We start from the raw sequence: 72,089 nt of genomic DNA, 5'->3' as shown, positions 1-72,089 counted from the left end.
GGTAGCACAAAATATTATTATGTATAGTTGCTTATGAGCAAGGATGAAGCAATAGAGAAGTTTAGTCTATATAAAACTGAAGTTGATAATCAACTCAACAAAAAGATTAAAGTAATAAGAAGTAATCGTGGTGGTGAGTATGTAACTCCATTTGATGAGTATTGTGCTCAACATGGTATCAGACATGAAGTTATTCCACCATAGTCACCATAATTAAATGGTGTGGCTGAACAAAAAAATTGTACCTTGAAAGAATACTGATAGGTTCTAGATTATCTCAGAACTTATGGGAGGAAGTCATTTTGTCGGCGAACTACCTTTTAAATAAGGTGCCCCAAAAGAATCAAGTGAAGACACCCTATGAGCTATGGAAAGGAAGACAACATTCCTATAAATACTTACGAGCATGGGGGTGTCTGGATAAAGTAGTAGTGCCTACTCCTAAACAATTGAAAATAGGTCCCAAAACTATTTGATTGCATCTTCATAGGTTATGCACAACGTATCAGTTTCTTGTGTATAGGTCTGAAGTTCCTAATATACACAAGAACAAGGTAATGGAATCAAGAAATGCATAATTTTTCGAGCATATTTTTTGTGTAAATTCAAAAATGGGCCGAGTTTATTTAAACAAACATATGATGCTATTAGTGAAGATACTAATGACAATGATCAATAATAGGAGACTGAACATGAGACTGAGGTTGAACTTAGACAAAGCAAGAGAGTAAGAATGAAAAAATCTTTCAATCTGGATTTTCTTACTTACATGCTAGAAAGTGAACTTCAAAGCTTCTAAGAAGTTGTAAACTCTCCTGAAGGAATTTATAGAAATAAACCATAAAAAATCGAGCTGATTCAATCTTGAAGAATCACATTTGGGAGTTAGTAGATCTTCCTTGAGATTGTAAACCATTGGGTTACAAATGGATATTTAAAAGGAGAATGAAAGCAAATGGAACAATAGATAAATACAACACAAGGCTTGTAATTAAGGGATACAAGCAACAAAAAGGCCTTGATCACTTTAATACATATTTTCCAGTAACGAGAATAAATTCCATAATAATGGTACTGGTAATCGCTTCATTGCGGGATCTTGAAGTAAATCAAATGGATGTTAAAACAGCATTTCTTAATGGAGATCTTGATGAAGATATATACATGGAGTAACCTGAGGATTTCTCTGCATCAAAATAAGAAAAGAAAGTCTATACATTAGTGAAATCTTTGTATGAACAGAAACAAGCTCCAAAGCAATGGCATCAAAGATTTAATAGTGCCATGCTAAATAATGAATTTAAAATAAATGAGTGTGACAAATGTGTCTATGTAAAAGATAAGAAGAATGGATACACCATTCTTTATTTGTATATAGATGACATATTCATTGTAGGTAGTAACGACAGTATGGTCCAAATTACAAAAGTCATGTTAAAATTCGAATTTGACATGAAAGATATGGGGGCTTGCCGATGTGATTTTAGGAATGAAAATTACTAGGACTTTGAATGCAATCTTTCTTAGTCAAACACATTATGTGGATAAAATACTAGCCAAGTTTAATAAAAATGATACTGATATAGCCAGAACACTCATAGATGTGAGTTTACACTTATCCAATAACCAAGAGAAGAGTATATATCAAGTGGATTATGCAAGGGTGATTGGAAGTTTGATGTATTTGATGAATTGTACAAGACCAGACGTAGTCTACGCTATAAGTAAACTAAATAAACACACGAGTAATTCAAATAATGATCATTGAAAAAGAATCAATAGAATACTAAGGTACTTACAATATACTTGCAATTATGGACTACACTATATAAGATATCCTGTTGTATTAGAAGGATACAGTGATGCAAATTGGATATCAGATATCAAGAATTCAACATCCACGAATGGCTATGTGTTCACATTAGCAGGTGCAGCCATAACATGTAAGTCCTTAAAACAAATTGTTATGGCTCGATCCACGATGTAATCTAAGTTCATTGCATTAGATAAATGTAGTGAATAGGCTGAATGACTATTCCGATTTGTAGAGGACATTCCAAGGTGGCCTAAACCTGTGCCAGCAATAAGTGTACACTGTGATAGTTAATCTGCGATTGGCAGGGCAAAAAATATTTTATATAATGGAAAGTCTAGACACATTTATTGAAGACACAATTCCATTAGATAGTTAATTTCAACTAGAGTTATCTCGACAAACTATATAAAGTCAAAAGATAACATTACGGATCCGCTAACCAAAGGGTTAAAAAGATATTTAGTTGAAAAGTCATCGAGAGGAATGGGATTAAAGCCCGTAAAGCTAATTGACTGGAGATCCCAAGATTTAGGTTCAATAAGAGAACATAATTGTAAAGATTAATATGGATCACTATGGGGTTTAATTCTCTATCCATTCCTATGATAAAACAGTAGTAAGTGAAGGTTAAGCATAAAGTATGCTTTTAATGATTCCTATATGTGTATGTTTGGTAATCTATACATAATTATGCTGATTATATTGGAAATAGGAATCGCTTATGTGAGAGAGAAAAGTGGGCATTTCAAAGGAAAATTGTTAAGGGCGCAATTCTTTAAAAACTTTTGCAGAACCAGAAAGGTGTTCAAGGCCAAAATGAACACAATAGCGAGAACTGAAATATATCAAAAAGGAATCATGTGTGAAGTATATTATCATTTACACAAACGATAAAATGGTTCAAAAATATCGCATCTACCATTAGTCCGGAAAGTAAATATAGTCTCACAAGAAAAGGTTTAAAAAGTAACATCTACCTATCCTATGTAGATTCAAACCATAGAACTTTATAACCAGACTCTCGCATTGTCCCTATTAGTCAAGTCATTCATGTGAGGATTGTAACGTTTTTTCATTAAATGGGTGTGAATAATTTTCTTTAATGGACTTTAATGGGATTTGATTGCATACCTTTGAATTTTCCTTTCCATTTTGGTTTTGAGGAAAAAAAAAAAGGATTTTGAAAAACCAACATTAAAAAAAAAAGAAAAAAGGGAAGAAAAAAAAACATTCTTTTAAGCCTTTTTGAAACAGTGAGGAGAAAATAGAGAATACAGCGTTGCATTGTGTGGGATGGTAAGCTAAGGTACTGAAATTTGAAGAGAAAGATTTTGATGGTGCCGCGTCCAAGGTCATAGCATCTGTTGTATCCTGAAAGATGAGCACCACAAAACCATCTGCATCAATGGGGCAAAAATCGTCTTAATAACACTGTAATATCACATAGATCTCGAACAGATCAACCTACACATATACACATATAGGTACTTAATTTCTTTGAAAATTGTTCTTATTTTCCCATATTTTGACTTGCACTATGAACGAACCCAAAACGTGACTTCCCATGAAACAAGAAAGAAGACGCTATTTTCACAAACAAACAAACAAACCAAAAAGCTATTTTGTTGCGTCAACTTTACTAGTCTTCCCATCGATTGTACCTTCTACGCGGCAATCATTTTAATTTTCTTTCAAATCGAATTGGAGAAGTGTAAAAAAAATTTTTACCAATTGTTAAATTTAGTAGAGAATAGAAAACTTTAACAATTTAACAATTGGTAAAAAAATTGAGGATAAAATTATTTTTTTAGAAAAATATAAAATTATTTTTTTATATTTTTAAAATAACATTTCTATAAATAGAGATAACTATCCATAGAGCTAGAAATTTAATTTTTTGGTCCATACTTTTACACTATAAAATAAATATCTAAATAGAAAAAAAAAATCTTCATTTCTCTACATGAATTAATTTTTTATAAATTTTATCATTTGGACAAATATAGGAATTTTTTTTTTATTATTATTGCATTGATAGAGAAACTTAAAAGCTCGCTGGTACACGGTTTTGATTAGCATGCATTTCACACGCTTTTGTCAAGGGATTATTTTTGGGCACTATAAAAGAACCTAGTTCTTGACTTCCGAGCAAGAAATCACTACTCAAAATAAATAAAAAACCTATTTGCTTAGCATCAAAAATTGTAGTGGTCTTTGTACTGGTCTCAGAGCATGTGGGGAGGCGTTGCCAATTTTTTTCCATACGGCCATCAATTTTTTTTCTTCTAAAACTTTTTTACTTGTTTTCAATGCACTGGCCACCCTAGAATACCAATTGGTGCCCAAATCACTTTTGATGGAAAATAGATTCAGCATCTTTATAACCTATTCTCGATCTTTGCTAATTATTATTATTATTATTAACTTTTTGTTAAACAATACAACAAAAAGAAAATGAATTTTGTTAGGAAAAAAAAAAAAGAAAAAAGAAATTGAAAATTGTTTTTTGGTAATACAACCAAAAAAAAAAAAAACCAAAAGAATTCTTACAAAATAATGAACCAAAAAATCATAAAATAATATATGTATAGTCAATTCAACACGGACGTCTCCATATTTACGTAATGCACATCATATCAAAGAATTGTCGTCACCGATTTTCATTGGGTGGTCACTGGTCAGGGGGCAAGAGAATCAAGATGGATCCGACTCCTCGCGAGGAGCTATCTGATGGAATCTTGTGCTGTACGTACGGCTTCTGAAGCATATTTACAGCGATCCTTACAAAAACAATGACCAACAAACATTTGAATATTCAAATTTAAAAATCAATATGAAATTTTTAAAATAACTTTTGATAAATATAAAAATTTTAAAATATTTCTAGTTTTTTCCTAAAAAAAAATCAATAAATAAATAAATAGAAAGTGAAAAGAAAATTTAGTCAATAACAAATAATTATAAAAATAACGTTTTCAGTTAATAAAATAATAGCATAACAACCAACATCGTGATAACATAATGTATCTTACCACACCATCTGTAATACCTTAGTTTTGGGGGTACGAGTTACCTGAAATTTAATAAATTTCAGTGAATATACAACAAAATTGATTACAAATCATTTGTGAAAAAAAAAAATTATGTTTCAGAGTTATGTGACAAGATTTAACTAGTTAGAAATTAATATAAATTAAATAATGTATAAAAAAATTTTAAAAAATAAATAAAACTACCAAACTAATAAAATAATAAACTAATATATAATGACACTGACACTAATTATTTGATACACCTCTAGGTAGATCAGTTATTCTACACTATTGACGGATCCAAAATTTGTTTTCGAGAGGGCATCATTATATATTGACGCTTTAGTTTTTTTCTGAAAGTATATACATAGGTGTTGATTTTACGGTCCAAAATACTTAACAAGCTATGTTGTCCATCAAATGAAATATTAACTAGTTAAGTAATACTGAGTAATACTAGAAACGTGCCAACAGTGGGAGAAAGCTTAGGAAAGTTCCCTCCGCATCGATTCCAACCTCCGGAGCTTTTGGCCTTTGCCTGTCTACCCAGGGTATCCTTGCCTTGCATCATCCCATCCTTCCATAGGAGATGTTATTTTTAAGAATAATATGGGTGCTAGTTCCACTTTTTCTTTCGTTTGCTAAGTAAATGTATTGAACTCGCTAGATAGAATATTTATTGAATGTATCAGACGAAACGATGCGAAAATTACAGATATAAATGCTCACAATTTTTCAATACTTATTCATCTTTAATCAAGGCCTAAAATGGTTTATCAACGGATGTATTTATGCAGCATTTAGTCCCACTAATTATATTATTCACTAAACTAAATAGATTTTGCTTTTTTATATTTTTTTGAGGAAGAATACGGTTTCAATATTTTGGAATGATTTTATATTCATAATAAATACATTACAAATTTATATATAAAAAAGTTATCAGTCCATAAAGCAAAAAACGAAAACAATTTACAAGAAAGAAATTATAAATAAGTATAGTTTTTTTTTTTGTTTTATTATATAATTCTTGAGTTACTATTTAAAAATATTTGAGGGGGAACGTGCATCCCAGGCCTTATGTAGGTCCATCCTGCACAATGTAAACGATGATGATGATGATGATAATGAAGATTGTTGATGCTGAAATTTGAATAGCTTTTAGCTAAACGAAATGCTGACGCGGCAATTGGAATGTACGTTACGGAACTGCAAAACAAAGGATAGAAGAGCAAGGTAACCTTGGCACCGGTGTAGTACCGGCCAAAGACACTCCAATGCTCAAGTCAAATCACAAACTTACAGTCTTTTAGAACTCAATAACTGTAGTTGATTATATTTTTTAGCTTACCTCAAACGGGGTTGCCTCCTGCTTTTTTTATAATGAGTTGGATTATATTATCTGGTTGATAATAATATTCTAAGTTGATTTTTTGGGAATTATGTTGTCCCATTTTGACTTCCATTTAAATTCTGTTTGAAATGATTCTGTGAGATTTTGACTTATCTTTATTGGATCCTCTTTTCTTTTAGGATTCAGAAATCCCAATATTTGCTCAGGTATTGTTTTTGTTTTTGTACTCCTTCTGGGTAGTTTTGCTTTTATATTGGATCCTGCAAGCGTTTTACCTCAGATAATTTTTCTTGGTTAAGATGCCCGAGATTAATTATTTCGGATGTATCGTTCTTTTAACATAAGTCATCCCCTTTTAACCGAGGCATTGTAGCTATTAGGATATTACCGTTGACATTGCTGCTTATTAGACAAACTTTGCTAATGCATCCTTAACGAATTATTTTACCCATACAGTTAGCCCCCCTTGAACTCTTCTGAGTGTAGAGTTATGTCACTTGGAAGAGTTGTAATCTTTTTAAGTGCTTCGTTTATCGGCGTCTTTTGACTTCTTCGTCTTTTCAACTTTCTCTGAAATGACGTTAACAATCCCAACCGTTGGATGCACAGAGAATGGTCATAAGCTTTCATAAACGATATGAAAAACTTTTCTCCTTATTTCGTAACTCAACATTTTGTGGAGCCCTAACAAGTGTGGAGCCATAAATAGATATTTATTATTTCCTTCCTGAAACGATGCTGACTGAAGAAGATCTGGCATGGGTCCTTGAACTTTTAACTTCCCTTTTTCGTCGAGTCGCTTTTGCACGCTTCTTTTGACTTCCTGGTTAGTTCTCTAGCCATAACTTTTGATTTTTTATTTTTTTTTTGTCGTTGTGTATCTATTTTCCTTCCCCGGCTTAAGATGTCGACTCCAGGGGACAGTGTTGAAACCTTTACTGAACATAGGGATTCACTTGTTAGTGGTAGTGATATGTCTTTTTCTAGTGACGATTCGTACACCTCTTAGGCCGAAACTAGAACGAAACATACTCACAATCCAATCCCTTCTGATGAACTTGGGGAAGGTAAAGGAGATGAGGAATCTATTCCTTTGGCCAAGGACAAGAAGGCCGATCCAAATAACTTTATTTTTGTTTATAAAACTATAGATGAGTTAAGAAGTATTCGAACTAGATATAGGATATTTGATTCGGTTAGGTTAACTCCAGCCGTAAAGGAGGAGCGTGCACCCACGCATTGTCCTGGATGTGTGTTCATGTACGAATACTTTTTTTATTTAGGTCTTCGTCTTCCTTTTCCTCCTTTTATTCGCAAGTTCCTTTCATATTTCAATCTTTCTCCTGGCCAGTTGATGCCCAACATATGGCGTGTTTTCCTAGCCACTCAAATTTTGATTAACCTTCATAACATTAACCTGTCAGCAAATAGTCTCCTACTTGGTACGAAGTAAGAGAGAGTTCCTGGGACTATCACCGATATATTTTGCCTGCCCGTCAAAATAAGAAATTATTCACCGAGACTTCTTTTAGTGACAAATATTGGAAGAAAATATATTTCTTTGTTTCGGGCGAATGGGGTTGCGAGGTTCCAGATTCGAGGCCAGTTAGGACAAACTAGAATTTATTTTTTGGTGAACTTCTCTGTCATTTTGCACTTTTATGTACAAGTTTCCCTCTTTTGGTTTCTGATTGTGTATATTACTCTTTGCAGACCCTAATTTGAACTCTCTTCTGAAGTATTCCAAGGATCAAATTGTAGCTTCAGTTCAACTTGCATCTGTAGAAGTTCTTTCCTCACCCAAGATTCTTACTGTCAAGAATTTTGAAAAAGCTAGTTTTACATGGCTAGTGAAAGAATTGTCACTTATATGGACCCATTGAAGCTTCAAAAGATTAGGGAAGCCAACAAAGCCAAGGCCTGAAAGAGGAAAGAAGCCATTGGAGAGTCCCATGCCCAAGAGGTTGCTCGTGATAAGGGCCAGGCTATTCCCTCGGCTTTGCGAGCCGCTGATGGAGCTCAAGTTGTCACATCTAAGCCTCCTGTCAGTTCTACAATTTTAGATGGTTCTTCTACAAACCAAAGGAAGAGAAGTCAACCTTCAAAGAAGGTGAGATCCGAAGGCGTTGGCGACATCCGAAGGATCTTTCAGTCAGAGACATCTAATGGAAAAGAGGCAGTGGTTACTTTTCCTGAAGGTTTCTCGAGTCGCAAATCGGATCAGGATTTGCTCAATTTTAACGCGGCTATGCTTTCTCTCGAGGATGAGAATAAGATGGTAAATTATTCCTCTTCGTCACTCATGAAGCAAGCTACTGCTCATATGCATTTGATGGCTTAAAATTGTGTAGTGGCTGCTGAAAAGGTTAAGCCCTTGGAAGACAATGTGAAGAGGTGCCATCATGGGATTAGTAGCCAAAAAATTCCCGTTTACTTGGTTTACTACCAGTGCCAAGTCATTATGTATCTTCAGCCTCCGTGCTCCAAACTTGTGAGCCAAATTCAACACTGCAATCAAAGCCTCACTCTTTGAAGCTTGAAATCTGAAGTGGAGAGAATGTTCAATAAGCTTTCCAGTTGGCGTTTTTAGCAGTATTCCTGCGCCCAATCCCTTTTCATTTGAAGATCCATCTACGAATAGGTTCCATAACTCATAGTCTCTTTGCACGAACCTTTCTTGTGACTCTGCTTCACATACTGCAAATTCAGCTATAAAATCGGCTAATATTTGAGATTTAATAGCTGACTTTGGGACATACTCGACCCCATGATCTGCGAGTTTCACTGCCCACATTGCCATTCATCCTGCTAGATCGGGTTTATGTAGCAGAGATCGTATATGGTATGCTGATACGACCTCCACTTTGTTACACTGAAAGTACGGCTTGATCTTTCAGATCGTTGTTACTAGTGCTAGTCCTAGTTTCTCCATGTTTGTGTATCAGGTTTTAGTATCTGAGAAAATTTTACTGCCATAGAAAATTGGATGCTATCTTTGCTCTTGGTCTTTGTTAAACCGAACTAACTGCCTTATCCGATACTGCAAGATACAACTGAAGCACGTCTCTAAGATTCGGCTTCACCAAAAAGGGAGGTGAGCCGAGATATACCTTCAACTCTTGAAATGCTACTTCACATTCGTCGATCCAAACAAAATTTTTACATCTTTTCAAGACATTGAAAAATTTATAACTTCTGTCTGAGGACATTGATATGAATCTGCTTAAAGCTGCGATTCTGCCGTTCAGCTTCATCACTTCTTTTCTGGTCCGAGGTGAGGGCATGTCAATCAGGGCTTTGATTTATTTCGGATTTACCTCGATCCCTTTTTGAGTAACGACATGTTTGAGAAACATTCCTCCTAGGACTCCGAAGGTGCATTTCTTCGGGCTTAACTTCATTCTGTATCTTTTGAATACATCGAAGGTTTGCCCCAAGTGATCTAAATGATCTTTAGCTTTAGCTGACTTTACGAGCATGTCATCTATGTATACCTCCATTGTCTTTCCGATTTAGTCTTTGAACATTTTATTCACCTGTCTCTAATAAGTCACACCTGCATTTTTAAGACCAAAAGGCATTACCTTATAATAGTATATTTCTCGGTCTATCACAAATGAAGTCTTCTCTTGATCTTCTAGATGCATCAGAATCTGATTATATCCTGAATATGCATCCAAAAAACTTAACATCTCATGGCCAGCTATTGCATCTTCCAAGGTTCCGATCATTGGGAGAGGGAAACTATCTTTCGAACACGCCTTGTTTAAGTCTGTAAAGTCAATACAGACTCATGGCTTTCCATTCTTTTTCATTACTACCACCACATTTGCTAGCCATTCCGGATAATGAACCGCCCGGATGAGTCCACTATCTTCCAACTTCTGTATTTCTTCATTAATGATCCGACTTCTTTCGGGTGCAAATTTCCTTCTCTTCTGTTTCGCCGGCTTGTGATTCCAATCTACATTCAGTTGATGTGTGATTACCCATGGATCTATTCCTTCCATGTTCGAAACACCCCAAGCGAAATAGTGCCTTCTCTCTTTTAGAAAACTAAAAAGTCATTCTTTCCTCTCTTCGGACAGACTTGCTCCAATTCTGACTTTTTGACTTGGCTTTATCTCTTTCAGGGCCACTTCTAGAATTGTCTCAGGAATCTCTAATTCATTCACCTCTTCTGTCAAAATCCCGAGGTTCCATGGTTGCTATTTATCCCCAAAGTTTTTTCCTTCATGGTGGCCACGTAGCAACTTTGGGTTAACTTGATCACTTTTTACGGACACGATCTGGTCTTCAAAACGGAACTTCACTACTTGATGATAAGAAGATGGTAAAGCTTCCATTGAATGGATCCAAGGTCTCCCTAAAATTGCATTGTATGTAGAATCCACATCAATTACCATCATTTTTTATAGCACTGGTGAGAATGGGCACAGTCACTTTCTGCATAACTCGACTCATCTCCCCATTAAATCCAACCAAGTTCATGGTGCTGACCTTTTTTATATTGTGGCTTTTCCACTTCATTTTGTTTAGCATTGATAAGAAAATGATGTCGTTAGAACTGCCTACATCTACTAAGATTCTGGAGACTAAGTTGTTTGCTATGTTCATTTTGATGATCAGCGCATCATCATGTGGCATGTATAAACCTTTCGTGTCATGATCCAAAAACACGATCAGGGGTGATGATTCTAGTCTAGGATTTTTTTGGCTAGGGAGCTTATCGATGTCACTTCTGCCAGCTTAATATACTGCTCTCTTTCTTTCATCGAAGTTCCACCACATGCAAAGCCACTGTGGATGGTATTGATGATGTTATCATATTATTTCTGAGGTTCTTCATCCTTCGTGTCCCGCTTCTTTCCTTTCGACATGACTTCTTTCAAGTACCCTCTCTTGATGAGGGCTTCAATCTCCCACTTCAACTGTCTACATTCTACAGTAAGATGATCATAGTCATTGTGAAAAGCGTAGAACTTCCCTATGTCTCGGACTTGGGAATCTATTGTCATTTTCTTTGGCCATTTCATGTACTTCTTCTCTTCTAAGTGTTCAACCAGACGTTCGAGGGTGACCGTCAGAGAATAGTAAAGGATCGCTATCTTCATCTTGCCTTCTTCTTTCGACCCTTGTTGCCTTTATTTGGGATCGAGGGGGTCGAGTCGGTTTCTGCCAAGAGAAAGTCCGATCTACCTCCATCACGGGTTCTTCTTTCTCAAGGTTTCGAGTTCTGTCTCTTTTCTCCATCTTTCCATCTTTTTCTAGGTTGATGTACTTCGTCGCCCGAGACATTTCTTTGATCATTATTCCGAAGACCCTTTTCGTGAGCAATTCGTACAAACAATTTTGTCTCAAAAGACCTTTCCTGAAAGCTTCAATGGCAATCGATTCATTACAATCTAATATACTGACCTTTTCTTTATTGAATTTTTATGTGTAGGCTTTCAAAGACTCATTTCTTCCTTGGGTTATGGTGAAAAGGTAGTTTGCTTCTTTCTTTACCTTCATGCTAGAAGCAAATTGTGCTCTGAAATGGTTAACGAGTTTTCCGAAGGAGTGAATTGATTCTGGTTTGAGACTATCAAACCAAGTCAGTGCTGCTCCCTTGAGACTTGTAGCAAAAATTTTACACATTATGGCTTCTCTTCTATCATGGGGTAAGCCTAGTGGGAACATAGCATGACAATATTGCATCAAATGTTCCAATGGGTCAGACGTACCATCATAAAGATCGAACTTCGAGGGAACGAATCAAGATGGCAGGTTTGTCTCGACTATCCATTTGGCAAATGGAGTACGCACCAGATTTGAGACCTATCGTTGGTTAAATTGGGCCACACCCTTTTATTTTTTGACTTCTTCCTGTACTAGTTCTCTCAAATCTTGTTTGTTTCCCTGAGTCGGTTTCTTTATTTGTTAAGTCCCTCTATCCTGGCCATGTCTCATTTTTTGATCCTTGTCATTATGACTCTTTATGGTGATATTGCGAAGTGGTTAAGATTTAGACAACCTATTTTCATGTGACTTGTCTCAGTTTACATCTCGTTGTTGTTCTCCTAACACTTATTCTCTCCTTACTCCTGAAAGGGGGAGTAATTGTTGTAATTGCTGCATCAATTCTTGGTTCACTTTCTGAGTTTGTTAGTACATAGTTTCCATTTCCTGAACTTTTGATTGAAGTGATTCCACTTTGTTCTGTAAAGCAAAAATTTGTTCGCCTTGGGTGGGATTATCTTGAGAAGCCATTGCAAAACTCCATAACATATCTTTTTGTTTATTGTTTACCCCTCTACCTGGTGCGCCAAACTGTTGATGCTAAAATTTTGATAGCTTCCAGCTAGACGAACTGCTAACGTGGTGATACAAACCTAGGACAACCTACTCCTAAACCCGTATTATATTAACCTGGATCTAATTATGTTTAAGTTCTAGTGGTCACCTCAACCCCCAACCAACCTGTAATTAGAAACCTTGGTATATCGAAAATGCCACAATAGATGATGGATATTCTATTGATAAGTCAAAACTAAAACACTCATTAACTAATGGTATTTTAGGTGTTCAAAAGAATAAAGAGAAATTCAATTTCACAAAATAAATTCTGAATATTATTAGTGGTGTATTCTTCCTAAAAAACAAGCCCTTTTATAGGCTAAGAGAAAACAAAATAAAACCCTAAAACAAAAAAGAAAAATCGGCCATGCAATGAAGAATCCTAATTTGGCCGAAAGTCTCCTCCTTTCCTAATCTAATTTGGATTATTTAATTCCTTTATTTTGAATTAGGAATTAATTAATTTACAATGAAAATAATAAAATAATCACTTTCCTAAACTTATTTGTCCACCAAATAAATCAATAAAATAAAAAGTAATGATAATTTCCTAAAACAAAAAGTAAAATCAAATTAGGAAACTAAAATATTAGCTTTTTAACTAAGTTGGCTTTGGCCAATCTTTGACCAATTTGAGCTCCAAATCAGTTTCCATATGCTTTTTAGAATGCCAAATAAGCTTATTATGGAGTCCCACATGTTGCCCTTGCTTTGAGGAAAGAGAAAAAGCCAACTTAGCAAAATACAGTAAAGCCAGCAAGAAAATAGCAAAAACCGGCCAATTCTTCAATCCATGCACACAGCCCCTTTTTGGATGGGTTTGAATCTGTGTTGACTTGATTCCATATCCTCTTAAATATATGTATTGAATCCATGAAGTATTGGAACCAATTCATGCTGCCCGGACTCCTTAAATGTACCAAAACTGCTAGTTGGACCCATATCGGCTTCCGCCACTTGTATGCTCAAAATAGGTCTTGGATCTTCTGGTATGGACAAGCCTCTGGAGAATGAATTACTCCCTGGATAAAGCCAGCCAAGTTGTCCTTAAATCTCTTAACTTGTGCCCTAGTGTTTGACCACATCTTCATTTGTATACGACCCATACCCCAGGAGGTAGTCGGTTGAACGGGCATGGGAGGAATCATATCACGTGGCAACTGGAATGTATGTTATGGAACTGCAAAACAAGGGATAGAAGAGCAAGGTAAACTTGGCACTGGTGTGGTACCGGCCAAAAGCACTCCGACGCTCAAGTCAGATCACAAACTTACAGTCTTTTAAAGCTCAATAACTGTAGTTGATTATATTTTCTAGCGTACCTTAAACAGGGGTGCCTCCTACGTTTTTTATAATGAGTTGGATTATATTATCTAGTTAATAATAATATTCTAGGCTGATTTTTTGGGAATTATGTTGTCCTGTTTTGACTTCCATTTGAATTCTACTTTGAAATGATTCTACGAAATTTTGACTTATCTTGATTGGATCCTCTTTTCTTTTAGGATTCAAAAATCCCGATATTTGCTCAGGTATTGTTTTTGTTTTTGTACTCCTTATGGGTATTTCTTCTTTTATATCGGATCCTGCAATATTGCTTCTTACCTCGGATAATTTGTCTTAGTTAAGATGCCAGAGATTAATTATTTCGAATCTATTGGTCTTTTAACCCGAGTCATCCCCTTTTAACTGAAGCGTTGTAGCTATTAGGATATTACCGTTGACGTTGCTGCTTATTAGACAAACTTTACTATCGTGTCTTGTGATGTGTCCTTAACGAATTATTTTACCCATACAAAGATGATGATGCAGCAAGTAAAGCATCTTTCTTCTCTAAAACGCGTTTTGGATTGCAATGCAATTTGTTTTTCATCTTTGACCTGATTTGTGCTATATGAATTGTGTCGGTTTAAATGGAATGCTTGTAATCTCAAAGGGTTTAATAATCTTTTATGCTGCAGCAAAAATAATAATAATTATTATTATTGCTATATTTCTCTTTTTCTTCTTCTTTATCCCTTCTCTTTGTCTACACAGCCCCAAATCGTACCTTCTCGTGACGTTATCAAATGCCTTATTAGGACAATCTACCATCCTTACTACCCAAACCATTGGGACCGTAGTCTGAAAGGTCAAAAGCATAAATAAAATTTTAACTTGAATAAATTAATTATAAACATTTAAATTGTTTAATAAAATCATTTAAGTATGTTTTTATGTTGGGCATATAGTGGTATGGCAAATGTTAAGGATTGCTAGCTATTCAATAATGATTTTAGTATTAATCAAGTAATTGAGATAGCGTCTTAAGCAATTAATATATGTCACAAGTAGTTCACATTATGTTGAAAACAAATTTCCAGCATAACAGCTCTCTTATACACTTGGTCTCAAGTCAGAACAACTGTTATGCCCTTAGATTATATTACTTGCATTGAGAAAATAGTATAGTTTTGCCGGAATATTAAAAATTAAAAGTTACAATTTGAGATCCAATTTATATAAAAAATAATAATAATAATAATAGTTCGTTATGACTTGAAGCTTTTTTCTCCCACATATATATATAAGACAAATAATAGTCAAAATTAAACATTGGTTAAATCAAATTTAACCCCATAAGCTATTAGCTACTTTCGAATAACTACCTAATCTTATAGACCGTTGAACTCCTTAATTAACAATTAATTAAGTGCTAACTAATGAATTTTTATTTGAAATAACCATATTACCCTTAAGATAAAAATATAAATCTATTTTTTGAATGTAAAAACCAAAGTTTAACACGTACAAAATGCTTTTTTACAAAAAGAAAAAAAAAATTTGTTAAGTTAAAATAATTTCATATTAATTAATATTTGTCTTAAAATATTTGTATAACATATTGTCCTAGAATTTTTTTAAAAAATCTTATTTAACCTCAATCATATTTATTTTATATTAACTAAAATAAATCATGACATATTATTTATCACATTTGATAAAATTTCGATGACATGCCCAACATAAAAAATAAAATGAAAAGTATATCTAATTTGAATTTGTATCATAAAAATTTTATTATCGATATCTTTAAAATTACAAACGTGCCAACAGTGGCTTTTGAACATGCAACATGATAGTATAGTTTACAGGACAATCTGGTAGGGATTGCAATATTTATTTGTCAAAAAGGAGGGTGAGGTTACTTGGAATTATACTTTTCGTCAAACTGTTGGGCCAACCTTATCTGTTGCTATTTTTATAGTTTGAGTTATTTGGAGTCATCCTCTCTCAACTATGGAAGCCGTTGTCACAATGGGAGTCATGACTCCTGTTAGTGATAATCTGTGATGAGCTGATGTGACAAATGGGTTAACTCTTGTCTGAGAATTGAGTTAATTACCTTGTAGTTAACTGACACAATGCCATGTCGTCAAGCCATCTGTACTAGTTTATTAGAGTATCCAGTTATTAGAGCTACAAAAATAGCTAACACATGTATAAATACATTATCATTTCTCATAGATTAGAAATCAAAAAGCAAGAATAAAAGATCGAGAAACATAAAATCCCACAATTCATTCTTCCAATCGAAGATATATAAACCATTTATGGACATTATCTTTTAGGAAATATAGTATTCAGCTTAAAATAGGAGTTGCAAGTCTTGGCTCAATCCTTATTACAGCTAGTTTTCAAAAACTATCTCCACCTCATTTGTATAATGCACAAAAATCAAATGCAAAGACCACTATAATTACAGAACGTGAAAACTCGCACGGCTATGCCAGTTTATCAGACTTCATGGAAATTTGTTTTTCAGAGAGCAAACCCCGCCACAAGATTACCCAAAAAAATAAATAAATTGATAAATAAAACAAAAACAAAAAAACAGGGAAGGAATAAACAAGAATGCACCACACAAAATCTTTCATAAATTGATTTCTTATATTGCCTTTCTTTCTTACCTCTGAATCTTTGAATTTATGGAAGACAAGTGAAATAACATAAAACAACCAAGATAAAAAGATAAAATATCAGTGGTTGAGCCTATAAATAGATCAAACTCTTATTGTGTTGCATACAAACAGACTTACAAATTATACAGATCAATTTATTAATTTCACCTTACATTAAACGGTACTATTTCTCAGCTTTTTGGTAAACGGTACTATTTCTCAACTTGGAGAATAGAACAAACCGTTTGTATGATTGCTAGAATGATGAGAAAAATAGCCGCAATGACAGAGACAATTGCCCAAGGTGTGTTGAAATAATTCTGCTTCAAGTTCGCCTTCCATTTGTGCCAACGGGTTCTGCAATAGACATTGAGATTGTTGAAAGTATCAGCAAAATAAAAATCATCCTTTGACCATGTAGCTCCTTCTGCGAGTTTGTTTATCAAAGTAGCTACCTCACCGCTGTCCCCTAGCCAGTTTTCCAGAATTTCATGTTCTACAAGCAAATCCACATCCTTTGGAATGTTAACAAGGCGATCCATAATCGCAACATAATCATTCATATAATTGTCGTCGTAATGGCATTGTTCAAAGGCTAGCAGATTTCTAATGATCAGTTCTGAGTAATCGTCTATTCTTAACTTGGGGATTTCAAGAATTCCATTATTGAAACTTATATCAAACAAGTTTTTGCTTGATGCTACTCTGAACTTAACTCCTGCACGGTGTAGCTCTGTCACGCTGGGAGCATTTATACTTTGAAATTCCCCTCCATCACGTAGGTTCGAAGGTATATAAAGATTTCTCAGAAAATCGGCAACGTGTGCAACATTATAACGTTTGATTTCCTCCAACTTTTCTTCAATCCCTTCCAATTGCATCAGTTTTGTGAAGAATTTGTGGGAAAGTTCAATGATTGAAAGGTCCACGGTCTGTCCAGACGATAGTTTAATTTTGTTAGGCTCATAAATTTTTTCAAGTATGAAGAATGGTAACTGATTCTCAAGCAAGCACAGGTCTGGCCATACATCATGCAACATCCATCGCCTGTTGAATATCGGATCACGCTCGACTCGCAATTCGCGGATGCTGAACCTTAATAAGACCTGAATGATGAAGACAGAGTCTACTAGGATGATCTTTACAAATTCATCACTGCTGAATCCAATGGTTTCTGCATAGCAACTCCGCAGTCTAGGTTCACTTTCCTTTACAATCTTTATGTAATTCTCCAAGCTTTCATCGGTCCGTTGAAGATAATCTTCTAGATACCTCATTTTGTGCTCTTCCATTGTTTTTAAGCTATCCTTGCCATGGTGGAAAGGACCAATGGAAACAACTTGTGGTGTATATGCCTTTTCATTCGCAAGCCTCAGACGGTCAGGTACTCTGCAGATAGTACATGCTGAAGATATGGGAGGCAAGCTTTTGAACTGAATCTTTATTGAATTTGCAAGCGAGATATATGGGTTTTCAGGGTCGAATCCGTTGCCACTTTCCATTTTGCTCTCTCTGTTGTTGGTGTTGAAGTAACAAAATCAGCAGGCCTTTTTTTTGTTTTCTTTTAAATCATTAAAATAACAAATGCAACCAAAAAAAGAAAGAATAAAACAAACATCAAATTATTATGAGCTACAAATTCAAGCTAAATACACAACACCAAATTTCCTGCGTATGAAAAACTAATGCAATTAAGTGGAATGAATTTATTTTATTTTGTTAAGTAAAGATTAGTTTTATCCATGCCTGCTATGAATGCTGATTTTCTCATGATATGACTTATGAAAATATTATACAGAATTTCTAGAACTCTGTTAGACATTCTAATAAGATCCTAGCCCAAATTCGCTTGAAGAGGGTTTAGAATTTTACCAACTTAAGCAGCCTATCATAGCACGCATTATTTTCTCTCTACTTTTTCCTTCCATTTTGGTAGTGAGTTTTTTAATTTCTGTTTGGTTGCAAAGAAAATACAGGATATTAACAATATTACAGTTTCAACATCCTAATGCATTTTATCAAATTAAAGCATTTTTTTCCTGTACCAATGAAAGTTACATCTTTGAGTGGGTAGAAAATGTTCAATGTAACTTTCAGTAGCATTTTACTTAAGATTGTTAAAAAACCTGATAGTTAATATTATACCCGTTGAGAATATATTGTTTCCATTTATACCAATTAATTACAAAGAATAAAGAGCAATTAGATTAAACAAAGAAAGAAAATGCACTGCAATTTAAAATGATAAGCAACAGAGAAGAGTAGGTCTTCTACAAATAAAGGAGAAAGACGCTTCACCTGGTGCAAATGAGGAAAAAACCTGGAGAGAATGGCTAGTCTCGTATTATTGAATGTGGGGCAATACAGTTCCTTTTTTTTTTTTTTTTTTTTTTGTTGTGATGGACACAAATTTCCTCTGCCTCTGGTTTGTAAAAGGACGTGTTATATATATATCTATATAGTCTGTAAACTCAATTCCCACCTACCTTTCAATTTCCTCCTCATAATTTTTTTTTTTTTATTCATACTTATTTATTGTTAATTGTTATGTACGTAAGACCAAATGCTACTGCGACCATCTTTATATTTTATAGACAGATTAATTGCGGTCACTATGAACGAACCTAACACGTGACTTGGCAGGAAACAAGAAAGAAAACGCTATTTTCACAAAAGAGAAGGCATTTGGTTGACGTCACGTTTACTAGTCTTTCCATCGGTTGTACCTTCTACGCGGGAATTCCTTGAGGCACATTCAAGAGGTGCTGCAGTTTCAAGAAAACTGATTTCCAAAATGTAATTTTTTTTTAAAATTAATTTATTATGAATTAATTTTTTTCATATTATATTTGATAAAAAATAAAAAAATAAAATTTATAAATATTTTAATTTATATTTTTTAAAAATTAAAGATAAATTTATACTTTTTAAATTTTTTTAAAATTATTTTTTAATTTTTAAAATAATATTTTTATAAATAAAATAACTTTTCTGTATATTTTTTTCATATAGATGAAAATATAATTTTTCTAGATCAATACTTTTTTATTTTAAAATAAATATCAAATAGAAAAAAAAGTTACATGTTTTTAAAAAAAATTAAAATTTCACAAATTTTTTGATTATTTAAACGATGCGTATAAAGAAAATCTTTTTATTATTATTACTTTGATAAAGAAACTTAAAAGCTCATTGTCCACGGTGTTATTTTAGCATGCATTTCACACGCTTTTGTAAAGGGATTATTTTTGGGCGCTAACTTAGAACGTGACTTCCCAGCAAGAAATCATAAATCAAAAAAATAAAATAAAATAAAAGAAGAAGAAGAAAGCTATTTGCTTAGCATCGATAATTGTACTGGTCTCAGAGGGTGTGGGAAGGATTGCCAATTTTACCCGGACGGCCATCAAATTTTTTCCTTTGAAAAAATGGGATTGTTTTAAAGGCAACAAAAAATAGGGAACCTTCCCGTCAATAACAGCTGTTAGAAGGACTCTTCTGCTGTACGGCCTCTGAAGCATATTTAAAGCGATCCTTACAAAGACAACGACGACTGTAAAAATAAGTAAGGGAAATCGACAAACATTGACTATTCAAATTTAAAAATCAATATGAAATTTAAAAAATATTTTTTTTGATAAATATAAAATTTTAAAATAATACTATTTTTTTTCCCTAAAAGCAATCAATAAATAAATAAATAAAAAGTGAAACTTAAAAAATATTTTTTGATAAATATAAAATTTTAAAATATTACTATTTTTTTTCTAAAAGCAATCAATAAATAAATAAATAAATAATGAAAAGAAAATTTAATCAATAACAAATTATTATAAAATAATATTTTTAACCAATAAAATAATAACATAACAGCCAATAAGGTAATAACATATTGTATTTTACCGTAAATATTTAGTAAACTTTTTCATATGTTAATGCTAAAGGCACTGGTTTTTTGAAATTAATAAATTTCATATACATGGCCAAATTGATTATTAAGTTATTTGTTAAAAAGAAATTTGTTTCAGAATTATGTGATAAAATGATATATTATGATTTAACTCCTTAAAAATTAATATAAATTAAATAATGTATAATGAAACTTTGAGAAAAGTAAATAAAACTATCAAACTAATAAACTAATATATAATGACATTTATCATTTGATACACCTCTTGCCAGATTAGTTATTCTACACTATTGGCGGACTCATAATTTTTTTTTTTCCAAAGGAGCACCATTTTATATTGACACTTTATTTTATTTTTTTGAAAGTATACATATATATATATGGAAATTTTATGATGAAGACGGTCTGCATGAGAACCGTAGTATTAGTGACGGTTTTTTATAGTATTAACGACAGTTTTTTAGAAAATCGTCACAAATACTATAAAAAACTATCACCAATATTGTGGTCCGTATGATGACCGTCCGCATCATAAACAGACTGTACATATATAAATATATGTCGGTTTTATGTTCTAAGATATTTAACAAATTATATTGTCTATTAAACAAATTTGCTGGAATATTTATTGAAAGTATCAAATGGAACAATGTGAAATCATGGATAGAGCTACTCACAATTTCTCAATACTTATTCATCCCTAATCAAGGACCAAAATGATTTATCAATAGATATATTTATGCAACAAATTTTTCTATTTATATTACATTTAGTCCCACTAATTCTATTATTTAGTAAACCAAATAGATTTTGCATTTTTATTTTTTGAAGAAGAATATGGTTTCAATATTTTGGAATGATTACTTTACAAATTTATATATAAAAGAAAATCACCAATCCATAAAGCAAAAAACAAAAATAATTTACAAGAAGAATTTATAAATAAGTATAGTTTTTTTGTTTTCATTATATCATTCTTGAGTTACTAACTAATTTTATTAAATCATTATAATTGCAAATAATTATTACTTTTAAAAATTCTAATTAATGAACTTTATATTGCTAAAAATAAGTAGGTGAAGTATCAAAACCCAAAAAAACGTATAAAAAATTAAAAAAAATTGTAAAAGGCTAGACTGCATTGTTGGAGGTACAAAGCCGTGTTTTCAGAGCAGTGTAATTTACAGAAAAAGCAGAAACAATAAAGTCTGACATCTGACTTTCACGAGAAAAATTGAGAAAATATCTGAGGGGGGTGATGTGGTGGTGGTTGTGGTTACTTTTGCTTTAGCAGTTTCGTATGGTAAATCATCAAAATTAAATTAAAATTTTTTTAAAAAAAAAAAAATATATATATATATATATATATGAAAATTGTAGGTGGTTCACATAAGAATCGTAGTATTAGTGGTGATTTTTTATAGTATTAACGATGGATTCTTAGAAAATTATTATCAATATTATAAAAAATTGTTACCAATATTATAATTCGCATGAGAACCATCCACACCATAAACAGTTTGAGGAAGGAAGAGCTTAAACTGACTTCAGAGACATGCATGTATAATATAATCCATACCTCTTTGTATTTCAACAAGGAGCAAAAGATTTGGTATTGCCACATTTTCAATAATCCGCCATTGCCGCTCTCCAAGCTTATTGCTTATTTGCAGCAGGTCAAGCATCTTTCTTCTCTGAAACGCGTTTTGGATTGCAATGCGATTTGTTTTTCATCTTTGACCTTATTTGTGCTCTATGAATTTGGCCGTTTTAAAATTTGGCCGTTTTAAACGGCACGCTTGTAATCTCAACGTAGGGGTATAATAATCTTTTACGTTGTAGCAAAATAAATAAATAAATAAATAAATAATAATAATAATAACAATCATTATTATTATTATTATTATCTATATATTTCTCTTTTTCTTCTTCTTTCTGCCTTCCTCTTCCTTTAACCCAAATCGTACCTTCCCATGACATTGTCAAATGCTCCATCAGGACAATCTACGAGCCCTAATAACCATAGTCTGAAAAGTCAAAAGCATAAATAGAATTTTTAACTTAATATGGATTTTGATTTTGCATGTATCATTAAATTATTATTATCTAATTTTTATCCTTAAAATGATTCAATTGGTTTTCTTTTTTAATTTCAAAAGAAAAATAAAAGGAACTGTATTATCAATTTCATGTACACAATAATTTGATCTAATTTTTCTAAAATTTTGAACACCTTAACTTGAGAAACTAACTGCCAAAAATTTACATAAATTTCAACTCAATTTCGTCTATTTTACAACAATTCCTGAATTTATAATCAATTTACAGAATAAAAAGACAACACCACAACCATTTTCCGAAATTCGCATAAAAAGATAAATAATACTCCATACTTCACCCTAGTTTGTAAAATTTGTGTATGTTAAAAAAAATAAAAATAAAAAAGTCCAATTTATACAGCTTTTAATTGTATACATAAAAATAATATTTTTATTTCACAGCAATTATATTTGCTAATTTTTATTATTGATGATAATTACTATTTTATGTGGTCAATTTTAATTACAGTATATAATTTATTTTTATTATAAAATTATAAAACTGAACAATTTAATAATAATCATTTAAATTATCATTTGATATATTAATTTCACTAATAATCATTTACCAATAGTGATAAATAATATTTTTCATTTATAAATCAGTACTTTTATTTGAATACCAAATATTTATTCAAACACTAACTTTTCTAAAAATCATGATCTAAAAACTATTGTGTGTGTGTTGTCTATAAATATATATATATATATATATATATAATTTAATTATCATTTATTAGTATAATCATGTACTAAGTATGATAGCTATTCATATCTTTAAATATTTTATTTATCATTTAATCTAGTTAGTAGTTATAAAATTAATGTATTTCATTTGTTTGTTTTTTCTAGTTTGCTATTAATCAATGGCTTTCTATTTTTTTGTTAATGTACTTTTTAATTTGGTTCTATTTTTGTATTTTAGTATTTGATTTTTGTGGTGTCCTCCATTCGGCTAAGCAGATTCATTTCTCTAACATAGTTAGCTGTATTTAATAAATATAATCAAATTGAAATAAGATTCTTAGTTTAGAACTAAAATGAGATCTTTAATTTTAATTTTTTGATCACATTAAAATATAGAATTTAAGATTATATTTATTAATTATCAGATTTTTCATTTTTTCTAAATAATATTTTAGTATATTACTAAACTCATACTTAATATTTTTTAAATTTTAAATCCTAAAAGGTCCAATGGTCATCAAGAATGTATTTTAGTTTAATAAAGTAAAATGAACTTTACTTAAGACTACTATCTATAAATAATTAATAAAAAAAAAATATAATTCATATGATGTCCATTCGCCAAGTAAATAAATAAACATAAGGCATGTTTAGTTTATGAAATAAATATGGAGTAGAATACTTATTCTATAAATTTAATTTTTCCTATATCTAGTAACTTTTTGAATTTAACAATAGCTAGTACATAAAAATATATATACTTTCATTTGAAATAACAAAGTTATTTTTTTTTAAATTTCAAAATTTCTATTCCTATATTTTAATGTAAATAAACTTTGAAATATCCTTATCATGTTTAAATTTACATTTATTATCACATAATAAAAATATATAAATAAATATAAATTTAATTTTTAATTAATTTTTATCAAATTCAAATATTTTTAGAAAAAAATTATAAAAATTAAAATTTGATTTTAAATCAATACTTTTACCAAATATATAAATAAAAATTATTTTTTTTCATTTTCTATTTCCACGGATAACTATTTTTATTTTCAAAAAAAATGATTATTGTATATTTTAAACGTAGCCTAAATTTTTTTAATGTCTTTTTAATTAACAATTAATTTATCTTACTAAATATTTAAATTATAGGAAATTTACACTGATGGTTCATGAAATTTTTTTTTTTTTTTGCATTTATGTTTTGAAAGTTCAAATTTCTCTTGCATCATCACTCCCTAAGCCATTTTCCATCCAAAAATCGGTAAGATCAATCATACCTGTCAATCATAATAAATAACAATAAAAAATATTTTTTAAAAACAGTTTTTTCAAAAATAATTTAAAATCTTAAAATCTTTACAACTGATAAAAATATAAAATTATACTTTTAATACAGATCTATGTTTAATAGAGTTTAACTAATTATTAAAGCTTTGATTTTTTTTTACTTAATTGAATATAAGTCAAAAATCAATTTAAAAATTTATAATTTTTATATATAAAATAAATTTGTCACGATAAATAAACGAAAGACGTAAAAAGGAAATTTAGTAAGTGACAAATGATTTTAAAAACAAAGTTTTTTTCAAAATAATTTGTATATTTTCTTTAAATGTTTTCTTTAATAAAAAATTCAAAAGATTTTAGTGTATGTTAAATTTGTTCCTTTCTTTTTCTTTTTTTTTTTTAATGACTTTAATTAAGTTAAGTGTAATTTCTTATAATTTTTAGACAATTATTTAAAGAAAAAATTATTTTCTCTTTAAAAATATATATATATATATTTATATGTAATTTTTAGTCATTTTTTATTGCTTATTGCATGTGGGTTTCTAAATTATATCAGGTTTCACTTTGGTCCATACTACTACAGGACTGCTACTAGATTTCTTGATGAAATTTGAACTAGTAGTATAAGAAAAACTGAGTTCTGGGGGAAAAAAACATACCATATATATATATATATATATATATATATATATATAAAGTTATAGCTAGAATCCGGTTAGACCTCCACAACATAAATAACTTGTAAAAAAATAAATGTTTTTGATTGAAATTCAAGTTGATTACTTATTTTATTCTTTCACCCGGATTGGATATGTTAACCAAGCTTATCGTATTAGAAGCTTTATTCACACGTGAACAATGGTTATTAAACGTGTGAATAAAGCTTCTAATGTGATGAAACATGCTTAATGTATTCATTAGCAATCCAGTATAATGAATAAAAATAGTAATTAAATTGAATTTTAAACAAAAACATTGCTTAGAAGACCAAAAACACCATATCCGCAAAGGAATATTTTATTTATATCTTTTGAAGTTTAGAATAAATATAAAAATATTTTTCAAATTTTTAATAATATCATCCACATCTTTTAAAAAATTTAAATTACCTTTATACCTTTTCTTAAATAAAATTATTTTTAAAATTCCTTTTATTCTCCCCCCCCCCCCCTCTCTCTTTTTTTTTTTATTTTTATTTAAATTATGTAGCTATACCTTTGATAAATATGTTTATAAAATTATAATATATTTTTTATATTTGACAAATTATAATGCAAATTAATACATTTAGTAAAAAATATTTGACAAATTTTCACTTGGTTAAAAAGAATTTTAAAACTAATTTAACTAGAATTAAATTATAAAGGTAATTTAAATTGTTATGGAGGATGTGGACGATGCTATTAGAAATTTAAAAAATATTTTTATATTTACATTAAACTATATATATACTATTAACACTTGTCAAGTTATGACAATTCATCTTTATTAATAAAATTAAAAATTAATAGCAATATACTCATTTTAAGATCGTTTGTTCCATGTATATATCATATACAAGTGGTTTTTCTTTTTACCCTGTGCACTGAGATTTTTTGTTGGAATAAATAATGGGGGATTGGTTTATCCTCATTCCTTCGAATTTGTTTTGTATTCTTTTTAATTTCATATATATGTAAATTATAAATAAACAAATAAATAAAAAATAAAAAAAGTTGTAGCACACCTACTCTCCCTTCTCACCTCTGATTAATCCTTCCATTTTTTTAACTACCAAACAAGGCCTAAAATTGGTAACCAAAACTCATTGGTTAACCAAAACAAGGCCTAATATTATTGTTATAGTTATTATAATTCTTATTTTTTGGGGATAACTGAGATATAGATAAATATATCTTATTGTCATAACATCACAGCGTGCAGGATTTTAAATGGAAGAAAGCAATAATGATGTGATTGGTATAGTCAACCCATACAATGCAAAAGTAACGTCGATCGCCAGAGAAGAGGGAAAGCTATTCACCCCAAAAAAAAAAAAAAAAAAAAAAAACAAATAAAAACCAAAAACAGAAGAGGGAAAGCTTGTGTCGCTTAACCACTGAGACTTGTAATTAGAGTTCCTCAGACTTCGAAGAGTTGAAGAAGCAGGTTTCATACCCAGGGTAGTTACTATTGGTCTACTTCACCATGGCAATGAAGGCTTAGAGAAGATTAAAGAAAAGAAAATGCTTTATCTAAAAGATTTTCTTCAAAGGAACAATGTAAGTTTGAGGCAATGTGTTGAGACCGTAGAGAAAGGCCTAAAAGATTACGTAGTTGTTGTGAAGAATGTCTAGGGGGGTGCAAAGAAAATGAGCATGAACTTGTGAAGATCATTGTAGTGGAAGTTGTTTTGGTTATTGAGACTTTACTGAAATGTTCATACACAGAACTCCAAGATGATAATGACAGAATGTTCACCGGATGTCCAGACTGAATTTCTGTTGCTTCAAAATCAGTCGCCCTTCTTCATCCTTGAGGATCTTTGGCAGTTAGAAACTAAGGGTCCATTTTGCTGACTGAGTGTTGCTGGCATATCATGCTTGAAGGAACGTAGAAGAGAGCATCTAAGGAAATTAAAAAACGATAATTATAAACCACCTGCATTTAGTAGATCTGTTAAGAACATTCTACGCACCACAGAACCCACAGGTTAGCGGACGTCTAAAAACCATACACACTCCTAGTGCAACTGAACTACATCAAGCAGGAGTTAAAGCTTAAGTGGAAATCAACCATAAACTCATTGGAGATATGTTTCACAGAAGGGATTTTGGAAATTCCAAAATTGGTAATCGCTGAGAGTACGGATTCAATATTAAGAAATTTAGTTACATACGAGCAATGCAATGATTGTAAAGGGAATCACATATCTGATTATATAGCATTGATGAATTACTTCGTTCACACTGCAACAGATGTTGATTTGCTTGTTAAGAAGGGAATTTTTGGAAATTGGCTGGGTGATTGCAGTGAAGTTTCTACCATGATCAACAAACTAGGAGTTGGGGTCAATACCCAACCTGGCAATTTCTATTTTGCTATGTTTGTGAAGACCGTAACTCCTATTGCAAAACCTCGCAGCACAAGTTGAAGGCAACCTTTAAACAAGATTACTTCAACACCCCACAGGCAATCACTTCAGTCGTCGCTGCCGTTCTTCTAATCATGCTCCCCATCATACAAACAACATGTTCTATTATATCCACCATAAATGGTGACTGTCTCTCTCACACATATTCTTCTTCTTTTTGTTTTTGTGTGAAATATAATTTGTATTCCGCATTTTCATGCTTGGAAGAAAAAATCCCACATATCAGGCGCTCTTAACCATATTTGCTGTTGTTGACAAAGTTGAAATGGTGTTAATTTATGTAGATTTTGATGTTTAAGCTAGGCGTTTGTGTGGTAGCTATAGGCATCAAACAAGTGATTGTAAATCTTCATGTATCGTGGTAGAGCAAATGCGATTGGCCCTGAGTTTAGTTAAGTTCTCCAGCTCACTTTCTCAATCGGTTCACTCAAAAGCAGAAATAACCTTTTAAGAAACATCAATCTTACTGGTAAATAATTTTGGCAGGTATGTATGTAGTTTGGAACTCATTACTGACGAAAATTCTCAACAAGAAATAGAAAGAGTAACATACTTCAACTCATTTCAGCTTAGATTTTGAAGAACTTTGCAGAGGCTTTGCAATGGGTCCAGCAGGTGCACTTCTAACGACCTTCTGGACATCATATTTCACTGATGAGAATGCACAGATCAGGGCGAGCACCATTGTTGGGTAAACATACACAGATTTAGTGGGATCTGTGTTCACAGGCTTTCCAAGGATCCCTTCCTTAACCAGGCCCCATATTATTAAAAGTGTCCCAAACATGCTCATCCTCCCTGGTTTTAGGAGACCCACTAGGGCTCCAGCCACGGAAAAGTAGCTTCCTGCAAGAACCTGGTAAAAATATAGGAGGTAAATGTCAGAGAAGACGCCTAAAAGAGTTGACAGCATAGGGCCCCCTTCAAAGGAAACCAAAGACCAAGGTGAAATGCAGGAATTCAAGGATGAGAAACGACCATGAATCAACATAAGCATGCATCAGTCTTCCATGCAAACGAAACAAATTGGAAAGGTTTTAATATTATCTTGGTCTTCTTTTTCCAAATATACAAATTCTTGCATATGCAAGTTCGTGAACCAAACCAGGTTTTCCACAATAGATCAGCTTCTATCAAACAGAATAACCTTATATATCACAGAAAAAAAAAAAAAAAAAAAGAGATTATGAAAAAAATTTATGCATTATATCTAAGCTATATCACAGAAAAAAAACAGAAATCAGATTTGAAAATCAAACACATAATAAACCAAAGATGTCTCATAAACCCTCAAACAAAAGTCCAGAATAATGCAGCATTTGATCGATCCTGCTATAAAGTATATATCAAAGAGAAAAACAACTGCAGCCAGCGGGAATATATATATATATATATATTAAGATATATATTTATATAAAACTGAACCAGACAAGATTTAAAGAGGAATTCAATGATGAATTCTATGAGAATGAAACTTACTCATAAACAAAAAACTTCTTTGGGGCGCTGACCAAATAATAGTGTTGAAATTCATTGCAATATCAATTGATTGTGTGATTAAACATGAAATACTGTTGAAGAAAAAGGTTTAAGCACTCTAGTATAAAATTATTCATTACCTACCACATAAAAATCAGATCTATGTTGTTGATAAATTCAAGGTCAAGCAAGAAATGATATGCGCCTCCTTCACCAGTAAAACATTATGTTTTTCTCAAACAAATACTGTGCACTAAAACAAAAGGAAAGGAGAGATTGAGAAACAGAACCTCCAATCGTTGGAGATCAACAACTGCAGGGGCTTCTTTCACACTGGTCAAGTTATAAATGTTTAACAGGTTATCCCAACTTGGAATGGTCATGTTCTTAATAATGCCATTGGCAACAGCTCCAGGGTAAAGAAGGGCCTTCACTGCAGAAACCGGAAAGATCTCACTTGCAATCAATTGTGATGATGTGACATGCAATGGTGTTGTACACACACCAGATCTGCATGGAACCCTGTAGGGGAAAAAAAAAAAAAAAAAAAAAAAAAAAAAAAAGATAACTAGCAAGAATACACCATGAAGTTCTAAAATCTTCTTTTAGTGCATATTTCCAAATAAATACAGCAATAGAATATTAAAAAAAATAAAATAAACCAAACAAACGAACAAACTTTTTGTGCAGGTGTTTTACTGTATTGACAATTTGATCAAAGAAGGTAAGCGATGGAATCTTAAAAAAAAAAGAAATAACTACAAGAGATAGCAAATTGCTAGTATGGGGATATTCATGAGAAGCCAAGATAGATCTTAAACAATGAAAGATAGACTAGCTATGCATAGAGGCTAATCTACAGAACAAAGGTTGTCAAAGTGGTGAAGCACAAAGCAATACAGCATTCAAGGTATCCACAAACAAAAAGCAGTCATCTGTTTACAACAACATGAAACCTCTTTCAGTAGAACAAACTTGTGGCAAAAATAGTACAGTTCCCTCATCTATTAGCAGGTTAAAGCACAGAATGGGCTAAATTGGCAAATAGAAAATTATCGATGGTGGTGTTAGCATTAGAAAAGAACAGCAACAGATTTAAAATCATGAAAATTAAAAAACTCCTTCACATCCAACATAGCTCAAGATCCAAACAAAAACAGTGCATAATCCTGCATAGAAGTAGGTATTCATAATGACCTAATTACCACATCTTTAAATTCATAATCCATTTGTTTCCAATTTTAATGATCAATGAACATTAATGCATAAGATGCCTCTGCAGTTCTGATTAGTGTATTTTCAATAAAACAAAGGTTGATTACCTATAAATTAGATTGATTAATGAACATAATATCATATACCAAATGAAAAGACACAAGTTAGAAGGATCACCTTTGAAATCAGTATTAATGAAGGAGGTAATGGACTACAAATATCAAAGAGTATTAAGAATAAGCAATTGGAAAAAGATAATAAGGTTCCTCTCCAAATGTAAGAAATTGAACTTTGATGATAATTATTGATGAATTCAGATCGCATACACAAAATCTTAAAAAGACAGTACAAACCATTGTTATGCAGTTTCATATCTATGGAATCCAAAACTGGTGCTTTTCATCTGATTAAATAATAAGTAAAGATTCAAAACTATAAAGCAAAAGTAATAGAACATGGATATCAAAAGTATAAAAAGCACTGCAATATGAAGCATCAATAAGGGTAAATGGACCAGGCAAAATGTGAGGTTCAAAACATCATTGGCAAGCTGCCAGTGCAGTACATTTACAAAATAGACCCTTCTAATTAATGAATCAATTAAGCATTTAGCCCACCTAAAATAGAAGAAGGATTTAAAATCAGATCCCTCATATCCAAGTCCATGGCTTCGTAAGGATCAGCTAAATTTATTTATTATCACTGCTTTTAATTGTTACTCATATGTTCAAGGATCTTGGCAGTCACTGTGCTAAAAATGACAAGCAAATCAAGCTAAAACTCTTAATTCGATATGATTAGGAAAGATTGTCCAGATCCGAATACCGAATTTATGGAGTCAGCTTAAGATCAATTACAATAAATCCAACTAATCAACGTTAATAGTTTTTTTAACTTTTTTAACTAAAAAGAAATTAAGCTAAACCAACCAATGTAAAACGTGTAAACATCATAAAAGCAAATGGGCAAACCAGATATTCAATTCGTTTACTAAACCACAATACAATAAGAAGACACCGCAACAAGTTACTTTAATGACAAAAGCGATGCCATAGCCGTACTCATTTCCATCAAATAAGAAAAACCTTTATGAGGAATGTAAAATTGCAGGAAAAAACTATACAGTCATCAACAAGAAAAAAACCCAGATTGAAACTTAAACTATAGAATAACATTTAAACCAGAGGAGGGAAAAAAAAGAAAAAAAAAAATCGAAGTATTGGAAGTATTAACATTCTGTTTCCAAACACGACAAAGCATATTTCATATCGCAAACCCACCATATAGTCTGATTCATCAAGAATCAAATAGCTAACAGCAGAGAATTGCTTAAACCATGAAAATAAACAAATATAAGCAAAAACCCAGATAGCCTAACAAGTTTTGAGCAACCGAAAGTCAGGCAACACAGATCTTAGAAAAATAAGCCCAAAAAAAGATTTAAAAAACAAAAGTATGAAAAGCTCAGAAAGTTCATTAACCCAGAAACAATAATCGAAGAGGGTTTTGAGTACTGCAAGTGGTACGTAGAAATTGTTAGAAAATTGGGAGGGAAAGAAAGCGTAGAGGAGCAATAGAAATTTACCTGAAAAGTGGGATTTGAAGAATGATAAGGAAGAAATTTATGCGAGAAGCTATGGAAGACAGGTTGCTCAGCCATCTTTTCGCCATGAATCCAAACACAGACTGCGACAACTCCAAGAGGGGGAGACCGGATCCAGTGCTCGTACACTGGAGAGGCAACTACGTAGTCCCCGGAGACCCACAATCGAACAGGCTGGTTTGAACTGAGTACGATGTCGTATCAAATGTATCATTTTTGGCTATCCAAATGAGTCGTTTTGTTTCTAACAAATTTTTGGTTTTATATGTATATAAGAAAAAATATAAATAAATAAATAATTATTTGGTTTTTAAAACATTTTTTCTGGGGAATTTTAAGAAAATGAGTTCTTCCAGAAATTTTTGAATAAAAAAGGTCAAGTTTCGTTATATCCCCCCCTTTATTTTGCATTTTTTGTTTTGTAGAAATTTTGTTATTAGAAATTAATCTATTTCGAAATTTTTATTGTATTCCCTTTAAATTTCATTTTTATTTGAATTTAGCTACTATATGAGTCAAACTATTAGTGGATTTATAAAATAATACTTCTTAATTTTCTTTTTTTAGTATATATAAACATCATATTTGTTATTTTATACTTTTAATTTTTATATATTATTTTGCAAACGAAAGTTTTAATTTTATTGTATAATTTTATTAGATATAGATTTTTTCTTTATAAAAAAAAAAGGTTTAGTTGATACATTTTTTCTTTTTGAAAAAAAGGCTAGTTTATACATAAAATAAAATTACAATATGAGTGAAATATAAAAATTATCTATAGTTTGATTAGCTAAAAGGCTAAATGAAACGTGAAGGAACTAAAATTAAAATAATAATAATAATAATAATAATAATAATAAAAGAACATGAGGGGCTATTTTGAAAATTTTGAAAACATAAAAAATAAAAATAAAATGCAAAATTGAGGAGGTTTTAAAGAATTTTAATTTAGCACCCCCAGATGTTCCAACATTTGTATCTCTGTTTTGAAATTTTTTTATTACAAACCCTCATGTTTGACTCTTGTCTCATTTGATATTCAAATTATTAGTCAAATAAAAATTATATTATATTTTAAAATGAATTTTTTTTTATCCATTTTTTTCTTATTTGCATGTACAAATCATCCATAAAATATGTATTTTTTTACACTTATTTTCAAATAACAAGGATTAATTAATTTTATATTTTGTTCAGACATAAACGTTGTGAAAAAAGAATGCATATTCAATAAATAAATAAATAATTCTAATTTATCTTTGTAATAGCTTTTTGAATGACAAATTTATTAATTTGGTGCAATGCATAAGTTTAAATAAAATCTGACTTACAAAAAGAAAAAATATAAGAGACTAACAAAGTACTCCCAAAATAAAATGTACTTTGTGTAAAAACAAAAAAAAAAAAAAAAAAAAAAAAAAAGAAAAAGAAAAAGGGATTGAAGTAAAATTTACCCAAATGTATTTGGGGTTAAAATTAAAAATCTATATGATCAACCATTCTCCATGTATAACAGCTTAAACAATAATAATCATTATCCGGAACATTTTATATTGTCAGCTGCTGCAAATTTCGGAAGACGCGAAGCGGTCTATCGGCGCTTCGCCGAAAGCCCCAACCGGCAAACGTTTTGAAGTTTATTAGAAACATACTTCACCATTAACCAAAAAAAAAAAAAAAAAAAAAAGGAAAGGAAGAAGAAGAAGAAGAAAAACCCAAAAAAAATTTCAGCAATACGCACACAGAAACAGAGTTTTCATTGCTGTAAAGCGAAAATGGGTTTAGCTTCAGCTGTTAACTCTCCTCCCATGGCGCTTCGCTCTGCAGTACCTCTTCCTAACAACCACCCCAGACCACCTTCCAATCTCTATCTGCCGCTTCGTCGTCTTCTTCCTCGCTTCTCATCCACTCTCACCCTCGCTCGCCGTCGCAACCACCACAGCGCCACCACCACTACTTCTTCTCCAACAAAGAAAAAAAACAAGGTCTTTACTATTTTCTATGCTTTCTGAAATTCCTAATTGAATGCAATTTGTTTTTTTGCAAATGGGTTTTTTTTTTTTTTCTTTTTTCAATTTTTATTCATTTATTTATTTTTTTTGGGTTCAGCAAAGCTTAGCTAAGAACAGAGTAATGAAGGATGAGGATGACATAGATGAGGATGCTTTTGAGGCTCTCTTTAGCATGCTAGAAGAAGACCTCAAGAAGGACGACGTTTCCTTAGGAAACGAAGATGACGAAGATATAAGAGAAGAGGATCTTGCTTTGCTTGAAGAAGAACTTTCCGAGGCATTTGGAGCTGATGGTGATTTCAGCCTAGATACCGATAATGAAGATGGAGAGGATGATGAAGATGAAGATGAAGAGGAAGAGGAGCCACCTGTGAAGCTTAAGAATTGGCAACTGCGGCGATTGGCTTCCGCTTTGAAAGCCGGCCGCCGAAAAACCAGTGTATGTCTTATGTTCTATTAAAAGTCACTCGATTATAATTTTTGAATTACATCCTTTTGATTCTCTTGTATGTAAACACTGCTAGCCTCTGAAAAGGGTTTGGTTTCTATTGGTTTTTTTTTTTTTTTTTTTTAAATTATATATTTTGAACTCAGATCATTGGTTTAGGAAAACAGTAGCTTTGCCTTTAACAAAGGAAATGGGAGATGACTGAATGACTCATTGGGTGCTCTTCTCTTGAATAAGAGGACACTTAGGGGATTGGAGTTAACTTAAGCTAAAGATGTAAGGTGGATGAAGTTGTAATTTATTCAATTCCAGTGGTTTCCTTAATCGCGTAGGGGATAGATCAAAAACCATCCCTTGTTTCAGCTTTGATGTTGATTGTCTCTATCTCTTGAACAAGGAACGACAGTAATTGTGTCATTCAGACTTGCAAAGAGTGTAATGTGTTTACAGATGGTTTTGCTGAATTAGAATCATGTCGGTTTGCATTTGTTTGAATTTGGTCTCACTGTCATTCTTTCTCTCTTTAAGGGGTGATATTAATGGAGTGGTTAAAATCATTTCCGCTAGTATTTAAGCCACATTTTGCCAAATTCCAGTTAGTTTATTGGAGGATGCAATGTATTTGATTACTTGATGTTTGTGTAAGACTGAAACTGAATATTTCTCTAGTTAGACATTCTATTTTCAGCTCAGCTGCTGATTGTGTACTTTTCCCTAGTCTTTCCTTTCAATTGTCACACCTGTTTGCATTCTATTTTGCATTTATTCTTAAGACTTGTTAAATTCTGTATATCTTTCTTGACGGGTTTTTTCTGTTGTCTTAATTTCAATTTAAAAAGAAATAGAAGAATAGTTGAGAAGGAGAACCACCTTTTGATGAATGATATCCTTCTTCTGGTTTACTTTGCTAAGTGTTTTGTGAACGTTTGCTTGGGTTTTATATTTCATAAACTCGATTCATTATGCAGATCAAAAGTCTAGCAGCTGAGCTTTGTCTTGATAGGGCTCTTGTTCTTGAATTGCTCCGTGAACCCCCTCCAAGCCTTTTGATGATGAGTGCAGCTTTACCTGATGAACCTCCTGCAACAGTATCCGTAACTGAAACAAAGCCCGTAGAAACTGTTGCAAAGATAACTGCAGATACTGCAGAACCTGACACTAGCACGAAGGTGCCCGTTCATGTCTTGCAACAAAAGTTCTCTGCTCAAAAGAGACTGAAGAAAGTTCATGTCCAAACCCTTGAAAGTGTTTATAGAAGAACAAAGCGCCCCACTGTAAGTGAAGTTTTCTCTACATTTATTTTCCAAGTTGCAAATAGAGATCTGCCTTTAACCGCAAAGTATGCATGCTTTTATTATCTATTTGGACAATATCTGGAGATGGTGATATATCTTACTGCATATATCGTTTCTAAGCAAAACCTATTCTCTTGAACATCAATTAATGAACGAGGACCTTCATTACTAACTTGGTGTTTGGATTTATGAGCAGAATGCAATGATTAGCAGCATTGTGCATGTGACAAATCTTCCCCGCAAAAGAGTCATAAAATGGTTCGAAGATAAGCGTGCTGAAGATGAGGTTCCTGAAAATCGAACTCCATATCAACGATCTTCAGTCTCTTCCTAATACTGCCGTGTAAAACAATGTAGAGAAGCATGTACCGTTTTCTTATAGTGGGACATCTTGGTAGAAAGAATATAAAAGATTTTTCTTTTCATTTCTTTTTTCTTTTGAATAGAAAGAGAAGAAGATGAAGAAGGAGACCGACAGGTGGAAAACTAGTTAGACCACCCCAAGGATACTCCACTTTTTGAGGCGTCCTGATCTATTACGAAGAATAATCTCCATTGAACATGCTTCATTAGCTAGATCGTGGAATATGGAGGATGTTTCACTTCCTCTTTATACAGTTGAAGCTGAGCTCAACCTTTTATGGTTTGAGGATGCTTCTTCTTTGAGCATCGACTCTCAATGGCTTGGACAAATTACTATGGTTTTATGTAAATCCTAAAGTTTTTTACTGCTTTAAAACCTCAACCACGTGAAGCCTCTATTCAAATGCTAAAGTTTCTTGGCAAGTTCCTAAAGCCAGGGTCTAATGGTTTATATTAACCGAAGAGCAGACCGGTAAAATTCGTTTATTATGTGTGATATTTTATATTTAATGTGTAAAAGTTACTCATGTTGGAAAGTTGTATAGTCATTAATCAAATACTTTGGCCTCGAAGGAATAGGCATAGGGATCATACTAGATAGAAACTACTTTCTTTTTGGTGAATATGCTAGATTGAAACTATGTTCTGCATTAGCAACGTAGTATTTTTGAATTTATCTTATGAAATCCAAAAATGAGAAGTTTGCCTTTTTGTTTGGCTCCTTAAGAAGTCTTTCCTAGATCGTTGAACGTTTTGTTGGCAAACCATGCTTCCAAGCCAACCAGGTTTGTCAAAAGCAATGCTACATACTCTTTGGGCTGCAGACCTTATTCAAGGGTTGGACAGCGCTGGGCTCCTCAACTATTGAGTCTTTATTTTATCGGATTTATACTCCTAAATTAGGAGATGTTTTTCATTTTGTCTTCAAAACTATTATTTTTGTACCAAAAACTTTTTTTTCAAGTATGCAATTTTTTCTAATGATTTTGACTGACTCAACCATACGCACTGCACAAAATAAAATTATTTATAAACAAAGCTACATAAATTATGTACCTTTCATCCATTGTAAATGTTTGATTAGACTAAAAGTAGAATAAAAACAACTAAAATGAAAAGCATTCCACAATTTTCGGGTAAATGATATTAACTCTTGTTCTATTTGGTTTTAAGATCACAATCCTTATATTGCAAAAGGGTAAAAATATAAATATATTTTACATTCTTTATAAATATGTCCATGAGGAGTATTTCAAACAACAAATTTACCATAAGAAGCATTTCAAACAACAAAATTACCATAATGCCCATGAAATATTTAGCCAATTGAGAATTTACCGAACAACAAACAAAAACGAGTTCCTCCTTAAACTCCATATTATATTACTATTGTTTTCCCATAACAAAGCACTAAAGAGTTAAGCTTGGGTACCAAAAAACAACCATTCCCCTCTGGTAAGACATATGCATTGACCAATACCATCTCCCTTTCGGCTCTCCTACATAATGACAACAATCAAGAAAACAATTTTACCTTACACCAAAAAAAAAAAAAAAAGAAAAGGAAAATGAAGAAGACAACTAGGAAAAAATCAAAATCTATAATCGTACATAAAAATCTACCTTAAACTACGTTAAATTCGAGAAAACCATCACAACTACAAGACAAAACAGCAATCCCACTTAGATGCCATCTCCTCAACTCTTTCCCTCCAATTCTTCTCAATCCAACTTTCTTTTTTCCAAGTTTCATATAAATATGTACCTAGATATCACCAAATTCGTGCATCACAAAATCTATAAAAACTAAGCCAAATATATCAGCAGAGAGCTAGAGAGAAAGTGAAACAAAAACAATTAGGCATGGCGACTTTACAACGGTCATCATTCTCATTCAGGAGACAGGGATCATCAGGTGTGGTGTGGGATGACAAGTTCATGAGAGGGGAGTTCCGACAAATAGACGAAGAAGGCGGCCACGATCCCGAGTATAGAGAGCTGAGGCCTTGTCAAAGTGCCAGACCAATTCGCCTCAAGGAGCTTAACGGTTCCTTTGCAGCACCCACTGTTTGTCCTCGGAGCTTCTCTACTGCACCAAAGAAACAGGCTTCTTCTAAAGGAATGTTCTCCAAGATATTGCCCGTCAGTCTTCGAAGATCAGAAACCATCAAGAAATCCAACTCTGTAAAGCAGGAGCTCTAGTTGTTTGATTGTTGGAAATGTTGTTTATCGTTTTGTGGGGTTTTGGCTTGTTTGAGTAGTCATTCTTTAGCTCGACGTGAACAATATGTTCCTCCTTTATGAAAATTATTTTCGCAAAATATGAGTATTGAATGTTCCTTTTGTGGTGTTTGCTTTGTAATTCAAAAATATAGTTCTAAAATGAGACTCCTGGTACAGTTTATGGAAAGAGAGTCTACACGAAAGTCGTGGCTTCAATTCAGTTTGCATGTTGTACACGTCAAAAGCATTTTGTGATAGGCAATGGTTCTTGGGACCTCACCAAAGGCACCAAACAAATTTGGCTATTCATGCTGCGGTGGATCCACTCTTCCTCGTTCTTAGAAATAGTAGTTAGTTCCCTCCCACGTGGTTCCTTACACTATTTAGTATAGTCGACATAGGTAACGTGCTCGTCCGGTAAGGTTTATGTTTTTCGATATATTGTTGTCAATTTGTTCTTAAAGTTTTTACATAAGTTGTGTATTGTTTTTGCTTCAAATAATAGTTAAGGTTTCCCATCAGACCCCATAAGCTTAGACCAAAAACAAAAAAGACAAGAACATAAAATACCAAACTAAAACCATTTCAAATTGTTTATAAAATTAGGCACAATTCAACAAATGTTTTTATTTGTCCATTGCAAAATTGGCTACCATAGCAATCATTTATCGTTAAGTGAAGTTGGCTTAGTCAAGGCATGGATTCAAGACAGTGGGATAGGAGAGAATTATTGTAAATGTTCCAAAAATAGTAATCATTTATCATTATGTATACTTAGTTTAAGATGTTATGGTGACTTATCAATAGACAACTTGGAAGCGTGCAATGCCTATTTAATGAGCATGACTCTTATGATAGGAACTTAGAAATAATTAATCATGGAAATCACAATTTCTATATCAATTTCCGGAAGATATTTAATGGATAACACCATAATTGCATGTCATTTAAAAAAAAAAAAAAAAATACTGTCTAGAACTTATAGATATAACTTAGTTCAGCCACCAGCTTAATTTCCAGAAGGTGTTTTTACTCTGATTTCAGTGTAAGATTATATAACTTTTATCAAGTGAAATCATAACAATGAAAAAACTGAAAACCACATTATATGCAAGTGTAAAATCATAATAATGAAAAAACCGAAAGCAACATTCTATGCAAGTGTAATGAACTTCATGCCCGTATCCATTGACTTCTAGTTAAAGACCAGCATGTTATACGTGAAGGATGTGGAACCAATAACGGAAATTGGATGGAAAATTAACAAAAATGAAGTTGGTAGCAAATTAGGGAAAGAAGCATAAAAGGACAAAAGCCATGTAAAATGCAATAAAATCATTGAAACCTCTTTTCTGATATATACATCCATCAATTGACTGCACTCTCAACCTCATTCCTCTGATTCTAACTCTTTGTTTTCTTTCTCTGTAATGACACCATCTTAACTTAAAACAAAATAGCAAGTCAAAATTTGGCAAAAAGATGGTGAAGTATAGTTTTTTAAGCACATCAGGACCCAAAAATCCATACTAAGTTTTAAATGAACGATATTCCAATCTTCCTAACATTTTACTCCAAACAACCATGTATTTTTGTCAATTTTGAAACTCCAGTAAATCTTTTGGGGGATATGGTATAAAGAATCCAAAACAGAATCAGCAAATTATTTCATTACTCGGATGTTTTTTTGGCAGGTGGTGGAACCTTTTCAGCTGAGGCAGCAGAGCTTGTAGTAGATTCTTCAGCTTCAACAAGCTTTCGTAATCTCTCCTGTAGAGTTCGAACTCTGTCCTCAGTTTTGCGGAGCTTTCTCCATCTGTAGGTAGTCCAGAGTGCAAAACCACCATATACAACAATGTAGGAAGCCCAAACATAAGGGTAAGTTTCTGCATTCTCTTTGATTTTCCGGTACTGTTCTTCTAACATTCCTCTCAGACCAACATCCTGAGCACTTGTTGTCTGCTGGTCATCCCCTCCATCATGAGTTGCCATTCCTATTTTATACAATCACACTATTCCTACAAGCTGCTCCAACAAGAACATTGCAATACAAAAATTCCATTAATTTATTTACTCTCAGTTACATGATTTCCCCCCTTTTTTTTTTTTTTTCTTTTTTTTAGAAAGAAACAAAGAATATATTTCATTAATAAGATAAATCAGCATCCAAAAATACTTGAACACAAAGAGCCATCCTCAAGCCAGGTAGAAAAAGACTCAAACGGTATAGCAAACCTAGACAATTCACTGGCCACAATATTTGACTCTCTAGGTGTAGTAGAGCAAGAGAAACGCAAACTCCTAGGCCTTTCGTGTATTGACTGCACTAAAAAACATTTAGCACACGGGGATTACCGATCAACCCTATAGCCGATTAAACCACACTCCAAATTTAAGCAAAACCAATCCCCTCCTTGATGGCCAATAGTTGCTAGAGAAACTGAGAAATACATAAACAAAATATTTCTCCTTAACAAACTATAAGACTAGTTAACTTCAAAGCTCATTGCAATATTTTTCATATAAAGGGCAAAATTACTCCTTCAAAGATATAACCTGTGCCTATAACTGAAAACCAAATTGGCTGAATAACATAAAAGCCCATAATATTTTAAAACCAAAATCAATAAACATAATGAAAATCAAGTAGACTCCTCAATTAAAAATGTAACCAACAAGAAATGATCAGCATTTTAGTCATCCTTTTTACAATACAAACTACAAAACCAAATTTGAAAAACACAAATCCCCACAAAAATGCATAAAGGATGGAAACTAATTCCCTATACGAGCAGAAAAATGCATCAAAAGAAGTTGCAGATGTCACTTCTCGTCAACAGTGGCATCTTAAATACATGTAAAGAGAAAAGGAGGCACAATTAAAATCACTTATATAAGCAGTTCACTATCTCTTTAGTAGTCACAGCTAAAAGAATACCCAAAAAAACATCATATAAAAAAGCAAAGCTTTTGTCATAACAGCCATAATTAGCAAAAGAAAATAAAAAAATACAACCTTAATCATACAAAGCCACACTAAAATTATCAACAACAAGTAAAAAGGAAAAAAAAAAAAAAAAACACACACGCTTAGCTCTAAAATCCCCAGATTTAGACATGGTTACCTAAGGCCCAGAAGAAGAAGTAGGCAGATTAGAGAATGGTTAATCGAAAACGGCGGCATAAGGCAGATGCGAAAGTGGGATGGTTACCTTTGGCGAGAATTGCAGGGACGAGTGGCTGAAGAATCAACAACAGAGCTTGTGTGGCCAAGAAGATGCTCATGGAAAGAGGCACGACACGGACGGCGGAATGCAGAGGTGCGAGGCGATAGCTGACATGCCCCGCAGGTGTACGTTTGCCTTTCTTATTTATTTAAGTCCATTACAAAAAATAATAATAATAATAAATTTAAAAAAAAAAATTTTTTTGAACTCATATCCTCAAATTTTCAGATTTTTAATTGCATCCTAAATTTTATATTCATCATTTATGCCTATGAGCTAGAGTTATTTTTTTTTTCTTAGCATTATTATTTATCATCACTAGTGAATATTTTTGCTTATGTGTTAAATAGTAATTGATTATATTTAAATAAATTTTAATTTAAAAAATTTAAATTTTCACATGTAAATATAAAGTTGCAGTACCAATTAATAATTAACATATATATATATATATATATATATATAGGTTCATTGATAATATTCACCGCTGGTAAATATCAATTTTTTTTTTTTAACCAATGTTCCAACTTTATCTTGATTTGTTATTCCATATTAAATGTCATGTGCAACGCATTTATTTTCTTTCATGGATTAAAAGGTATAATTGTCATTTCAACGTCATTTTTTAAATAAAATTAGAAAATTAAAAAAAAAAAAAAAAAGGTCCTCTTCTTTGCCGATATGCAGGCAACTAAGGTGAGAGAGAGAGCTATGGAATTTGAAGAGAGAGAACAATAAGAGATGGGAAGTAGTGAGAAATTGAAGAAATTGAAACCGAAGACACAAATTCAGAAGTCATGGAATCTAAGTTTCAACATATTAAAATCAAGCTAACATGGACAATTTTTTTTTTTCTCTTTGATTTTGAAATTTTTTTATGTGATTTTTTTTCTTTGATTTTACTTCTGGGTTTTAATATGGATGGTGTTTGTTTTTCTTGACAATGAATTTCAAGGCATTTTTCATGGGTGATGGTTGGTGAGTATTACTGTTAATAATTTTGGAAACTCATGTCCATCTTTTATTCTCTCCTCCGTCTTTTACTCCATCTATTATAGTGTTTGGTTCCCAATTCTTCCTTTTTTTCCTAATTGTTTCTAAAGAAGGTGTATAGACAAATGTGTGGAGGCGGGGAAGATTTTTTATTCTGGTTTTAACCCATTTGGATCACTTGTTTAATTTAAAATTGCCTTTTTCTTTTCAGCAGATCTATGAAACATATGGGTTTTTACTTTTCTTTGTAGCTCTGACCTACTGTTGTTGTTAATGGATCCGAGGGAAATTCAAGGCTTAATTTCATTGATAATTAATGGGTAAACTTATACACTTTAGAGTTTTGTACACATATAGAAAATATGTTTTACATGTAAACTCTGACTATACCCATTACGACATGGATGTAATTGCTATAAATGGCTAATTACATGATTTTAGAAATTCACATGGTAATTAATCCTTGATGAATATTTGTGAGATATTGAGTGGAAACCACAATATCCTTATTGTCATCAATGTCTGCATGATCTGATTGCAATGTCATCAATGTCATCAATGGATTTTATTTTTTTTTTTAAAAAAAAAAAACCTATTCATGATTGCAATTAAGTTTTTCACAGAGGAAGAAGAAGTTGATGAAATGGCAATTTATCCCTAAACTAAAGGAGCACACGTGCAAGTCACGTGATACTCAAACACCTGAATAGAATAAAAGCCAAGGGAAGTTGGGGCCAAAAACATGAAAATTAAGGAGGCATAGATGGTGAATATAAAGTTTGGGATGTAATTTATAAAAAAATTGAAAATTAAGGGACATCACTACAAAAAATTCCATAAAACATATGTATAAAAACTTAATGGGTAAATGACCATTAAAACATCTTTGAAAACAAATTAATTGGCAATAATCATTATTGATAATTTTTAAAACTTGAACTTGAAAGTCTAGTGATGAAATCCTTCTTTATAATTCATTAAAAAAAAGACCAATACACGATAAAGAAGGTACTCTCTTTCGGTATTAACTAGGGTTGAATAGTTTTATAACTTCTAAATGCCATTAAAAGGGTTGTTGGGTGACATGCACCATGTCCCTGCACAATATTGTTCTTTGTTTGTTTTAAAAGCATATAAATCCAAGCGCCCAACTGATTATGCAAAGTCCATATACAGTGTATTTGATATATAAAATTGTATTGTATTAATTTTGTTATAGAGTATTGAACCAAATTGTATCATATTAGTGTACTAGTAGTATTAGTATTCTAAAAAGTTTGGTGCAGAATTATATTGTACTATTAAAAATTAAATTTGACAAAATAAAATTGATTTTTATTATTATTCATATAATTTTCTTAAATAATTATATTTTTAAAATTATAAAAAAAATGATCTTTTATCATTAATCACCTAACTTTTTAAAATAATTACATTGTTTAAAACAAATTTATATTGATTTTTTTTTTTAAAGAGATATTGACACCAATACATTAAAATTATATATGCTTTGCATTTTGCATCATTAATTTTTTTTTTAGCATTTTGCATCCTGTGGCACCTTGTAGCTTAAATGTTTTTTGACATTTTGCATATTGAACTTAATTTTTTCTTACACTGTTATACCCTACTTTTTTTTTCTAGAAATATTGATATCAATGCATCCTAAACTATACATGTTTTGATATTTTACACCCTAAATTTCTTCCTCTAGCATTTTGAACCCTAAACTTTACTTTTCCTTCATCCATTGCACCCTCCTCCATTTTTCTCTTAACTTTTAAACAAAGATTGTCACATGGCTAACAATATGGGACAAAAAAATGATAGTCTATAGTGCATTTATATATAGTTTAGGGTGCAAAATACAAAATTTTTAAATACAAAATTTAAATAATTCTATTTTAGTTTTCTGAAATTTAAATAATAATTTGTACATATTATAAAGATCCTAAATAAAATAAAATAATAATGACCCATAAAAAAAGCATAAACTATTTATAAAATCTTAAAAAATTGGAAAATTATTATTATAAAATATTTTATTTTTATTTATAAAATGTATTTTTTTATATTTATATTTATTATTTAGGAAAAAGATATTTATAAGATTATATAATACATATATTTTTTTTATAAACTTTTTTACTTTTCCGATTAAAATATTTTTGAATGCATGTTCAAATTTTTTTATTGGTTTTTATTTATTTATTATTTTGGAAAATATACTTATCTAAGATTTTTTTTTATTTGTGACAAATTGCATTTTTAATTTTTTTTTTAATTTTTTGACGAACTTCTTTAAAATATAATAGTATTATTTAATAAATTTGTTTGTACTTTAATTAATTTTTTATTGAAAATTTCGCATTGTATGCCTTAAAGTATATAAAATTGCACTTTACACTTACATTTTTTGTCCTATGTACCAGCCATATGATAAGTCTGTTAAAAAGTTAACAAAAAAAGAGAAAAGGGTACAAAAAAGTAAAGTTCAATGTGCAAAATGCTAGAAAAATAAAAGTTTAAAATGCAAATGTCAAAGCCTTTATAATTTTAGGGTGAATTGGTACCAATATTCTCTTTTCCGTTAACTTTGTAGAAAAAATAAAGGTGCAAAGTGCAATTCTGTATAATTTAAGGATGCAAAGTGCAAAAGTTTCCAATGAAAAATAATTGACTTTTTTTTTTATTAAAGATAATTATTATTCTTTTAATAAATTAGTAAATATTAAATAATAAAAATGTAATTTTTCAATAAATAAAAATAATAATATGTACATATCATAGAGATTCAAAATAAACAAACAAAAGAAGTAAAGACCGATAAAAATTGTGATCAAGAACTTCTAAAATTTGAAAGAAAACTTAACATTATTTTTAGCAAATATTTTTTATTTATTAAAATTAGTTTTCTAAAAATGGTTTTTTTTTTTAACATATACTTGCTATGTTTTATTTTTATTTTAAAAAAAAATACTTTTAAGATTTTAATACCTATTTTTTATAAAGTTTGTAATTTTCAAAAATATATTATATGCTATTTTTTGATATAAAATAATTCTATAATATATACAACTAAATAATTTTATTTTTTTGAAAAATTAAATTTGCATTTTTAATAATTCAATAATTTATTAAAAGAATAATAATTTTCATTAATAAAAAAAATTTATTGTTTTTTCATGACTTTTTTTTTTTGGAAATTTTTGCAATTTGTATCCTAAGACTTTGCACTTTTTTTTTTTTTTTTTATGGTGCAAAATATTAACATAAAAGTTAAGAATGTAAAATACCAAACTATATGTAGTTTAGAATATAATAAGCTAATATCTTTATATTATTACTATTATTATAGTTATTTTTTTAAAATAATTCTATTATGCATAATATGCTATTTTTTGCGTAGGCTACTAAACGGCCCCCATATTCTACGGTAAACAGTGCCTTAATTGGGATTGGGGGAAGAGTTTACTTTATGCAGCATAGCAACTTCCACATGCCCCTAAGGACTTAGTCAAAATTACTTTAAGGTCAAAATATATTTTAGTAGCTTCTATTTTCACAAATTTACATTTTAGAAAGTTGTGAAAAAAAAAAAATTGGTATCTAATCTCCTCTATTAAATATTAATATTTTCTGTTCAAATTTTATAACTTAAGTAATACATGTCCAATAAATTGAATTTTCTTATAATTTCTTGTAATTGTTTAAAATGTTTTGAGGAAAAGAAAAAATGTAAATACACAAAACTCACCATGTAACAGTCACCTTGCTGAGAATCCAAAGCCAAAGATTGAAATTCAGAAGCTGCTGATATCAAACAATGGTCTGACGAATATGCATAGTAGTACCATAAGGATTTCTCCGATAGCGAGGAGGAAACCTCGAGCAAATGATGGAGACATAGCCAGTGGGACCCACAACTAGAGTTTGATAACCAAAGTAGCGGCGGTGGCTATGGCGGTGGTGATGCTGGAAGTGGCCCGCAAAAGACGAAATATCAATGAGCAGATGATGATCTGAAACCAGTGATTCAGTTGCCTGAATTCACAGGAGGTGTTGATTTCGATCCTAACATTCAAGCTTTGAATATTAGAGGAATTAATTTATTAATTGTGTATCTCTGTAATTATCTCACTACCTTTCTATTTAGGTGTTGTACATATTTTGAATTGACAGCAAATCTCATAGATTAGGTAATTAGTTGAATTTAGAATATTTGATTGACTATTAATTGAGATTTGATTAACAACCCAATCTCTTGTACGTGTTTATATACCTGACCTTTATTCAATGAAAAGCAAGTCATTATTATTTACAATTTATATATGGTATCAGAGCTTCCATGTTTTTTACTTGTTTTTTTTCTTCTTCTCTCCTCTGTTTTTTTTTTTTTTTTTCCTCAGACTTCTCCACGTTCCTTTTTAACCATAATGGCTTCCGACACTTCCACTGCTCATACCACTATTCAAAATACTCAAGAACCAAATAGTCCTCTTGTTACGATCAACATTACAAATATCACAAAATTCACCACCACCAACTACATCACGTGGAGCCTCCAAATCAGAAGTCTATTAGAAGGATATGATCTTTATGGCTTTCTCGATGGTTCTCATCCCAGTCCCACATCAACCATCACCGTTAATGGTAAGTCGGCTCCAAATCCAACGTACATAACATGGAAGCGCCAGGATCGCCATCTCTTCAGTGCACTCCTTAGTACAGTCTCTCTATCCATCCAACCTCTTCTTGCCTGCAGCACCACTTCTCAGGAGACTTGGACCACATTGGCTAATACCTATGCCAAACCATCCCGTGGTCACATCAAACAGATTAAGGACCAATTGAAGAACTATGTCAAAGTGTCCAAGACGATCTCTGAATATATGTAGTTCATTAAGAATAGGGCTGATGAACTTGCTCTTCTTGGAAAATCGGTTGATGAAGAAGATCTCGTTGATAAAATTCTTGATGGCCTTGGTGAAGAATACAAAGGAATTGTTGATGTGGTTAATGCTCATGAAACATCAATCTCCTTTGATGAAATTCACAAAAAACTTATCAACAAGGAAGCGTCTCTCCAACCAACACACGCACCACCATCATTCTTTCTGGTGACTGCCAACCCTGTCAAACAACACAACAATCAATCTTGACGTCCTTTCACAATAAAAGCCAACAATCAAATGCTCCACGTAATGATTGCCCTTCAGCACGTCCATATCTTAGGCATTGCCAAGGATGTGGTGCTCAAGGACACACTGTCAAACGATGCTCCCTTTATCGACTTGTCAATACACAATCCTCCTCAGCTCCATCGGGCGCTAGCCTACAGGCTCCACATCCTGCTTCTCCATGGCAACCACGTGCCCACTTTGCATCTCTTGAGATCACCGACACCCCCACATGGCTGCTTGATAGTGGGGCATCGTACCATGTCACCATGGATTTGAATCATCTTTCACTTCATACTCCTTATGTAGGGTCTGATGACATTATGATCGGTGACGGCTCGGGTCTTCACATTACCCATACCAATTCCACCACCCTTATTATCCCTACTCGCACCTTTAATTTACATAATGTCCTTTGCGTGCCTAACATGAAAAAGAACCTTATTTCTATCTATCAATTTTGCAATACTAATCATGTTACTATTGAATTCTTACCCACTGTCTTTCATGTTAAGGATCTAAGCACGGGGGCAATCCTTTTGATGCGAAACACTAAAGATGGGGTCTATGAGTGGCCAACCCCCTCTCCAACATTGTCTTCTCCGCTTGTTGTCTTTTCCAGCATCAAGACCACTTTCTCTAAATGGCACTCTAGATTAGGTCATCCATCATTACCCATTCTTCAGCATCATGTCAACAGTTTCTTTACCTTATTCTATGTCACTAAACTCTCATTGTAATGCGTGTTTAAGTAATAAAAGTCACAAGCTTGCTTTTTCTACATCTACCATTGTTTCATTTCACCCCTTACAAATCATATTTTCAGATGTTTGGACCTCCCCCATTTATTCTGTGGATGACTTTAAGTATTATGTTATTTTTGTTGATCACTTTACACGTTATGTATGGTATTACCCCTTAAAGAAGAAATCACATGTCTATGATGTCTTTATTCATTTCAAAGCAATAGTTGAAAATCACTTCAAACAATCCATTGCCACTTTTTCCTCCGACAATGGTGGGGAATATCAAGCATTAGATCCATTTCTATCTCTTTATGGAATTTCTCATCTCACATCTCCCCTACATACACCTAAACACAATGATCTCTCTGAACGCCGACATCGACATATTGTTGAAACCAGTCTTTCTCTACTCACTCATGCCTCACTTTCGCTCATATACTAGAACTACGCCTTTGCAACCGCTGTGTATCTCATTAATCGCATGCCCACACCCACACTCTCCCTTTTCTCTCCTTATGAGTCCCTTTCCCGCTTTCCACCAAACTACACAAAACTCTGTATCTTTAGTTGTTTATGCTATCCATAGCTTCATCCTTATTCTAGTTATAAACTTGAGTCTCGATCCATCCCTTGCGTGTTTATTGGGCACTCCCTCACCCAAATTGCCTATCTCTGTCTTGATTCTTCCACTTCCAAACTCTACACATCCCGTCATGTCAAGTTTGTGAAATCTGTCTTTCCATTTAAATCCATTCAAAGTCATCTTAGTCGTCCAAGTCTAGAAACACTCCCAAATTGGTTTCCGTCAGCATCATTTCTTCCTAGTAAGGTTGCGCCACTCAACACACTCTCCACAACCTCGCCCCTAAGCTCGAATCCATCTAACAACCAATGTCTGGTCGACCACTCCATATCCTCCGAAACTTCACTTCCTCTCAGCCAAACTTCAATAGACCAAGCCCCACCATTCAATTGCCCAAAACATTCAACCAACACAACCAATAACCCGCCCAATCCACCCTCTACTTCCTTACCTCTTTCTCCACCCTTCCCTCCACCAACACCCATACCATGACCACTCGTGCTCAAAATAAAATCCATAAACCCATCCAAAAACTTAATCTTACCGCTACCATCACCTCGAACCCTCACCTCGAGTCGCACACATTGACCCAAGCTTTCAAAGATCCTAAATGCCGCCAGGCTATGTCTGCGGAGTACAATGCTCTTGTGCGGAATGGAACATGGGAACTTATCTCCCCTGATTCAACACAAAATCTTGTCGGTTGTAAATGGATTTTTAGAATTAAATGTTTACCTGATGGCTTCATTGATAAGTAGAAAGCATGACTCGTTGCTAAAGGGTTCCATCAGTGTCCTGGTGTTGATTATCATGACACATTGAGTCCAGTTGTTAAACTTACCATTGGTTGCTTGGTTCTCAGCCTTGCTGTTAGTCACAAGTGGTCCCTTTCTTAACTTGATATCAACAATGCCTTTCTACAAGATCATCTCTCTAAAGATGTTTTCATGGCACAACCACCAGGATTTCTTGATTGTGATAATCCCACACATGTATGCAAGTTATGCAAGGCTATATATGGTCTCAAACAAGCACCACGAACCTGGTACCATGAGCTTAGGCAATTTCTTTTCGCCTCTGGGTTTACAAACTCTCATACGAAGACATCACTCTTTGTCTTCAACACCAACGGTAATCTAGTCTATCTCCTTGTGTATGTTGATGACATAATTATTACAGGATGCAATACAACTACAGTTCAACGGTTCATTGATCTTCTCGGCAAAAGATTTCCCATCAAAGATCTTGGTGCTTTGACTTACTTTCTTGGTGTTGAAGTTGTCACTACTTCCACTAAGTTACTTCTCTCTCAGCGGAAATATATCATGGACCTTCTCGCTTGCATAAATATGACAGGGGCCAAATCTGTCACCACTCCACTTGCCACTGAGCCAACACTTACAGCTCTTTTCGGCACTGCTTTACCAGATTCTTTTGAATACAAAACAGTTGTTGGAAGTCTCCAATACTTATGCCTCACTCGCCTTGATATTGCTTACGCTGTTAATAAGTTGTTTCAGTTCATGCACTGTCCTACTACTGATCATTGGAATGTTGTCAAGCGCTTGCTCCACTATTTTTCTGGCATAGTTGATCGTGGTCTTGTCTTACACTGTCACACATCTCTATCTTTTCATGCCTTCTTCGATGCTGAATAGGCCAGTAATAAGGAAGACTACACCTCTACTAGTGCTTATATTGTTCACCTTGGTCACAATCCAATATCTTGGTTCTTCAAGAAACAACTTAGCAGCTTTTACAGCTGCTAAGTTACGTTGGATTTGTTCTCTTGTAACTGAGCTTGGCCTTTATCTTCCTGTTGCTCTAGTTATCTATTGTGACAACGTTGGTGCAACTCATCTTTGTTCCAATCTTGTCTTCCATTCACGAATGAAGCATGTTGCAATTGATTATCATTTTATTCAGGATCAAGTACAAAATGGAGTGTTACGTGTCACCCATGTGTCCTCAGAAGATCAACTAGCCAATGTCTTGACCAAGCCTCTCCCACGCACTCGCTTTCAACTTTTAAAGATCAAGATTGGCCTCTTTGACCGAGCTCCATCTTGAGGGGGCATATTAGAAGAATTAATTTATTAATTGTGTATGTCTGTAATTATCTCACTACCTTTCTATTTAGGTGTTGTACATATTTTGAATTGACAACGAATCTCACGTATTAGGTAATTAGTTAAATTTAGAATAATTGATTGACCATTAATTAAGATTTGATCAACAACCCAATCTCTTGTACCTATATATATACCTCACCTTTATTCAATGAAAAGCAAGTCATTATTATTTCCAATTTCTATATTAAATAGTATGTTTCTTGAAATTAGTCAAAAAGTTGTCTTCGCGATTGCCTTTGGATGATTGCCCTGAAAGGGCTAGGTCACCTTCTACCTAACTCATTTATGAAAATATGGGAATTAGGATTGTTAGCCATATATATCTCATGATTCTAGGAGGTGATTATGTTCATAATATTAGGAGTTAATTACGTTCATGATATTAGGAGTTAATTACGTTCATGATTCTAGGAATTAATTTGTCATTGATTTCTATTATATTTTCCTAACGGGGTTAAATTTAATCTGTATATAAACCCCTCTTTGGTTAGATTTAATCTGTATATGTATAATTCACATTACATAATTAAATATATACAATTATTCATACCTTTGGTCACTCGGAATATGGTTTTCGAGCCAAGATAGGCTTCACATATATATTTTTATTATCTGGTTTCTAGTTTCTATTCTTCTGGAATTTTTGAAAATTATTTCCCACCGTCGATGAAACTTTCTGGCATCTCCATTCCTATGTCGTCCATTGTCACTATCGACATCTTTCAATTCAGATTGTGCCACCCTGTCTAGTTGTTTAGGTCAACTGTACATACTAGAGAGTGAAAGATTGAACAAGGAGAGACAGGAGATCATAGCTTAGATTATAAAACGAAACCCTACTTTTAACCCATGAATAGATTATAAGCCATCGAGGCTTCTCAAATGACGAAATCAATTAAACGGTAAGTTTATGTGTTTTATTTATAGGCTACGAATCAACTAAATGGTGAATTGTGTATATTTACGGTTTATAAATTTTTCTTTCCTCAAAACATTTTTTGAAATTACAAAATTACAAGAAAAATTAATCTACTTGGCATATGCTAGAGTCCCATGATGAAATTTTAACAAAATATTAACATTGGTTTGGTTAATAAAGGTATTAGATGTTAATTTTTTTTTTTTTTTTACAACCTCCAAAATGCAAATTTGTAAAAATAAAAGGTGCCAAAATGCAATTTGATTTAACTTTTGCCACTTAGGCTATTCTCACAAAGACGGTGGAGCTACTCGTGGATCATCAAGAAGGGACTGGTTCAATGTTCTATAATTATGCTGCAGCATAAATCCAATTGCTATAATCATGCACAATGTCAAAATAATATGAGTGGATTTTATAAAATATTTATTTCATAAACGGCTGTATACAAGGATTTTTTTTTATTATTCTTTTTCATATCATAGGTAACATTCCATGTATGATATGAAATTATAATAACAATATTAAACTAATATCACATGGCAAGCATTTGAGGGAATATTATAATAACACTCCTATGTTTTATAAATTTTGCATAATTTTAATTTATGAAATTATATAACATCTTGTACTTTGCACTATTGCACCTTTGATTATAGCAATTTTTGTTGTATATCGCATTCTAAATATTTTTATTTATTTTTTTATATTTTATATCCTAAATTAGGAAAAAAAAATAGCATTATTAGTCCCATTTGAGCTTTCTATTCAAAAAATGAGTGTGCTGCTCACGTGACTTTAAATATAAAGGGTAAAGTCTTCTCACATGGTCTTTTTTCATATTCTTTGTAGTCATGAATAGGTTTAAACACAGATCCGATCGGTTGGATTGAAAGAAAAATAATAACCGATCTGATTAAATTGAATTGATTGAATTCCACCCAATTCAACCAGATAATCTATAGTAATCCAACCCAATTCAACTTAATAATAATTAGGTTGGATTGGCTCGGACTTCAAGTTAGGTCTATAACAAGTAAAGCTTTATTTCTCTCTCCATTATTCATATTAATTTTATTCATTTTGTAAAAGATAAAATAAAACAAATTAATAACCAAGTTTTCTTCCTAAGTTGAAATACTTCGGTCATCGTGCAAACCCTCTTTCTTTCTTTCTCTCTCCTTTTACGACTTGATATAATCTCTTTTTTCTCTTGCCCTGCAAACCCTCTTTCTTTCTTTCTCTCTCCTTTTACGACTTGATATAATCTCTTTTTTCTCTTGCCCTTTTCTTCCCATCTCTACCTCTATATCTGTGTCATCCTCCTCTTAAAACTCTCTTCCCTCTTTATCAACACTCATTTCCTTATTTTACCTTCTTACCCATTTCCCTTTCACATTCACTTTTTATCTCTCCATTACTCAGAGCATTTCCAAGGGACTCTTTAAATGTATCATTCTCTTTATTTTAAAAAGACAACATTTAAAAAAGAGCTCCAATAGACTTTTTATTTTGACCTTTTAATATAAAGAGTTAGTTTGAATCTCCAAATGTAAAGAGCCAAAACCACTCTTTATTTCAATATTATATAAATTTAATTGAATGTAACACATTTTCTTATGCCATTATTATAATATTTAAAATGTATGTAACTTATATAAAAGAGAAGGGTTACAAGTAAAACATTAAATGTTTATAGAAAAAATAAAAATAAAAAGCTTAAATAGAGAGTTTGTTGAAGAGTATTTTCAAATTTTACTAGTTATTTTAAAAGATACCTTTTATTATAGAAAATATATTTTTTTTATCTTAAAGAGTACCTTGGGATACTCCCAGTTTTTAAACTTTTTTTTTTAATTATCAAAAATAATAATATCCTTTGTTTTGCTATTTCCAAAGACCCACATCTCTTTCATGCTCACCATCGACACAAACATAGGAAAAAAAAAAAAAAAAAAAGGATTCTTCTTCTTCATCAATTTTTCAGAACTAGCTGGGTTTCTCTTTGTGGTGATGTTGATAGAGAGATTGAGATGAATGGTCGGTGATGAAACAGAGTGAGAGAGTCGAAATAGAGAGAAGAAGAAGGAAAACCAATTTTAGGAAAAAATAGATTGGGAATTCTTAATTTCACGTGTTATGACAAAAACATATAATAATACACAGATCGAATTAGATTATATCGGAATTTTATTCATAATTCAATACCCAACCCAATGAACTCAGGTTAAAAGAATCACTCGCAACCCATCCAATTGACATTAATTTCTTTTATTATTGGATAAGGTCGATCGGGTTTTACGGATTGACATATTTAATGAATAGCCCTAGTCATGAATTAGATCTAAAATAAAAAATTCTCCTTTGGAAAAGATGTTGCAACCCACTTTCGAAACGCGCTTTACCCTCATCATTAGACATTAGCCCACCTCATATCAATTTCTCTGCAAATTAATGCTCACAAGATGTGTTTTTTTAGCGTTTTTCAAGATCATCAAGGACCCAATCCCAAGAACAACAATTCCCTTTCTATTTTTATTTACCCAAAAAAAAAAAAAATCCCATTCTATCTTAATTTTTTCCCCTTGCTTGTATCTGTGAGCATATAAAACCACCGTGGCTGGCCCAATTTATTTTACAATATTAAATATTCATATTAGTTTTTTTTATAAAAGTTATATTGTTCCAAAAATAAATCCAATATCTTAGTAATGTATCATTTATAAAACCATGTACGCCAATTTTGTTTCTCTATTGATTGATAATAAATTAATATTTAAAAACTAACTAAATATCGTCTAATAAATTCTTAAATGGACAAATAAAATTCAATTCAGGCCAACATAATTTTAGCATATTATTTGCTACATTAATTGGTGATAAAATTATTAACAAATTAATGTCTGTATTATTGTTGATTTTTTTAAATATTCATTAACTAGTTTTTTTATGATTCATTATGATATTTGTTTTAAATATTTTCTTATTGGTGTAAAGTTATTTTAAAATTTTTATTATTTAAAATACATATATGTATTCTACTTTTGACATTTGGCATAGTAACCTCTAAAACTGTATCAGGGTTGTTTTGGTCCCTTCCCGTAAGTACAAGTTTAGACTGCTGCCCCCACCAAAAAAAAGAAAAGACAAGTTACAAGTTTAGATAAGTAAAATGACTATAAAGCCTCCTACATGTGCTTTCACATAGATTTTCCATCAAGCACTTTAACAGCAAATTGAAGAAGTCCTTACGGTAATTTGGAGACCAATGTTAAAAAACGGATATAGTTTAAAAACATATTTAAAAAAGAAGAAGAAAAAACTGCTAATTTTAATATTATTTAGGCGGGATCTATTTTTATTTTTATTTTTTGGAAATCATATAAGTTCTATTTTTATTCAATTATTTAAGTATAAATATTAGAAAATCTATTTAAAAGAGTGCATTAATAATCAACCATGAAAATGCAAAAGCATAATAAAATGAAAAGAGTACACTAACAAAAGAAACAAAAAATATATATAATTAATAATAAACTAGGAAATGAACAAATCAAAATGCAATACAAAAGTTCCTAAAATTATTAACTAAATTTAAATATTAATTAATAATTTTTATGGAAATATTAAGTAATAAAAATAAAGATAAGAATACTTATCACTTATCACAACATTTTGAAAGTTATCACCGGTCACTTAATATATGATTACACTAATATGTAATAACTAAATTAATCTTATTCTATAACTTTAATAGTTTTTTGTATTTAACTAATAGATTTTATAATTACAATGATAAATGCTTATCAAAAAAAAAAAAAACTTTTCAAAAACAAAAGCTTGCAAAAAATAATTTTAATGTATATAGATAAATTTATTCTTTAATTAGGGGGCACTTACAAAAAAAATTAGGGGTCAAATATATATTTAAATGATTTTTTTTCTTAATTATCTAAAACATACTATATGAATTGAAAAAAAATAAAAAAATCGTGGGGAGTTCATAGTGAAGCTACGCCACTAGGTTTATCAACTTTTAACCCTTGATTTTATTTATTTTTATAATAAATGGTGACTTTGTAGATTATTTGGGATGAGTTAATGATGATAAATTTTTTTTTTTTTAGAAAAAGAACCTTTTACCTTAGTGTTACTCCTAATATTTAACCGTTTTGTTACCAATACAAAACTTTTTGAAACTTAGAAGGTTTTAGATGCCAAAAGAAATAGGGATTGCAAAATTAATTTTGCTCAAAATAAAAGGTAATAAAGTGCTTTTAAACATGAAATTAATAATGATGGAAGCAAATGAGGTTGTTGCTTCTTTCTCGAGAATCGGAGAGGTGCAAATTGGCTAAATATACAAGAAAATAAAACAAAAGCATCAAAGGAAGCAATTACTTTCAGCCAAAAGAGAGAGAGAGAGAGAGAGAGAGAGAGAGAGAGAGAGAGAGAAGAAAAAGAAAAAGCAATTAATGGCAAGAAATAGAAGTGATAGATGACCGCTTCAAATATGCCATGTAATTTTAATTTGACAATTTATTTATTAAAATATGACACTACTTTGTTGGATATGTGTCTCAAATAGGATATTAAATGGGTACCTTTTATGCTTTTATGTGTATTTGAATAATTTATGGCAAATATAATTTATGGTACATATATAAGAGGTAAATTAAAATATAAGTAAAAGTTGTGAAAAAATTTTGTTATTTTCTTAGTCATAAAATTAGGGAAAGCAACTTTATGCTGCTAGGCTGTGTTTCATGCAAATGACCAAACGAATTATTTTGGAGATGTTTTCGTCCCTTTTTTTCGTTTTCCTTTTTTTTTTCTTTTTTTTTTATTTTTGGACAAAATAACCGTTTGTCTGCCGGTTTTGTCGTTTATCCGCTGTGGCAGCCAAATACACACCCCTTTCTTCGTCGCTCCCTATCTTTCCCTACTCAGTCACATTGCCTTTCATTTAAATCTCTCTTTCTTTTTTATTTCATGTCTCTTTCTCTCTCTATCTTTCTTAATTCTTGATTTTGAGGACACATTTGGTATGCAGAATATGTCTGACCAGATTAGATTTAATAGGACAGGTTTGAATTGAACAAGATCAAATAGGAAAAAAAATTTGTTCAGTCATGTATTTGGCATAATTCTGAACTGATTGGTGATAGATTAATTATCCCATATTGAATATAAAATTTGATTGGAATTGATTATTTTATAATTATTTATAATAGTTATTTTGAAAAATAAAAAATTAAATTATATATTTATATTTACAATAAATATATATTATATTTAATTAAAGTTATAAATTTGTATATTTATTTACTAGATAGAACGATTACTGAAAATACATTAAAATGGAAATAGAAGTTGAAATTTTTCTTCTTTGCTAATTTCCAATTTTTTTATAAATTCTTTAATTTTGTCGGACTCTTTTTAAAACAAATAGCTTTGGTTGAGACATCAAAAAATAATAAAATAAAATAAAAACCAGTAAACATCAGTGCTACTAATAGGAATTAATGTAAAAGTAGTTTTACAAAAAATGATAACAATAGTAATTGAACCAAAAGTAGAAAAGTTGCTTATCTATTTTTTTTTTATTTTGTATATAAATCATGATTTCCTTTAACAAAAATTATTCTATTTTATTTTTTACTTCTCTTATCTTTAAGTATGGACCATTTCTATAAATGTAGAAAACCAAAACAATTCCAAAATTAAAAATACATATGAGATTTTGCACAAACTTTAAATACACCAATATAATAAAAACTTGCATCTGATTGTACATTAAGTTCACATTAAAAAGTATCTATATTATTATTTTGGATTGTAAAGGAAACAAAAAGTAGAAAACGAAATAACCATAACTGATACTTATTTTCAAACTGAAATAGTTCTATTTAAAACAGTAGGAGTCTACTAATATGTACTCTTACCACCTTCATTTTCATTCTCTCTAGTCAACAACTCAAGTCATATTGCTTTTGATATCGGAACCAACAATGTAAACAACATTCCAAAGAAGTTGATCGCTCCAAGCATAACAATTGTAATTGAACCAAAAATAGAAAAGTTGCTAGTCATTTTTTTTTTTTTTGATAACTATTAGTTTGGACGAGGAAGAGGAAGAAAAAGAAAAAGAGAAACCACATCCTAAAAGATTTAGCGAATCTGAAAAAGAATGAAGGAAAAGTCATAGACATTAACAAGTAATGGATTCTCTAAAAGTTTGTAGTAGAATTGAATATTCTATTAATAAAAGACTATATTAATTTCTAAATAGAAACACCATTCATTCACTGGTTTTTCTACATCTCATCGGCATTTTATTATTGATCATTCAGATTTCAGAAAAGTACACTAGTCGAAGGCTGATTCCTGTATAGTGCATTTTATGAGTCTTAACAGTCTTCCCAAATATGCATATATGTATAATTTAAGATTCCTCAAATGTTAGATCAAGAAGTGCATAAGTATCAAGTCAACTAAGATGGGTGTAGAAAGTCCGGCCAAGTTCATAAATTTATCTGGTCCCAAAACTTTTCTCTCTCATAGGAGCTCTGAATATCTGAGTATATCTTTCCCCTTCCATCTGTGGTAGCTTAGTTCACATGGTGTGAAGGTTATTAGTCGAGTACCCAAATATGGGATCGAATATCGAACAAAATTTTCGGCTACCAGAACTTCAATTAATTGCAGATGAAGTAAGTGCAAAGCAAGTTACACAGCATTATTTGGTAGGAAAATTTGTCTCAGATAAGACGGTAAGCAGAAACAAGGTTCAAGTTATCATTAGGCGAGAGTGGTTTATACAGGAACTAGTCGGGGTGGAACAGCTAGATCAAAACATCTTTCCATTCTCTTTCAAATCTGTGGAGGACCGAAATCGAATATGGCAAAAGAGGCCATGGTCCATAAATGGGTCTCATTTACTGCTTAGAGAATGAAGCCCAAAGGCTACTTTGAGGGATATTGATTTCAACTTCTCTATGTTTTGAGTTCAAATTCATGGGCTTCCGCTCCAATATATGACAGAAAAGAATGCCCGACAAATCGGAAGCCTGTTCAGGGAGGTGTTATAGTGAGCACTTATCTCGCACGAATGTTATTGGAACTAAATACATGAGACTCCGAATAGAGGTAGACATTAGGCAACCCATTCCAACAGAATTTCTGCAAAAAATAGGCAAATGGGGCGTCTGGATCCAGTTTTGTTATGAAATATTACCAGAGTTTTGTTATAATTGTGGCTGCATCGGGCATGGGAAATCTCATTGCAAAAATTCTATCTGTCAAAACTAGATCACTACTAGAGACCTCTGTGGCCTGTGGCTTGCTCACTTTATTGCTAAATGGGGTTTAAATAATGTAAGTTCAGGGTTAATCCCTCTTTTGTTGTATTCCAACCAGTTAGTAAACATTGTGAATCAGGATAGTGGTTTGTATCTCACCACATCCTAATTCATAGGCCACATGCTTTTCTTGTATATTGTAATTTATTTTTATTTTTGTTAATATAACCCCCCTTTTGCAGCTAAAAAAAAAAAAAAAGTGCACAGATATCTCCATTAGTAATGACTAACAACACTCTTCAAAATATTTTCCATCAAATTCTAATCCAAATAATCTTGATGAACTTAAAATGGGTAACAGCAAACTAGAGAAACTAAAACTATAGGAGTAGGAAAACTCCAGGTAAGCTTTATAAAATACTCCTTCATATGAAAGGTTTGGATTAGTCCTTAAAGCGTATTTTATACCATATGTATGGTCTAGATGTCCTATGAAGTCTAACAGCACTAATAAAAGAATGTGATAAGAATGTTGTGCGAAACTATCACTGATAAATAAATGAAAAGAATAATGATCCCAAAACTTTCAGCTCAGGAAGAGGCACATATATTTATATAGAAAAAGGAATATGATTAGAACTTTCATATATTTGTAAAATAGATTAAAAAAAAAAAAAAGCTTCACTTTGGAAAAAGAATGAGGCATCGGCCTAAAAATAAAGCAACAAAAGTATCTACATTGCCATATGGCCTACATTGACAATATCATTTTTCACAGTGGAGTCTAAACATATTTCACTAATTGTTTAGCAAGAGATTATTTTTCATTTACTGGGAGTTGGATTTTAAGAGCGATCAAGTCCAAAGAATGGCATTCCTTCTTACATGGTTTTTTTTTTTTTTTCTTTTGTAACTCCTCAATTGAATATATACTTGCAAATTTTATATGTTTCTCTATGTGGTAAGCATAATAAAAGGGTACTCTACTTCTACCCTTGCAACCACAATCGGTGACTAGAAAAGATTTTTATTGAAATAAAGCCTTTCTTTTTCAATTTAAGAATATATGTATTTCTATTTTGTTTCAAATCAATTATGCACAATAGAAATCCTAAGGCTTGTAATAGAATAGAAATTTTAAGTTTTACCTATTTTTGGTGTAATGAGTCTTAGAATTTATCTACTAAGATGGAAGGATTAGTGAAAAAAATGCCGTCTCATTTCAAAATTTTGCTTAACTATTAGTCTCTCTCTTAGCCAATAAAAAAAAAAAAAACTATCAGATCTCTCTTCTAGCCAAACTACATATGGAAATTTGTTCATCACTTATATCTGTTTCAAGGAAATATAGATGGGTTAGAAACATTATCTTAGAAGCTTAGGTAAAAACTCAACTCTAAAAACAGAGGCTCCATCTTAATCAATTGCTGCCACAAGATACGTAATGATTATCTCAAAAATTATATCAGTTAGGAAATCAAGTTCAACCAGAAAAATAATATATTATGTTTTTATGATGTTTTGAGTTACAATAGATATCTTTATATACATATATTTGAATACGAGATATAATTCTTGATAAACACTAGGAGATAGAAATAGTATGGTCGGATAAAACAATATAACCAACAGTTCATATAACAAACAGTCCTTAGCTAAGAGAAACGGATTGATGTTTATCTCTAACATCCCCCTACAAGTGAACAAGCGAATCCATGACTATGAGCTTGGAATAAAGAAGTTGAAACCTTGAAATTGATAAGGACTTGGTGAAAATATCAGTAATCTGAGCCAAAGAAGAAACATGTGAGACAATAAGATGTTTGGTCTCTATTCTTTCACGAACAAGATGAACATCCACATCAATATGTTTTGTACAAGCATGTAACACAGGATTGTAAGTTAACGCAATGGCACTTTCATTGTCATACTAGGTGACAGGGAGCTTCGCTGATGGGACTCTTAATTTATGAAGTAAGAACTTGAGCCAATGAAGTTTAGTTGTGGCACTAGCGAGGCTGCAATATTCAGCTTCACAAGAAGAACGTGAAACTGTGTTTTGTTTTTTGGCATGCCATGCAACAAGCTTTGGTCCAAGAAACATACAGTACCCACTTATGGATTTTCTATCATCAGGACTTGATGTCCAATCTACATCAGTAAAACCAACAAGATATAAGGAATTGGACCTAGTGAGATGAGGACCAAATTGTGAAGTCCCTTGAAGATATTGTAAGATTCATATCCTTTAGAGCAAATTGAGTATGCAACTGTTGTATCAAAATGTTTATCTCATTGGAATTGTTGCCAATAATAATGAGATCATCAGCATATGCTAAAAGGCACATAGTTGATGAAGGGTGTGTCTGATAAATAAAGAATGATCAGACTAGGAGTGACGAAAACCAAAAGAATATAAAATAGTTCATAATTTTTCAAACCAAGCTCGAGGATCTTGTTTGAGACCATAAATAGCCTTATGGAGTTTGCACACAAATGTTAGATAGGAAGGATCAACATATCCTGGACGCTTCTCCATAAAGACTTCCTCTTGCAAGTCATCATTGAGAAAGGCATTATTGAAATTTAGTTGCCTTATAGACCAATTATTGGCCAATGCAATAGTAAGTAGAAATTTGATAGTGATTGGTTTCACTAGTGGACTAAATGTTTCATAATTAAGGAACCTGATGGAATCTTTTTACTACCAATTGTGCTTTGAATCTTTAAATGCTGCCATCAGAATTCTTCTTAACTTTGTAAGCCACTTGCAACCGATTATCTTTCTATTAGGTGGAGGAGGAATAAAAGATCAAGTTTTATTAAAGAGTAAGGCACGAAATTCATCATTCATCGCATCAATCCACTATGAATATTTGAATACCTCTTTAACAATTTTTGGTTCTGATATGTCATTGACATGAAGCAAATTATGTGGCTTTAAATGGCCAGTTTTGGCTCGTGTGAGCATCGGATGAACATTGGTTGTTGGTTGATTTGGTGGAGAGATAGCTAGTTGGTTTAGTGGAGAGATGGACTTACGGGTGGATGAGGACAGTGAAGTAGGAGAGAGAGAAGTAGAATCCAAGCTGTCTTCATTGGTAGGGATCTCCACAGTAGTTTCTGAAACTTTATATGTGTAAGAGATCGAGATAAAATAGGATTAAAAAATTTAAGCTGTGACACAGTCGCACTAGGAAAAATATCTATTAAACTTGTTGTGGAGCTGCCCAAATTGCTTGTAGCAAAAGGACACTTGGTTTCATGAAATAAAACATGCCATGCAATGTAAATACGACGATTAGGAGCAAGACATAGCCCTTATATTGATTATCATATCCAATAAATGTATAAGCAATTGACCATGGCATTAACGTATGTATGTTGTATGATCGTAGATTTGGAAAACACTGGCAACCAAAAACTCGCAATAAACTGTAGTTTAGGTTTAATGCCAAAATTTTTTTTCTAAAGTGGTGAGTTGTTTAATGTAAGGGAAGATACCATATGGATAAGTTGTGTAGCAAATACAAACGCCGCATCCCAGAATTTGAACAACATAGATTGATAAGCTAGTAGAGTAATGCCTATCTTAACTATATGTCGATATTTTCATTTGACAACCCCATTCTATTCATGGGTGTGAGGACGGGACAGCCACGTTCGAATACCAATAGAAGCCAAATAGGACATTATTGGTTTAAATTCACTATGACCATCCATCTGAACCATTTTTATAGGTAGCCCAAATTATAATTCAACTTGCTTTTTGAAGAGAAGAAAAGCTTGAAAAGTTTCAAATTTAGCTTTTAATAAAACAATCCAAGTATCTCTAGAGAATCGATCCACAAAACTGATATAATATTTGAACCCTTTAGAAGATAAATAAATAAATAAGGAGAAGGACCCCATAAATCTATACTAATGAATTGTAATAGTGCAGTATAACATGTACTAGAGTTAGAGAAGGCAAGCTTTTTACTTTTGCCCAATGCACAATATGAAGAGACTGGAATTTCAATACATGGAGTTCCAAAATTACATTTTTTCATTACATTCTTGATAATGACCAATGAAGGGTGTCCTAAATGTTTATGCCATAATGAAATAGAAGAAATTTTTGATGCCTTACTAGCAAATAGAACACTGGAAAAAGCATACCCCATGTAACTAGATGAGTTACAGTATTTATTGATCCAAGTAGCTCTTGAAATTAAAGACTCTTTGGTAGTTCCATGGTCGATCAATGGAGCTTTATTGATTGTAAAGTAGTATAGACCTCCTTTAAGCTTGCCTTCTAGAAGTGTTACACTCGTTACCCACTCCTTAACAAAATAAACATTGGATGAAACTCAAAAAATGTGTTATTATCACGGGTGAACTTTGAAACACTTATAAGATTTTTTTGTGATTTTTGAAACACGTAAAATATTTTTCAGATGTAATGGACGATTCGAGAACTTAGAAAAATAAAAAAAAGTTTCCAGTATGAGTTATATCAAAACCATCTCCATTACTCATATATATTTTCTCTGATCTAGTAAATCTTACTTGTTTGAAAAATCGTTGGTCAAATGTGCAATGATAGGTGGCTCCTGAATTTGGATACCAATTCGGATCAAATAAGCTATCAGATAGTGCAGCCATTGCATTCATTTGAGAATCATTTGAGTTGGAATAATGAGAAGAATGATTATTCAAAGATTGTTTTAGCTGGTAACAATTCAAGGCAATATGACCTCCTCTTCCACAAATTTTGAAAGAACATGCGATTTGATTGTCCTCGGCTTCCTCCTTTGGATCCACGTCGCCTGCTACATTGAAAAGATTCTCGAGAACTATAATTATTTCGAGAATATTAAGTGACATTATTACCTGATAAGTGTTTCTTTGCAGTAGATTCCTTGTCATGAGAAAGATGAACTATCATGAAATCATTAACTGCTACAGCAACTTGATCTAGTCTGCATTCATAAGCTAAAAGCATTGCAAATACTTCTTAGAGTTATAAAGGTTTTGTCCATATGGTAATGGAGATCACAAAGACATCATATTTAGAATCAAATCAACTAAAATGTAAAGAATCTGATCTTCTTCTGAGATAATGTGACACGTAGAAACTAAAGCATCAACAGTGGTCTTGATTTTAACAAGATATTTAATCATGGATGAAGCTCCCTTTTGACAATTTGTAGCTGCATCTTATATTGCATTATACATGCTTTAGAGTTTGAGTAAAAAACTCTTTCAACTGTTTGCTAGCCCTCATAAAAGGTATTACAACCCACCATTTGTGTTCGTACATTAAAACTTATAGATTCTAGAAGCCAAATACATTAAGATCTGATCAATCTGCTACCATTGGATGAATACTTCATTCATTAACTTGGTTTGCTTTCCTGGCCTCATCATCTAGGTATTTAACAGGTGTTATACTACAATTATTAATATAAGATAGAGTTCTATTACCTTTGATGGTAGCTAATGCCAATTGACCCCATTGCAGAAAGTTAGTAGAGTTTAATTTAGTGGATAATGGTTGAGTGAACATTCCAATAAGTGGAGTAGTCGTCTGTGATTGAGATATGACCACAGAAATTTATTATCCTTTGCTGGTGAAGGGAGTTCCTAATCAACTACTAACATTATGATGTAAAAAATAAATAAATAAAAGCGAAAAAAGAAATGAATGTTTCTTGGCTCTGATACCAAGTTAGGAAAATAAGTTTAACTAGAAAAGTAATATATTATGTTTTTTTTTTATGTTTTAAGTTATAGTAGATGTCTTTATATATACATATTTGAATAAAAGATATAATTCTTGATAAACATGAGGAGATAGAAATGGCATGATCAGATAAAACAATATAACCAACAATTCATATAACTAACAATCCTTATCTAAGAGAAACAGATTGATGCTTATCTCTAATAATACCCACCATCTATTTTATTGATTTCAAAGTTCTACATTTTATGTTTGTGCTGAATAGAATTTAACAAAGAAATCACATAAAAAAAATCACATCTAGCAAAGAAATCACATAAATATCACATAAAAAAAATCACATCTAGCAAAGAAATCACATAAAAAACAAAGAAGAAGAAGAAGAAGAAGGTACATCGAAGAAGAAGAAGAAGAAAAGAAGGCGGATCGAAGAAGAAAAAGTAGATCGAGAATAACTCACTGAGATTTCACAGGGCTTTCAATGGAAGAGCTGCGAGAGAGCATGTTCCAGCAAGAGAGCTGCTTCAAAGAAAAAGTTTATCCTAGCATGATCCGAGGATTTCAATGAGTCAAATGAGTCCTTTTATAGCAACATTAGTTTTCCCTTTGGGATAAATTGTCCTATTCATTATTTTTGCTTCCAAACACCTCACTATGACTGTGGCCAATCCTGACTTGGCTAATTCGGTGAAAAAAACAAGCCATAAGAGAGATAATTTTCATAGTGTCTGTGAGGGCTTCTAAAAAATTATTTATCAAGTAAAAAAAAATAAATTAAAAAAAACTAGAATTAACACTAATAAAAAACCTAATAGAATATATATATATATATATATATATATATATATATATATATATATATATATATGGATAATTTAAAAGGTAAAAGAAAAAACATTTTAAGGATCTCAATTTGCATCGACATATAAATGTATAAATAGTTCAACAACATAAAAAAAGTAAAATCAAATAAAATTTAAAAGCAATATAATTTCATAAAATAATAATCATTGCTAATTTTGAACTACTTAGATATATATATATATATATATATATATATATATATATATATATATATATATATATATATATATATACACATAGATATTACTTATTTGTATATATATGATGCTAATATCATCCTATAAATTGGGATAGCAAAACTTCTCCGTTTAACTTGATCCCTGTGGATATCTACACTTAATGGGGTAAGGATTCCCAAATAAACTTGGAACAAGATGGAAAACAAGGTAAAATTGCTTGTGCCGAATTGAGGATGGTAATTGTACTCATCGACCCATATCCATCTTTTATATATATATATATATATATATAGGAAAATTCTACAGTGCAGACCATATCTAAGCCGATGTTTTTTAGAAAAAAAGCATCAGCTTTTACTGTGTATGTGTGGAATCCACGTTCTTACATATAGTTACTGTTTCTTCTTTCATGATCACCTCGTGGACAATTGGTATTGACAAATGATATTTTTTTTTTAAATGTGGGTCCCACTCTCTCCCCCCTTCTCTCTTTACCTTTTGTTTCTTTTTACTCCCTCTATGAAACAACGGTGCAAATTCTCTCTCTCTCTCTCTCTCTCTCTCTCTCTCTCTCTCTCTCTCTCTTTGTATTTCTCTTTCTCTCTCTTAAAATTCTAAAAATAAAATTTACAAAAAAAGTAACAAAAAAAATTTTTAAAAATTTGTATAAGCCGATCCTTTAGTTGATAAAAGCGTCTGCTTTGACCTTTTTTAATTATTTTTTTTTTGTCCTTGATATTTTTTTTATATAGTGATCTGTCTATAATAGTAAATTTATAAAAATTTATAATAATTTACAAAAAAAAAAAAAAAAACTATGAACAGCTTTATAGTACAAAGCCAATACTTTTATATTGTAAAAGTGTTAGTTTTTATAAATTTTTTAAATTCTTTTTTTATTTTTTTTAATTCCATTGTAAGTTTTTTAAATTTTTTTATATTTTTACAAGCATTATTCAAAATTTTAAAATTCAAACTTAATAAAAAAACATTGAGGGCTAATTAAAAATTACAAAATTAAATAATAACAAAAAAAATTGGGGGGCCAAAACCAACGCTTTTGTTAATTTTTTTTGTAATTTTTTAAATTTTTTTGGTACTTTTACAAGCATTATTTAAAATTAAAAATTCAAATTTAACCAAAAAAAAATAATTGGGAGCTGATTGAAAATTACAAAATTAAAAGTTTAAAAAAAAAATTAAGAAGCCAAAGCCGACGCTTTTATAATATAAAAACATCGGCTTTTGTAAATTTTTTCAATATTTCTTTTTTCCTTGTAATTTTTTTTCTAATTTTTTTGATATTGTTATAAGTATCATTCAAAATTACAAACTTAACAAAAAAATATACATACAATTGAGGGCAGATTGAAAATTACAAAATTAAAAATTAACAAAAAAAAAATTTTGTGGGCCAAAGTCGACGCTTTGACAAAGTAAAATCGTCAGCTTTTGTAAATTTTTTTAATTTTTTTGGTATTTATTTTGAGTAATTCTTTTGTAATTTTTTTCTAATTTTTGAGTAATTTTTTTTTTCTTCTTTCATTTTTTTGGTAAGTTTGAGTTTGGTACGGTGGGGCTAAAACGACTTGCGTGCAAGCTGGAGATGGTGGTGGAAGCTGAGGAAAAATACACTATAGGAAAAGAGGAAGGTGTGAATGGGAATCGGAGGAGAAGATGAGCGGTGCGAATGAGTATCAGAGGAGAAAATGAGAAGAGGAGAAGAAGTTCGGTGCGAATGGTAATATTTGATAATTTTTGGCATGTAAGCTTCCTTACAATCTGAGCTGTCCAAGTTAAACCATTTGAATATTTTTTGGCATGTTACTCCGCACTGTGTTGATTAGATCCTATTTGACCATAAAAAAAACTCTATATATGATATATTCTATTTTAAATATAAGGCGAGGCTATAGTGTAGATGGTCCGCTTATGGACCAACATCAAAACCGATATTTTTATAAAAAAGAACGTTGGTTTTACTATGTATGTGTAACAGTAAAACCGATATTTTTTAAAAAAAATATATCGATTTTAGTGCTGGTCTGCACTGTAACCTTTTCATTTAAATATATATTTATATTTTTTATAAAAAAATTTCATAAATATTATATTTATATAATATGTTCGTATTATTTATAATATGTTGGTATAAAATATATATTTTTATATTAAAAATAAAAATACATATATATTTTTAAATTGATTTATTATTTTTTTAACGGGTAAACAGGGAATTTTTATCACGTCCCATTTCCCTGTTGGGATATGTGCTCCCCACGCTAATTTATAATAAATGAGAAATAAAACGGGGATGAGAAGACTAAACAGGGTAGGTAGTGGGGAAGGTCCATTCGACCTTTTACTATCCCTATCTATAAATGTTTTATTCATTTCTAGATTTTTTGTTTTTCTGTTTTTTTTCTAACCCTTGGCTTTTTAATTTTTAATTTTTTTTGTGTGTTTTATTTTTTATAATTTGTTATTTAATATGCTTATAATGATTTTCAAGATTTATTAATTTCCTTTTTTTGATTTTTTTTTTTAACTAACAACACTAATAAAGCTTTTTTTTTTTTTATCAACACCACTAATAAAATTAAGAGAATTTTTTATTAATGTGATTTTTTTTTTTTTTTGGTAGGTAAGGCGCTGACTAACAAAATTATTAGCATTACTAAAAAAATATAAAAAATAATAAAAAAATCGAACAAGGCCATGGGAATATTGGTGATGGAGAGCTTCTAACTAACAAAGATTTACTAATAGATTCGAGCTAACCAAAAAAAAAGTAAGATGATACAGAGCATGAGAGGGGGAGACAGAAAGGAGAAATGTCAATGATGGCCAGCGCCTAACTAACAAAGATTTAGCATATATTTAAGCTAACAGAAAAAAGTCAGATGATAGAGAGCATGAGGACGCGAGAGAGAGAGAGAGAACAAGAGTGAGGGAGGGATCAAATTTGAGTTAAACAGAAAATAAATGTAATATGAGATGAGGGGACGGTTCCATAACAAACTTTTTTATAAAGATATTTGATAAATAATTTAGACTTTTTAATTTATCTAATCTAAGGCTTGAAGCCAAATACCTATAAATATTTCTTATTTCTATTAAAATATCATTTATTATTTATCAAAATTATTTGTTACTCTCCAAAATCAAATTTTCTCCTTTCTAGTTAAGTTCAAATGCTCTCTCTCTCTCTCTCTCTCTCTCTCTCTCTCTCTCTCTCTCTCTCTCTCTCTCTCTCTCTCTCTCTCTCTCTCTCTCTCTCTCTCTCTCTCTCTCTCTCTCTCTCTCTCTCTCTCTCTCTCTCTCTCTCTCTCTCTCTCTCTCTCTCTCTCTCTCTCTCTCTCTCTCTCTCTCTCTCGTTTGATTTCTAATCTCTAATTTTAACACATAATATTTTTTTTTATTATCACCAAGTAAATATATATTTATATATATATATATATATATATATATATTATATATACATGGCTTTAATGATTTTTGGCACAAAAAATTATACGTTTTTTTTTTTAAAAAAAGAGCTTAATATATATAAAAAGTATATATTGTCATGTATTTGGTGCAGTCTTTGGATTGGAGAACAGAATTAGGTATCCTATCAGGCCATAATTAATTTAAATAAATTTTAAATTATTATACAATTTAAAACATAATATAAATTTTTTATAATTATCATTCAAATTTATAACAACTAAAAAGTTCAAAATAAATTTTAAAATATCCAATTAATTTAATAAGAAATTGTTCATAAATATATCCAATTATTATATACAATTAATTTTAAACATATCCAAAAATTCGTGATTTTAATACTCCTTTCTATGAACACAGCAAGACCATCAAAACAATAGTCACGACCTTCCAACAATTTAACTTTAGTGATACGAAATTAACGGTAATGAAATTGAACCACAGAATTTAAGTGTCCAAACCCTATAATTTCCTAAATAATTGAAAGCAAAAATGATTGGTAATTGTAATTAGAGTCTTCAGCTATGATTTCTTACATATTCAGCCACAAATTTCATGCCCAAAAATTAATCAAAGCACTTTCAATTCCTAAGCACTCATCCTCGATTTCTAGACAAGACTCAGCCTTTGTTGATCCCGAAAACAATCCAACCAAGAAGAAATACAAGAACCAGTTTTCCCATCCAAAATGTCAAAACACCACCATTTGCTTAGTTGTTAGCATTCATATCCAAATAAATGGCCTCATTGGGTTGTGGAGAACCCTGTCCTTTCAGAAGGTGTAAAACTCCTCTCGTCTTCTTGTCTTCTTGTCTGGCGTGCCAAACGCGATTATATAATATTTTCTAGGTAACAATCTTAATTATAAAAATCTGTTTGCTATAGCTGATGAAAATAGAAATTTATATGATAGATCTTTTTAAAAAAGAAATATTATTAAAAAGTTAATAAGTGTTTGATCATAAATAAAAAATATATATTAAATATTCATTAAGCTAGATTAATTACTTATTGAGTTTTCATATTAAAAAAAAAAATTTTTCTAACAAAATATAAAATTTGAACGTCTCTAGAACAGTTTAAAGAAGATGTTTTTTTTTGTCAATAAGTGTTTGTTGACTATTGTCAAACATGTTTTTTTTTAAAAAAAAAATTTTTAACTTTCAAATAGAGCTTTTGGCTTAAAAAAAAAAAAATTCTACCAAACAAATACTAAATATATAGTTCAATCCAATTCTTTCCAATCCATTCCTATCTTCCATATCTTAATCCAATCAAATCCTACATCCCAAACGGGGCCTATGCTCATATATATATATATATATATATATATATGTTCTTTTGTCGATCTTGTCTTTCATATCCAATCCAATCAAATTCTATGTGCCAAATATATATATATATATATATATATATATATATATATATATATATATATATATATATATCTTTTTTCGTTGATCTTATAAATGATTCTTCAACGTCATCATCTAATTATTTAAATAGCATGTTGTAGAGAGGTTTTAAGAATAAATGATTCTATTTCAAAAAAAAATAATGAAGAGTAAAAAGGGAAAAAAGGAAGGATTGTGGATTAAAGAAAGACAAGGATGAAATACAAGAATCTTTTCCGTTAAAGAAAGAGAAGGATGAAATACAAGAATATTTTCCATATATATATATATATATATATATATATATATATAATGGAGAGTAATAAGAAAAAGACAAAAAAAGAATCGGGTATTAAGGAGGAAGAAATATGATGTTGAGGAAAGAGAAAAATTATTTTGGAAGCAATAAATAATTTAGGTAAATAAAATAAATGTTGTATGAATATAAACATGAGATATTTAAATATTTTTAATAGATAAATCTAAACCCTTAGATTAAATAAATTGAAAAGACTAGATTATTTATCAAATATATTTGTCAAAAAATTTTGTAGAGAACTCTATCCATGAGATAAAAGGGATAGAAGTTGAGAGAACAAAAGAAAAAAGTGAGAGAGAGAGAGAGAGAGATCAGCCAAAAAAAAAAAAATGCTGAGAAAGAGAAGGAGATTCTTCTTGGCGATAACATCTTTATTTTTAATTATCAAGAATAATTTAGCTAAAAAATTCTAAAAGTATCTGAAGATGTTTTTATTAATAATAGAGTTAAAAATAAAATTTAGCTTGTTTTTGCTGTGGGTTCTTTTGTGACCAAAAAAACCACTTTCATTTAAGATGTACACATCTTAAATAAAACGTTATTGAAAAAAAAAAATCTATTAAGATCTAAGTTACATTAAAGATTATTAGATTTTCTTTTTTAAGATAGAACAACAAATAAAAGTGAAAATGAATTTTTCCTATATATTTTTTGTACATAACCTTGGACTATTTTTTAGAACACTAATTATAAATTTATTATTTGAATTAATCATATTATATATATATATATATATATATATATATATATATAAAAATCTAATACAATAAGATAGCTAAAAATA

The 72,089-nt window shown here is 31.3% G+C and overlaps 5 protein-coding genes and 1 long non-coding RNA gene across 12 annotated transcripts; 2 read left to right on the top strand and 4 right to left on the bottom strand.

Annotated features, from left to right (window-relative positions):
* Window positions 1-16,526: 16,526 nt before the first annotated feature.
* Window positions 16,527-18,995, bottom strand: LOC107435962 (UPF0481 protein At3g47200). 4 transcript variants are annotated; one of them, XM_016047591.4, is made up of 2 exons: window positions 18,781-18,995; window positions 16,527-18,029 (listed from the first exon to the last, which is right to left on the bottom strand). In XM_016047591.4, exon 2 carries the CDS (start codon window positions 17,982-17,984, stop codon window positions 16,695-16,697), a length of 1,290 nt encoding a protein of 429 aa, XP_015903077.3. In that variant the 5' UTR covers window positions 17,985-18,029; window positions 18,781-18,995; the 3' UTR covers window positions 16,527-16,694. The 4 variants fall into 4 exon arrangements, with proteins under 4 accessions (XP_015903077.3, XP_015903076.3, XP_060673017.1 ...); XM_016047590.4 differs by having other exon boundaries at window positions 16,527-17,994; XM_060817034.1 differs by having other exon boundaries at window positions 16,527-18,070; window positions 18,782-18,995.
* Window positions 18,996-28,032: 9,037 nt separating this feature from the next.
* On the bottom strand, window positions 28,033-32,104 carry LOC107421193 (uncharacterized). Its single transcript, XM_016030376.4, has 3 exons — window positions 31,890-32,104; window positions 29,380-29,611; window positions 28,033-28,466 (listed from the first exon to the last, which is right to left on the bottom strand). Exons 1-3 carry the CDS (start codon window positions 31,973-31,975, stop codon window positions 28,170-28,172), a joined length of 615 nt encoding a protein of 204 aa, XP_015885862.3. The 5' UTR covers window positions 31,976-32,104; the 3' UTR covers window positions 28,033-28,169.
* A 1,326-nt stretch (window positions 32,105-33,430) lies between these two features.
* On the top strand, window positions 33,431-36,749 carry LOC107421187 (protein OVEREXPRESSOR OF CATIONIC PEROXIDASE 3). Of its 2 annotated transcripts, XM_048476303.2 has the most exons (5): window positions 33,431-33,895; window positions 34,020-34,361; window positions 35,339-35,644; window positions 35,862-36,018; window positions 36,112-36,749. In XM_048476303.2, exons 1-4 carry the CDS (start codon window positions 33,686-33,688, stop codon window positions 35,997-35,999), a joined length of 996 nt encoding a protein of 331 aa, XP_048332260.2. In that variant the 5' UTR covers window positions 33,431-33,685; the 3' UTR covers window positions 36,000-36,018; window positions 36,112-36,749. The 2 variants fall into 2 exon arrangements, with proteins under 2 accessions (XP_048332260.2, XP_060673612.1); XM_060817629.1 differs by having other exon boundaries at window positions 33,432-33,895; window positions 35,862-36,485.
* Window positions 36,750-37,891: 1,142 nt separating this feature from the next.
* On the top strand, window positions 37,892-38,230 carry LOC125422932 (uncharacterized). The gene has a single exon (XM_048475644.1). It carries the CDS (start codon window positions 37,892-37,894, stop codon window positions 38,228-38,230), a length of 339 nt encoding a protein of 112 aa, XP_048331601.1.
* Window positions 38,231-39,552: 1,322 nt separating this feature from the next.
* LOC107421190 (uncharacterized) lies at window positions 39,553-41,627 on the bottom strand. 2 transcript variants are annotated; one of them, XM_016030373.4, is made up of 2 exons: window positions 41,377-41,627; window positions 39,553-40,276 (listed from the first exon to the last, which is right to left on the bottom strand). In XM_016030373.4, exon 2 carries the CDS (start codon window positions 40,241-40,243, stop codon window positions 39,923-39,925), a length of 321 nt encoding a protein of 106 aa, XP_015885859.1. In that variant the 5' UTR covers window positions 40,244-40,276; window positions 41,377-41,627; the 3' UTR covers window positions 39,553-39,922. The 2 variants fall into 2 exon arrangements, with proteins under 2 accessions (XP_015885859.1, XP_015885858.1); XM_016030372.4 differs by having other exon boundaries at window positions 41,464-41,623.
* Window positions 41,628-63,249: 21,622 nt separating this feature from the next.
* On the bottom strand, window positions 63,250-65,718 carry LOC132803853 (uncharacterized). Of its 2 annotated transcripts, XR_009639096.1 has the most exons (4): window positions 65,521-65,718; window positions 64,802-64,904; window positions 63,884-64,309; window positions 63,250-63,657 (listed from the first exon to the last, which is right to left on the bottom strand). It is a non-coding gene; the product is annotated as an uncharacterized LOC132803853 (long non-coding RNA). The 2 variants fall into 2 exon arrangements; XR_009639095.1 differs by having other exon boundaries at window positions 64,802-65,718.
* Window positions 65,719-72,089: the final 6,371 nt, after the last annotated feature.

Source organism: Ziziphus jujuba, chromosome 5 (genome assembly GCF_031755915.1).
Source record: "Ziziphus jujuba cultivar Dongzao chromosome 5, ASM3175591v1".
NCBI classification, from domain to species: Eukaryota; Viridiplantae; Streptophyta; class Magnoliopsida; order Rosales; family Rhamnaceae; genus Ziziphus; species Ziziphus jujuba.
This window is presented reverse-complemented; position numbering and strand designations above follow the sequence as displayed.

Bases quoted from the DNA above. Each gene is read 5' to 3' on its own strand.
- LOC107435962 (XM_016047591.4), bottom strand. From the start codon at position 17,984: ATGGAAAGTGGCAACGGATTCGACCCTGAAAACCCATATATCTCGCTT.
- LOC125422932 (XM_048475644.1), top strand. From the start codon at position 37,892: ATGGCGACTTTACAACGGTCATCATTCTCATTCAGGAGACAGGGATCA.
- LOC107421193 (XM_016030376.4), bottom strand. From the start codon at position 31,975: ATGGCGAAAAGATGGCTGAGCAACCTGTCTTCCATAGCTTCTCGCATA. The intron at 29,612-31,889 runs GTAAATTTCTAT...TTTCCCCTACAG, and splicing joins CTTCAAATCCCACTTTTCAG to GGTTCCATGCAGATCTGGTG. The intron at 28,467-29,379 runs GTTCTGTTTCTC...TATTTTTACCAG, and splicing joins TTGATCTCCAACGATTGGAG to GTTCTTGCAGGAAGCTACTT.
- LOC107421190 (XM_016030373.4), bottom strand. From the start codon at position 40,243: ATGGCAACTCATGATGGAGGGGATGACCAGCAGACAACAAGTGCTCAG.
- LOC107421187 (XM_048476303.2), top strand. From the start codon at position 33,686: ATGGGTTTAGCTTCAGCTGTTAACTCTCCTCCCATGGCGCTTCGCTCT. The intron at 33,896-34,019 runs GTCTTTACTATT...TTTTGGGTTCAG, and splicing joins CAACAAAGAAAAAAAACAAG to CAAAGCTTAGCTAAGAACAG. The intron at 34,362-35,338 runs GTATGTCTTATG...TTCATTATGCAG, and splicing joins CCGGCCGCCGAAAAACCAGT to ATCAAAAGTCTAGCAGCTGA.